The sequence below is a fragment of the Micropterus salmoides genome, unplaced genomic scaffold (genome assembly GCF_014851395.1).
Source record: "Micropterus salmoides isolate LMB-PRFRI ecotype aquatic unplaced genomic scaffold, ASM1485139v1 Ms_hic_scaffold_22, whole genome shotgun sequence".
NCBI classification, from domain to species: domain Eukaryota; kingdom Metazoa; phylum Chordata; class Actinopteri; order Centrarchiformes; family Centrarchidae; genus Micropterus; species Micropterus salmoides.
In genome coordinates this window covers 18,310,840-18,382,518 of record NW_024041373.1, presented here as the reverse complement: position 1 = coordinate 18,382,518, position 71,679 = coordinate 18,310,840, and the positions used below count along the sequence as shown (strand labels likewise).

Below are 71,679 nucleotides of genomic sequence, written 5' to 3'. Positions count from 1 at the left end.
GGATGCAGGCTGGAAACTACACGGCACAAGATGGGGCCCAGGACAAAGGGAATCTGCAGCCTTAATACCTACTTCTATCAGTGACAGCTACAAGTTATGTCCCCAAACGTTTTACAAACCTCATGTGCATTATTTGTAAATCCTATTTTATAGAGTTATGTCCTCATATACTGCTGCTATATGTGGCTGTCTTTGAAAATACAGAGGAGGAAAATTGCACACCATACGGTTTGTGAAAGAGTGCCTCCGAATCGTGTACTAATGTAGGAATATTCAGACCGGCCTCATACATGTGCCCTTATTCACTTAATAGGGATGTCACCCAAATTTGAACCGCGTATTGCAAATGTGGATCTTATCTCCGTAGTTGTGAATGCAGAAAACGAAGGTTGACTACACAAAACATATACTGATGACATTAAAACAAACATAACAATGCATTGTCTTTGTCCATTGATTCCTAACATGGTGGCAATGTATTCACTTGTTTATTATTTTGACCAAAGTTCAATAAAATTTTAATTGTGTTCATCTGCATGTGGTACTTTCATTTGAAAAAACAGTTTGCTTCATGTTTCCACATATTAACCGGTTTGTAAATACACCATGTGTGTATACCCAACTTTTATTTTGAGTAGGATGAATAAATTGGACCATTTCAGTTGATTTTCTTTCAATAACAATTACATTTCCACAAATTAAGCAATCTGCAATGGAGGCAATCAGTGAAACGCTAAGCTAATGATCCCTTGGACAAAAGGTCAAATAAAATTACAAGCCCAAACTATTTTCTTTATCCACAGCTGGTCTAAAAATAAAAATCACTTGACAGTATATCATTTAAAATCAATAGTGATTTCTCATTGCAAAAAGAAAAAGGCAATGACGTACAATATGTATCAGTTCTGTAACGTGCAGATTTAAGGAGCAGGAAACAGCCAAACAGTCATCTCCAGGCCACAACAAGGGGCAACAGCAAGGAGCAGAGGATTGGTCACTGTTGTGATGAGGAGAATACACCATGAAACAGCAATGACACATCCTCAACTCTCCATGCGGGGGGGGGTGGCGTGGTGCACTCAAACAAATTGGACAGTGTCACATGGCCACATCTTCCTTGATATTCAGAAGGTCCAATTTTAAGGCATGCCAAGATGGTCACATCAAGGTGACAAAGGTGTTGCAACACCGCCATCCTACTTAGTAGGTGTTGTGGGAGGTCAGTCGCTTCCCAATATATATCCTAAAAGGAGAGAGACAAACAATGTAATATAAGATGGTGCTGAGTGCAAGATATGCAAAAAGAATTCTCCAGAAATAGATGTTACAAAAAGTACAAAACACTGAAGCTTAGACTTGATCCTCTACTTTATCACCAGATTTCACTAGAAAAAAAACCCAAGTGGTATTGGTAATTAACCTAACCTACCACACACTCTCAAAAACTGACAACGACTGTGTCACCCGATGCTGGTTCTCCAAAGCAGGTTTTGTCAAAAAAACACACGTGAAATGGGAAATGACGCCAACCTACACATGAAACAGCTGTTGAATGTTAATATAAAGATAGCAATTATAAAGACAAAGAATATATTTCAAAGGGAACGCCCCCTTAAGTCGGAAGAACCGCACTAACCCAACTTTGTAATCTGCTGAGTATCAATAGTTAAAGCGGTGGTTTATACTGTTTGATAGCACTTCTGTGTACATTTTCGTACGTGTTGCTACAGTGTTTAGCGTGTCTACAGTGTTTTGTTTTTTGAATGTGTACATTGTCCCTTTTCAAATAAACAAATAAATAACTAAAATAAATAATAATAATAATAATAATAATAATCCTTATTTGTAGAACACTTTTCAAAAACAAGTTACAAAGTGCTTTAACAAGTGTAAAGAATAATACAAAAAGAAACAAGATAAGAGCATGAAAAATTTATATAAAATTAGTAAAATACAATAATTAAAAAAAATAAAATTAAAAAAAATAAAATAAACTCGGGTGTGACGTCATTCCCAGCTCCGACCTCCGACTTCCGAGGTAAATGGAACGCACCATAATACTAGACAACCACCAAATCATTAATGTAATGTTGGAGCAATTAAAATGAATGTTTGCATCAGTTTTTCTAAACAGTACGAAACCATATATTTGTACGTAGGATTATTTGAAAAATGCCAAATAAATGTTTAATCGGTATAGCAAATTATTCCATTATTTAAGTGAATATACATCAATTTTATGTGGTCAGGGGTTTAAATTGTTCTTTAAAGATTCCTCTGCAATCGTCTCTAAAAGGTACCTATGTATTTTTTTAGTTTTTAAGAGAATGTAATATTGCCAGAGTTAGAGATTAAATGATGTTGCTTACCCAAGGCCAACAGCAAGTATGTGAGAAATGATTAATGATGGAAGGAAAAGCTTCAGAAAGTCAGCAGAGAGAACGCCTCCCTTCTTCATGACGCTGGTGTTCCTAATGCTGAGAGAGGTCGAGCGCTTAGGGTACTTCAGCAGGAACTCCCTACAGAGGAGCACATTAATTTTTCACTGTTTTGAATACATTAAAATCAATGACTGCTGGTCTAATGTCATACTGACACCTCTGCTCACACAGACATCATTGTTCTTTCACTCTATGAATTACAATTACAAATCATGTCATAAAAAATAAAATAAATATACTTGGGCTAAAACAGATGAGGGACAAATTGAAGAAAAGACCTGAATAAAAGATTGGAGAAACATATAAAATGCAGATGCTTCCGTGCACCAGGGCTCTCTGAATGGTTTGGTAACTATGAAAACGATGTGAGTAAAATGCTAGGTCCTTTACAGTCACCAAATCTCAACCCAGTTTCACATGTATGCAAGATTTTAGACCAACGTGTGAGACAATGCTCTGTAAAATCAAATAATATAACATAAACTTTCGTCTTCAAATCTATTTAGTGATGTCTGTGACTGTCTCTGATGCTATTTGACCTTTTGTTATGTCTGGCTATGTTTGTTTTTTCCTTTCTATCTGTTGTACTAAGGTCACTCTTGCAAAACAGAGCTTAAGCTCAATGAGATTACCTGATTAAATAAAGGTGGTACATATAATTGAGGGAATATCTCGTAGAGTACTGGTGTTCATCCCTCTAATTAACAGAGTTCATGAGGCTTGTAGTGGCCTGACTCCATGCTAAAACATCTCATGTTGGTTTATTAGTCACCCGTGTGTACATGTATACTGAAATTACAAAGAAACTTCATACCAAAAATACTAAGTTACACCATTAGTGGTGGCAACATACTTTGGTGGATTGTTCTCAGGTCGACTAGACCAGTCCCAGATCCAGTCAGCATTTTTCTTCATCAGGTTCTCTACTTCCCGTCTTCTTTCTTGGAAATCTTCATCTGACTAAAAACACCAATTGTGGATAATCAAGTGCTGTCGGAACACATCCTGCAACAACTTGGCCATCAGTGATTTCTAAAAATAACGTTATACTGTACAACATCCTATGAATTATTTAATAAAACTACACTATTATTAGACTTTGATACATTTTATAACTTTACAGGTATGATTTTGTGGTTCCAAAAAATACCTGCGAGCTGTTTCCCTCTGAGCCTCTCCACATAAGAAGGGGGGTCTGTGCTCTTAGTGGGCTGTTGTGAAGAAGTGAAGAAACCAACAACACATAAGGGAAATGTTGGTCACTTAAGACACACGTTTGGAATAACACTTCTTGACAAGCTGTATTAAACAACACATATGAAAAACACAAACTGTGATTCCCTTTTTCCAACCCTCCCCCAAACCTGTTACACTGAGAGCTTCCTCTGGAGCTGCTTCTGCCTGACTCGTGCTGTGCATCTAGCAGCATTTTCTCCATGTCAACCTCCTGGATGGACGTGGGGATTTGCTCCTGACTTCCATGGTGACTGGTGCTTTGGGATCCAGTGCCACTGAAATGCAGCTCAACCCAGGAACCTTATATCAGATGATTTTAATACATGAAATATGTGAATGAAATCTGGGTAGCCTATTCAGTAGTGGTATCACTGGCCTATATAGGCTGGGACTGCCGCAGGCTATATGTACAGTAGAACAACAGATAAGGACTGTCCTCGGCTTGAAGGCATTTTGATTTGGCATCATTGCAAACAAGCCTATTAACTAACTAGACCGATGGGTGTCCTCTTATAATAGATCGACAAAATAATGTAACGTTAAGCTTTAATCTAGCTAATTAGATGTATACCTCGTCTGTTCAGCTCAGGCTATGTTAGCTGATTTAACGTTAGTTACCTCGTGTTTTACAAGGTTGTTGGTTGTTTATACTTTACCTTGCAAACTCTCGTCCGATGAAACGTCCTTTTGGCGTGACATTGTACCGATTTAGTCTTGCGGGTCCTCTCGTTTACGCAGTTTTAGGGGCCTAAATGTCAGCGAAATGGTGGCAAAATCTGTGCGAGCAGCTACAGTTGCAACTACCACAATAACAGTGACGCAATATTATGTTTGTCTGAAATGTGATTGGCTCTGAAACGGCCGGGCGCAACACGCAGACGGCCCACCCAAAATAGCGCGCATGCCCGGACACGCTTCCTAAACAACCTCAATAAACATGATTGCTAAGCTACGTAATCAGCTTTGTTAAAACACCGTATTTATAAGCGACATTGATTCCTTTTGCTCATGTCAGCTTATTTTACATTTTGAATTAAACCTGCTTTATGATAGTTCCACACGCCTGTCTGCAGATGGCAGTCATAGCTCATAACTGCCCCCTCTCTTGAGTTGCATCAGTATGTAAGGTACAGTAGCATACAGTATGTAATAAGGTCACACATCTCAGCCATGGCTAACTATGCAACTGCAATTATTTGGCGTAAAAATGTCAAAATAGGACATTCAACATGAAATGTGCTGTAGTAAACATGTATAGCCTCAATGCCCCAATGTAACCTTGTTGCAGTGTCTTATGACTCTGTTCTGTATTGTTAGAGTCCCAAACCGTCTATAACTAAATGAATGCTTTCTGAGCTGAGGAACATAGACAGGTATTGACCAAGAAAAACCTTGTTTCTACTGACTTATTTTAATCAGTTATTCTGACAATGTGCTGTATTTTGACAAAGCAAAACACTTTATTGTCCATGCTTTCTCGAAATGGCGACTCCGAATTTCAGGCTCGCAAATTAAATTATGTTTGCTACCATGGAGATTAGCATGTCTAATTATTCTTGCAAAATTAAATTACTTCAACAATTGAGGGGGGTTATTATTCTTGGGTGTGTTCAACTCATGGCAGACCATGGTTTACACGGAGTATATGGAGCTTACTAGATCATTTTAAAACAGAGATAAATTACTTGGGTAACCAAAAAATAGTGTTTTCCTCCTTATAAATTTTTCTACTTTAAATTCCCTTTCCTGCTGCATCAGGGTTTTATGTAGCAATTAATCACTTTTTTATTTTCTGTAAGTGGTTTGTTTTAAACACAAACTCACTGTTTTGAGTGTAGTTACTGTAATCCCAATATACATATGCAAAATGGGGATGCATATTGGTTAAGACAAAAGACAAATTTTAACTGTTCACTCAAGCAATGGAGAAAATATGCCTTTTGCCACACTGCACATTGGAATACCTGGGATTTAACTTATAAGTCAGACAGACCATTCAGAGTAGACATATTAACTGATAATAGTATTGTGAAGGCCAGTAATCATTTCCCAATATTCAATAAGTCAGAGCCATAACAAGGTGTATGGAACTGCAACTACTGGCTTTTCTCCAAAAAAGCAGCCGACTCTCAAAAGGTAGAGACAAATTATGTCAGAAATTACATGCTTTCCATATTCTAAAAACGAAGACTATATATTCTAATAACCAAGCCTCTTGAGGATATTATGTTCAGAACTGTTCAATGTAGCACAACATGTAATATGATGCTGATTCAATCAATAATGCATACATCTATGGTGCTGAAAAAAAACTAAATAAACATTTATAAAAACCGAAGCAATAAAGAATTTATCACAGGTAATGTCTCAAATAATATTATACTCAGCTGGTGTAAGTTGTTTATATTTTCATGTAGTGCTGTCAGAATTTATGATGGAGGCAATATTGACAGTAATTTTGTTAAGTGTTATGAATGTTGTGTCCCGCTCCACATCCCATCTCATTATAAAAATGCTCTCACCAGATGGCACATGTACCAAAACGGATGCATTGAACAGTGTTAGAGTACCCTTTCCATTGCTACATTGAGCTCTTTGATTTCACGTGTGTCACATGACTTTAACTATGAGCTTTATTTAACGATATGCAGTTATTAAATAACAACAAAAACCTTACTTTGCCCCATTTATGAGCTCACAAGAGCAATGAGCACTGGCTTAGCCAACACCACTGAATTTACACTTGACATAAGCTGTAACCATGACGCAGAACAGTATACTCAATGAACTGACACATGTAAAATCTAAAGCAGGATGGCCTGTAGAGATTTAGGAGAACTCCAAGCAGCTCAAACATACAGTACATAAAGGTATCTGTCCAAATCAAGAATAAAAAGTAGGATGCTTTAAGATTTACAGTTACAAAATGTAAAAAAACAAAGAAGGAAGTCATTGTTGCCTAATGTAACGTTATACCTTCTCAGCATGTCACGCAATTCTCTCTTAACCCCACCTTTACCAGGCCTGGTAATAGGTTGATTATAGACATACCCACATGGTGTATGGTTCATCTGTGCCATCATGGAGCCATGTATCCTTTGCCCCAAATCTTCCATCAGCATCTGCAGGAAGGCACCAAACTCTACACTGGATTGTGAGCTGTGGAAGATTTTTTTCCAAATTCGTTAACGGATCTTTTATCCAAGTGTAACATATATTCAACACAATAATGACGTTTTCTAAATTGTTTTTCTAACTGCCCGTTCAAGACACATTACCAATGGGTATATCTCCTCTTCCACCCAGTGTACACAGCCAAAGGAAATTTTATTTTTGCGTTTCTTTACCCATATTAATCTTATAAAGCTACCTGTGCTGGAGTGGTCAGATATGTCAGGCTGCTATTTTTCTAGCAATGTGGGAAAGCTAGCTAAGTTAACTAAGTTAACCTGCTAACTTGCCTAACAGTTAACATTAACTATCCTTCACTGCACTTATTTCTGTCAACGTCTTAAACAACAACCACATACAATACCAAAAATGAAATGCCCAATATTTTTTAAAATGTGGATTCACCTTTTTCAAGAGCTGAAAACATTGTCAGTGGATGTTTCTCACGCTTAAGAAAAGGGACATCTGTCCATTCAAATCATCTGGAAAATAGCCACATGGAGCAGCATCTGTTGACCAGTAAGTAAAGTTCATAGCAGCTTTCACAGATCATGGTTACAAAGTGCTTTACAAGAGTAAAGCCAACACCTGTTTGATTCCAACACCAACAATCTGGTCAATCACTTCAATCATATCTGCTTGTCGTCACTAAATATTACTGCTCCTCTAAAGGTTAGGCCTACGTCTAAAGCTAGTAAGCAACCCTGGATAAATGACAGCATTCGCAGCCTAAAAAGGGAATGCAGGAAAGCAGAGCTCAAATGGAAAAAATCCAGTCTCCAAGTCCATTACCTCAGTCTGAAGGATTTATTAATTAACTACAATAACATGGTTAAGGATGCGAGAACACACTATTTTTCTGAACTCATTACTACACATAAACACAATCCCAGGTTTCTGTTTAAGACTGTGGATCAGCTGGTAAACCCAACCCCTCCTTGTGCCTCAGCTGGAAGTAATGATGGCTGTGAATTGTTTTTATATTATTTTACCAATAAGGTGGTGCCAATCAGAGCCTCTATTACCCCTGCAGCCTCTTACTCAGAGGTTCCTCACCAGCAACAAGAGAGTTTTAACCAGTTTTATCCCATCGACTTGTCTGAGCTTATAAAAAGAGTATCACAAATGAGAGTGTGCTCCAGCCCACTTGATGTAATACCTACAAAGTTTTTACTGAAAGTAATAGATTCTGTTGGCCCCCATTTGATCTCTGTTTTTAACAGCTCCCGATCTACTGGTTGTGTCCCTGATTATTTTAAAACGGCTTGCGTGAACCCACTTTTAAAGAAACCTGGTTTAGATCCCTCCTTCCCACAAAATTTTAGACCAATTTCAAAACTGCCTTTTATTGCAAAGATTCTAGAAAGAATTGTGTCCAAACAGCTGCTCACTGTACTGGAAAATAACAAATTATTTGAAAAGTTTCAGTCTGGTTTCAGGAAGTACCACAGCACTGAGACTGCCCTGCTTAAAGTCACCAATGACCTTTTAATGTCTGCTGATCACAACATCATGTTAGACAGACTGAGGCACTGGGTGGGGATCTCTGGTACTGCCCTAGAATGGTTTTCATCCTACCTGTCAAATAGAAAGTTTTGCGTGTCTGTAAACAACTATGTCTCTTTGTTCTGTCCAGTTAAATATGGTGTGCCTCAGGGGTCGGTCTTAGGACCCATTTTGTTTTCCTTGTATCTGCTTCCCCTTGGACATATTATCCATAACCATGGCATTTCTTTTCATATTTATGCTGATGACACACAAATATACTTGCCCGTCAGATCCACAGACCCTGGAATGCTGAGTTCACTTAACAACTGCCTTTGTGAAGTTAAAAAATGGATGTCAAATAATTTCCTCCAACTGAACTCAGACAGAACAGAAATCCTGGTCATTGGGTCCCAGCAGATGGCAAATACTGCCATCTGCTGGTTCCCTAGTAAATCACATTAAGCCTGTGGCAAAGAACCTTCGTGTTTGGTTTGATAGTAATTTAAATTTCGAGCAGCACACCACAAAGCTTGTTCAATCATGCTTTTATCGACTTCGAAATATAGCAAAAATTCGATCTATGTTAACTTTTAAGGACACCGAGACCATTTTACACGCCTTCATCTCATCACGTCTGGATTATTGCTATAGCCTTTTCACTTGTTTAACCCAAAAATCTACTGATCGACTCCAGACTGTCCAGAACTCAGCTGCCAGGCTTTTAACCAGAACAAAGAAATATGACCACATTACTCCTATTTTAGCTTCATTACACTGGCTACCAGTATGTTTTAGAATTGACTTTAAAATTCTATTGATCACTTTTAAAGCTCTTCATGGCCTCTTGCCTTGTTATATTTCTGAACTTTTAGTCCCATACACACCAGCACGTACCTTGAGATCCTCGGGCAGAGGTCTGTTGTCTGTTCCAGAGTCTCGACTGAAAACTAAAGGGGACAGAGCGTTTGCTGTCAGGGCCCCGAGGCTCTGGAACAGCCTGCCCGAGAAAAATCAGGTCTACTTTTATAGGAGAGCCTTTCCCGATCTTATTTGACTTTATTTTATCCCTTTTATTTTATTGTATTTTACTAATTTTATATTTATCTTAAACGTGTATTTTAGTCTTTTCAATGTTTTCATGCTTTTATCTTGTATTGTTTTTGTATTATTGTCTCTTGGGTATTATTGTCTTTACACTTGTTAAAGCACTTTGTAACTTGTTTTTGAAAAGTGCTCTACAAATAAAGATTATTATTATTATTATTATTATTAAAAGAAATGGGACACACTTCAAAAAACAACATACAATAAAACACAAGTAACAACATTGTAAAACAGTAAAAAAACAAACAAAAAAAAAAAGTCTATGGCAATAACATTTACAAAACACAAGATTGTACAGGTTAGACAGCACAGGACCGCAGAACCTGAGTGATCTAGTGGTGATATAAGGGTGGAGCAGGTTGAGGATGTCCCCAGGTGACTGTCTATACAGGGCTCTCTATGTGAAAGCAAGAACCTTATAATGAATCCTCGACCTGACTTGGAGCCAATATAAAGATGACAATGGGTGTGATGTGAGTTGTACTACCAGACCTAGTTAGCTGCAGAGGTACAGTAACTGCCACAACACAATCTACAGATCAAATGGCATTGTCAGTGTGTTGAGAAGCAATGTTTTGCTATTTGAACAGCTTGCAACCACCACTCTTCATAATGGGAATTTGGTCACAGGCTAAGCAGGTTCACTACTGTCAAGTCCTACGCTTGAAAAACGTGGAAATATCTATTAAATTCCCGTCAAAACTGGAACACTAAATTGGCCCTTTGTAGGTGAAACTATACCCATAAAATCCGATTTAAAATATTATTTTTTAGTATATTATTGAATTTAGGGCAGAATCAATATAATGTCATGTAAAAAAAACAAAAACAATAAATGCAAATTCAGAGTGTTCTTTATTCTTGCTGAGATTACCCTTTATTATTATTTTTTGAGTTTTAGAAATGCAACAACACACAATGAATTCATTTTGGCTTGTATTGTATTTACAAATACACAGTATTTTATCTTGCCTGGAAAATTCTGAATTCACCTGCAGAAGATTATTTGCAACCATCGTTGCTACCCCTAGAGATAATTTTTACTGCAAGTAATAACCTGAGATATTGATTCCACTCGATCTGCATAATGTAATCTTGTCACTTGTTCACTTCAAATAAGCATTCATTTTCAGTTATGATTCTGGCAGCAGTTAGTAGGTTTGGCTTGTTGCATGCAACCCTGTCAAAAAGAGGTAAAACATACAATGGTGACACTCTTGCAACAGATGACAAGCCGATAGAGATGTCACAGTTGATAGTGCACAAGACCTTGCTTTTTCTGTTAACTGACAGCATATTGAGGGATGAATCGTTGTCCACAAGAGCGGGCTGGTGAGGACAGCTAGTACGATGATAGTACAGGAGTTGGTGTTACTTTGTGTGCGTGTGGGAGGGGTGCTGTGCAAAAGCTTGTGCATGAAGAAGACAGCAGGCCAGACTGGAATTGGGTACAATCGATAACATAGACAGGACAAAATGGCTAAGGAAGAATGATGGTGTCCGGAGCAGGACATTTGCCAGAGCTTAATTTGGTATGAATGAGAATTCACTGCCGAGCATGGAAAGCACTGCTGTGTATGGTGCTTGGAGTTTCACAGAGGGCAGAGTATCTCTTCTTCTGATGATAATGTTGAGCAAGAAGAATGGGTTTTTCAAACCCATTCATTTGGTCTTATTTGACTTTATTTTATCCCTTTTATTTTATTGTATTTTACTAATTTTATATTTATCTTAAACGTGTATTTTAGTCTTTTTAATGTTTTCATGCTTTTATCTTGTATTGTTTTTGTATTATTGTCTCTTGGGTATTATTGTCTTTACACTTGTTAAAGCTCTTTGTAACTTGTTTTTGAAAAGTGCTACAAATAAAGATTATTATTATTATTATTATAAAAGTCCAGTCTATTGCCTTTTCAGCCCAGGGCACTTGTTACTACAAGAAGGTCAGAGGAGTTCATCATGTAAAACAGATTCTGTTGTTTCTAAAATAAAACGGCAGAGATTCTTTTTAATATGCTCTAAATGAATAGACAAAACAGGCAGAGGTAGTCCGGCCCAAAAGCCCTTACACCTAATGTGTTTAAAGTGGACTAATTCAGTTACATTCACTAATTGCTGTAGGAACATTAGATGGAGAATTATAGACTAAAATTTTAAACCGTCTAGGCCATACCTCATATTTTGATGCCAAGACTAAATTGGCTGTCCAAAAGAATGAACTTCTATTAGTTGATAAATTTAATATATTTAGTAAATTCGACATCATCCATGTGTTTTGACTCTCTTGATTCCAGCAGGGTCCTCATCCCCCCAGGGTTTTCTTGAGCCTTTTTAAGACGAGTATGTTTTGCCTTAGCTAAGAAAATAAAAGAACCAACTAGCTGATTTATACTGATCACAATAATCCCTTTCTCAATGACTGGAGATAAAATAACAGGTCCAATCTCAGCATGCAGAAAAATATTGGCCTGGCAAGTCGTTCAGACAATATCCATATTTCCATCCATCCATCCATCCATCCATCCATCGTCAACCGCTTATCCTGCGTACAGGGTCGTGGGGGCTGGAGCCAATCCCAGCTGACATCGGTCGAAAGAGCACACCCCGGACAGGTCGCCAGTCCATCGCAGAGATATCCATATTTTATTTTGATTAAATTATTCTCATTTTATTTACAGTTTTTGTATTGATATCACTGGTCATTTGTTTTGCGTAACGGCAGTCATCTTCTACATACTTAGACAGCTTTGACTTCTGTGATTAAATATATTTAACTCATTAACTAACTGGGGGTCATAATAAGACTTTGCATTGAGTAAAATTTCCATTATAGATGCAATGGTGAACAGAGAGAAAGTAACTGGAATGATTCCATGAGGCAAATTCAACAAGATCTTCCTGCTGCTTACATCCCTCAGAATGTAATTTGATTATCTCGCATCCTTATCAATTCAAGAGGGAGGAAGTATTATATGCCCCAGTGTGTGTGATGCTTTGTCCTCAATTCATAACGAATGATCCAACATTCAATTAAAATCACTCTATTAATCACAAGCAATGCTTTAAACTTGTTAGTATGGTCTTGATGCCTCTGTCTGACTCTGACTGCAATCCTGGCCTGACTATCCCTGTCTGGGATCCAGTCTGTTCTCTTTGGTCTTTATTTGCTCTTAAGTTGACCAGCCTCTTTCAGAAACATGACTAGCAGCTTTAAAAGGCACTTATTGAGTTGTAGGTGAGATCAATTAGAAACAAATGGAGAAGGGGAGCTGTGTGAAAGTTGTGGGAACTCCTGCCAGAGGCAGCTTATAAAACATACTTTTATAAGCTGTGGTGTCACAAGCATAAATCGTGACGCTCCGAAGTGCCATTTAGAGGGGGAAATAAATCATTTTCTCGGCAGACAGGGAACGTGGACCTGTGTGTGCATACATGCAGAGAATAGCAATTGTTAACTGTTTACAGTTTGTAACAACCCCTAATTTACAGAGATATAGAGTGAGGAACAGGAGATTGAACACTAAATTTCACTGAAACATTTACAGATTTGAAAACATCCAGTAACATTTCACCAATGTTTTGGGGGGTTTACAATTAACAAACTAATCATGAGATGTTGCTAAGACAACTCTCTGTTTCATTATTTTGCGGGAGAAAGTAATGTAAAGGATATTTTGGCATTTATTCTCTATTGTTTGGTGATTATGTGCTTTAACAATGTTACATATGCATCCTGCTGCTTAAGCATAGCAACATATTCTATCTATTCATATTCTAGTCATTTTAATTAAAAGATGCATTCTGATTGCAATCAATGCATTCTTATCTTTCAAGACACATCAATGTGCCATGAGTCAGGGCCAAGTAGACATATATTAAGGATTGTTGAGCAAGTATTTTATGGTACTAAATGTTACATAATGTTGATTGCTTAATATTAATATAAACATCTACATCTGTTTTAATGTTCCAACAACTATAATAATCTACTCTTTGCAGGTGGTGTTATAGCAGGGGCAGCTGATTTTTCTTGTTTAAACATACTGATACCGACTGTCAGCATCAGTGTCCTAACAAAGGCTCGTAATGATTGAACAACCTTGTGGAAATAGTTTTATCTTGCATCCACTCTCATTGCCACAAAGCCTCAAATAGCAATGTTTTCTAATATCTCTCGTGTCAGATTCTTCGTGGGAACTCTACCAGCAAGATAGTAGGCCTATAGTTTACCATTTGTGGTCAGTAATTATATTATTTTAAGACTCAGAGGCATGGTTGAACCCAAACATGTGTACCACAGGAATCTCAACACACTGGAGTCCCAGAGAGCAAGTCATGGGAATCACTCTGTTATTTACTTACTTAATATATGGAATGCTTGCTTAATTAAACAATTTGGAGGCCACATTTATTTTATTTCAGGTTAAGAGTGACTGACACTTGTCTAAAAAGTTTGTTAAAGAAAAGTTGCTATAAAGACAGGCCATTGTGCTGGGAAAAGTGTGCTAACAAAGGAGAAGAGAGACACAATGTTGAATCAGACAGATCATAGGAACACAACTCATTGATAAGCCTGTGTGGATATTAACCCACTGTGTAATCTGCAGTAGCCACTCATATTTCTATCGCTGCATCATTTCTGTTTGACTCCAGGGGATGATTTAATGATATCCTGATATGAGGAGCTGTAATTCATGATAAAGTGCATTCAGTATTGTTGTGCCACCCGTACCTCCTGGCCATAATTTTCTCTTCATATTGTTTTCGGTGAAGCAAATAGTTGGTGCTGTGGGGATACCATCGCTTTGGGTACATGTTGCTTTCATATGCTCTTGCTGTTGTTTGTAGAGTGGTACAAAGAGATGTTTCCAGCATAGTTTCCAGATACTGTGGATCATTTTTGTAATCTCTTTCTCTTGCAGAATAATTGCTCCCTTGAGCAGCACATGATTCAGTTTTCAGTCATAATAAAATGTTTGTTTTCAAGCTATTGACTTATCAGTCGATTTATATTATTTGTAACATATTACACATAAGTAAAACATTTTCTTGCACTCTGATATGGTCTGTCAATTTGAAAAGTCTGCCTTTATATAACATTATTATTTTCATTCTCAGATGTAATGCGCAGCAATAATCTTTCTTTTTTTTCCATGTTTAAATCACACTCTCAGTCAGTCTTTGAAGCCTTTCAAGTTTAAAGCATGAGTATCCAAACTATGACAGATGATATCTGATAGTTGACTGATACATTTAAATACTGTTACAAAACAAACAAACACACATGCATGTACAAAATGTATCATGCATGTTGTCACAGTTGTACAGTGTCAGGGTCGGAACTCACAGGTAGTCACATTGTAATACTAGCTGTAAAGCAAACTGCACATTAGATATTGTTTGCATGATTTAATAGTACAAAACAAACATTTACTGATGTGGAAGTTCACAAAATGTAAAAACGACAAAGCAGAATATGCTGCATTTCACATTGTTTCAAATATTCAATAAATATCTTTTAAAGGTCCAGTGTGTAATATTTAGGAGGATCAACTGACGGAAATGCCATATAATATACATAACCGTGTTTTCAGTGGTGTATAAAGACCTTACATAATGAATCGTTATGTTTTTATTAACTTGGAATGAGCCATTTCTATCTACATACACTGCAAGTCCCCAAACAAGGACTTCACCATGTCACACCGCCGTGCTTCTACAGTAGCCCGAACAACAAACTGCTCTACAGAGCGCATTTCGTTACTACATTGTATATGAATGAAGAAGAAGTAGTAATAGTCGCTGTCATCTGGTTTATTAGAAGTTAGAAGAGACATGAATTAAATGAAATTATTTAGCACAATAGCCGACAGAGCTTGTCAGCCACCGTAGCTTCTCCTACGCGCTTGCAAAGGGAAGAGTAAGTGGCGACTGGCCCTTTGGTTGCAATTTGCAACCCTCACCACTAGATGCCACTAAGACTTACACACTGAACCTTTAATATCTGCTTAAAGAGGTGGTATTATGCTTTTGGGCTTTTTCCCTCTCCTTTATTGAGTTATATATCTTTTTTGTGCATGAAGTCCAGCCCAAAGGGAGTTCCCATCTCCCACAGAAAGCTCTGCTCTGAACCGCTTGAGAACAGCTAGTTTGTAGTCCAGCCCTTCACTTCCTTTACTTGTGACATCACAATGAAAACGCGTCATAAAGCTTGCCAAGCGGCTATCGGGGTCGGGCACGCCCTTGACTCGCCTTTGTTTGGTTTTCCATTGTAGAAATGTTGTACCTGTACCTGCTTCCAGGAGTAGAGTCAAGTCCATCAATTTGCGCTATGGTAGCATTTTTCGGCAAGGCAACATAGATTGTCAGAACACCGTCAACAGTTCAACGTTTAGTCCTGATGGTAAAATGTGGAACAATGATGTTGTGGACTTGAGAGTAACTTATACCATCTGCTAGGTTACGGTCGCAGTCTGAAGCGGCTATGATTTGGATCACACTACCTTGTTTCCCACCCTTCTCTGCTTCTGATTGGCTAGTAGTCCTTACCTGGGAACTGCGCATGTACAACTCCCAAACAAAGATTTTGTACAAGTAAGATGCATCACTCAAGAGCGGAGCGTACAACACATAGGGTGAAAAGAGGAGCTGCGGCAATGTGCAGTATGAGAAAAATGTGGTGTTTTTTGAAAATTAAACCATGTAAACCTGTTCTGGTACAACCCCTAAATAAGATTTTGAACCTGAAAATGAGCATAATACCACCTCTTTAATGTAATATTTACACTGATAGGTGCAATAATGTTGATGACCAAAATATACTGTTTTTGAAATACTTACAGCAAAATCTAATTTACAAACCTCTTCTGTCCCTTTTACAAACAATTTTTTTAAAAGACCTCCTGAAGTCATTATTGAATATAGTGTATATAACTGGATTTAGTGAGCTATTGCAGTAACCTAACCAGAAAAACATTTTGAACAATGTCTCTGGGACACAGCAGGTGTCACACACAGCGGTGAGCGTGTATGTGAAGAAAAAGGGGAACCAGCAGAGAACAAACACTCCCATGACCACAGCCAGAACAAATGTGAAGCGCCTCTCTCTGTACTGCCTTCCTTTCCACCTGCTCACTCTCACACAGGGCTGTGCCTCTGGCTTTGGAGAGCTTTCTCCAGGGTTCACCTGAGCTACTTTGGCTGCCCTCATACCCCTCTTCTTCTTCATCGAACAGAGGATGGTTTCATTCCCATCAGACGAGGAGGGTTCTTCCTCCATGTCCAGCCCGTTTACCTCTCTGCCGTTCAGCCCTTCCACTTCCTTCCCTTCTCCATCTTTTCTCTCCAGGTTGCCTGAGTTGCCATATTCTCTTTGCCTTTCTCCTGGTGGAGCTCTTGTTCTTTTCTTGGCAGTCTGGTAGATTCTTACATACACCATAATCATGATGATGCAGGGTGCAAAGAAAGAGGCAGTGCTGGAGAATATGATGTACCACTTCTCCTCATTAATTTTACATTCAGGGCTGTCCTCTTTGCCCTCTTCCTTTTTCATTGTGATAAGTGGAGGGAATGAAATGATGGCTGCCAGTACCCAAACTACGAAGATTGTGCATTTAATCCTGCGCGGTGTCCTTCTCAGGTTGTACTCAATCGCGTGAGTGATGGACCAGTATCTGTCCAGGCTGATGGCACATAGGTGAACAATGGATGAGGTGCAGAAGAGCACATCCAAAGCCAGGTAGATTTCACACCACACTTTACCAAAGTACCAGTAACCCATCAGTTCATTCGCTAAAGAGAATGGCATCACTAAGGTGGCAACCAGGATGTCTGCAGATGCCAGAGACACTAAAAACAAGTTCTGAGGTGCCCTCAGGGCTCGGCTTGTGATTACAGCAATTACTACCATGACATTGCCAAACACAGTTAGCAGGATGAGGATGCCCACCAGGATCATTAGAGGCACAGAGGTCTGCACAGTGTAAGGGTGCCTGCCAGGCAAGGTCTCATTTCCGCTGGTGAAGTTAAGACAACCCATCAGGATGAGCTGTGGTGTCGATGATATTGTCTGAACGGTGCTCTTTAAGGAGGTTTGGAAACTGTGCTTGCCAGAAGTCTATTAATATTATCCATTCAAAAACATGGCATCAGAAAATTGAGTCTTTTCATTTTGTTCACTGGAAGGAATTGTTGAAAGAAATCTGTGTTCTTCTTTGTCAGTCAGAAAATGAACAAAAGCAGACAAAAAATTACAAGTGTTTCTTTATATTAATATATCAAAAAATTATGAAAGGAATTAAGGATTTTTTCCCCCAGTTTCCCACATCAGAAGATTTTTTAAAAAATAGATATATTCTTTAAAAAATAATTCTTCATCCACCAACCTTTTTTGAATAAAGACTTCAGTTAAGTCCCTTGGAAGACATTTCATAAAGCAGACTTACATTGCAGACAGTGCTGGCTCAGGCAGATCTTTTCATCTGTTGTGGCTGAAGTGGAGAGTGTGTCTTTTATATGGGCTTGATCTGACGCTGAGGATCTGTGATGCTGGCTCTACATCAGTGAGAACGGGAATGGGCGGAGTTCATCTGCTGCTGGAGATTTAAAAGCAATTTGGTGTTGCTCCCAGACCCTAAAACCATTGGCTGATTATGACATTAACAATATTTTTGATTTATAGAAGTAATATCTGCAGTTTATGAAATTACAATGGATTAAGAGTACACTCTGTGTGGGTTTGCAGTTCTACCTCATGAACAAAATGTTCAGATCTATCCTGAAAGAAAAATAGCTTGAAATAATGTCTGCTTCTGTGGAGATGATCGGAGCCATTTACTGCAGAGATTAGTCACTAGTACAAGAGAACAGCAAGAGCAGATTATTTGCAGGAATAAAGATTTCAGCCAGACAAATGTTTGCTGTCCTGGTAAGAGAGTAGAATAAATCGAAGTGAGTGCGGGGAGCCACTTTGTCTATCATATTACTATTGTTTTATTAGTTATTAGTTGTTGTTTTTTTGTTTTTGTTTTTTTACAAAACTATTGTAAAAAAAGTTTTACTTATTGTTTGACAGTAGGCTATCGGTAGTGAGGAGTTTGATTGTGATGCTTTTTGCAACATGCCTAAAAAGAATAAAAGAATTTCTTTTTACTCTCCACCACTCTAATGAGAGATTTCCATTGCATTATATTGTTTTACCATCTAGCTTTATTTAATTAATTTAAAGCATGCTAACCATGCATTTTTAGTTATCTAATTTAGGATTGTTATGTGATTTTGTTCATCACTCAGCACACATATTTTACTGTACTTCGTACTAATAACTTGATGATTATTCATTAGGAGTACTGAAGGGTTTTGTAACTATAAAGAGACATATTCACGTCCTAGTGTCTGATGAATCTCTGTGCCTCACTGTAGTCATCTTACATTCATACTAAAGTGCAAGGTCTAGTGCGTTTTGTTGTAGGTTTGCTATAAGAGTTATTGTTTAAAGATAGAAGCACACCCAGACCCACAAGCCGCTTAATACAAAGCCATGTGTATTTGAGACCATGTCAATTTTTGTGTCTTTGAGCAGTTCAACATAAGTTCCCCATCTGACTGTTCGAATTAAATACTTTTTACCTTAAGAGGTAAAACTACACGGTATATTTTATTTTTTTTTGCTCTGGTTCCTTAGTACGGCAATTCAATCTTTCGTATTGCAATCCCTTTTGAACAATCCTGTAAATGGCTCGGGGAACAGCAGAGTGAAGATACTATTGCGAGCAGTGCCATTGGGGACGCTAACGAGCCGCTCTCCTTTGTATTTGACGTGATCAGCTTTGGTATCGCGAGAAAGCCTTTCACTGGCTTCCGGTTGACTATTTTCGGTGGAGAAGGAGAGCGTACTGTTGTCCTTTTAGCAGCCGTTTTGACAGAGTATTGAGTTGAGATTTGAATGCTTACGGTATTTATTGGTTAAGGGCAGTTATAGCGAGGTAAGTTTACACACCAACACTGTAATTTCTGTGATTGCCCCTCGGCCGCTCGTAATTAGCATTAGCTGTTATACGTTAAATTTACGTCGACGAAAGAGGGCCGAGGGATTGTGCTAACTCTTCTAGCGTTAAGCTAACGTGGATGTTGTGACAAAACGTTAGGTTGGCTAACGTTATATCGTGTTTTTCATTAACATTTTGAGTAGCCAATGTTTCACTCATTTTGCATTTAATACATGAGCAAAATATGTGATTGTTATTGCTAATCCGAGTAAACATCACAGCTAGCTAACTTTTCTGCAAACTGTCTTTTTGTCAACACACAGATGTCGGACGACCTGGTGAAACAGTTAAACAGCTACAAAGCCCAGCTTCAGCAAGTAGAAGTTGCGTTATCTACTGACCCAGAAAATGAAGACCTCCTTAAATTACAGAAAGACTTACAGGTTTGTGTTTTTGTGTGAATGAGATACATGTTGGATACTCTCACCACTTAAGATGCGTATTTCTCAGTGCTGGATTCGTTTGAAGGCTAACAAAGTCTGCAATAATTTAAAACAATAAGCGACTGAATACACAATCGTTGAATTTAACGTACTACAGAATACTTAGTATTGAAATTAAATGGCACCAAAATATTTTACTTCTGAAAACTACCGATCTGCGTTTGTGTCGTTCAAGTTCCACTTGAGTTTTACAGCTTAAAACTTTCACATTTAGGTTTTCACTTGCCTACGCGAATGTAAACCATAAGACCTTTCTTCATTTCTGTAGGCTTCCTGATAATGTTCAATTATGTTGAACTATATTCTTAAATTTTAAAGGCTGAATGAGTAGGATTTGTTGGCTGTGGTTTGTAAACATAACATTCAAATTTGGTTGGGCTCAGCAACACCAGAAGCACATGTACCCTGACCATGGTTGCCAGAACACAGTAGTGTACCACCTACATAAGGCAGCGACTCAAGATCGGTGTACCTGACTACCTCCGGGGAAAGGGAAAATGAAGCAGAGGATTGAGATCTGAAGTCAGAGACCGTGAGAGACGTTGATGGCTAGAAACTGAACACAGCAGAATAAGTAAATACAGGCACGGGGCAGGGTCTCTGCAGACACAGACACCACAGCACATTGAGAGGAATTATTTTTATGAGTCTCGTAGGAAGTCCTACTCTTCAATAGCATACTTTCCTCCTAAATACGGTCAGGAGAGGGACCTGATGACAGGCTGGTTCCAAATCCAGGCTCTGGTCCACCTGCTCTCACAGTCCAACCTCAGGTGCCCTTCTCTCCTGCTCCCCCTTGGGAGTAGAGGTGACACAGTATGGTATGAACTCCTTTTAACAAGTTATCAAGTTTTGTCAGTATGAGATGTGTAAGCAGTGCGAAATTACTCACTCAGCTCAGGAGGGGGAAAAATAATAGTCCTTGAAGTCCTACTCTTTCGTACCTTGAGCTGTTCACTTAAAATAAAGTACACTTCAGCGAAAGAAAAAGAATAGCTTCGTCCTTCTCTATAATTCCAAAAACTGCAATTTTATATAGATAAGACAGACAGGATGTGACTGCTTTGGATCATCCACGATTGGTTGATCTCTACTATTAATGCAGACATGTCCTTTTGTGATTGGATGTCTTAAGGTGTCTATGCAGGCAAAGCATGTCAAATACTTTGTGACTGGCATGTTATTCATATCACACCAAATATGCTACTCATGACAGTTGCCTGCCTGCATCTGCAAATGCACTCCTGATATGAACATTAAACCATATATTACTCATTATAATCAAGGAGTTGGGTAACATATGAAATAGATGAAAATGATGTGTAAAGTGAAAGTTAAACAAGTGCATTGAACAAATGTCAGAGTCAATTAGTGGTTGAAATACTTAGCTAAATGAGATGATTAAATCATGTATTAAAGCAAATCAGATACAACAGTAACAGTAGTATTAAGTCAATTGTTTCTGTTCATCTGATCCACATTTTCACATTAAAACAAATGCTTATCAAATCAAACTAAATTAACCATATTGTAAACCAATTAATACCAGCAATACACTTTATATATACTGCTATTCTTTGTCATGCAACGCTCAGAAATTTCCTTGTTTTCTAGTGAAAAACACATCAACCATAAGCCCTGTGTTCCAATGTAAACATCAATCATCGCAACAGGAACTTGTGTGGTGCAAGCAGAAAAACAATTTCAAAACCAGTACAGCATTATATTACATTAAAATTTATATTAAATTTAACAGATAATTTCAACTGACTGAAATTTAACTGATAGTCAGATTTGAATTGAAGTTTGACCGTGTTAATAATAATAGACATATAATAAATAGGGCTGTGAAGCGAAATTTATCTAACTTCGAATGAATCGAATTGAATAACATATATCGATATTTGCCGTGATAAGCATTTAAAATAATAAATATATATATATATATATATATATATATAATTGAAATAGATTTTGGTAGATGAGTGCATCAATGATAATAAACTTATTTAGCTAAACATCTTTATTTCCCATACATTCACAACCTTTTTTTCTCTGTTCACATCCAAAAACAATGCAGCAACAATTATTATTTAAATTCTAATAGTGTTTTTGTGGTATTGAAGACCTTCAAGAAACTTAAAAGTGACACCTGTCTCCTTGGTTTGAATAAGCAAGTCACCACTGCTCTGAACAAGACCAGGTCAAGCCTGGTTAAAACTTAAGTCACAGTATACTGTTAACTACCAACATGTCATGTGTACAGTCAGTCAGAAGGCTAAAATAGTTACAAGTGCCTCTTATGCCAAAATTTTTCACCATATTTACCGTCTCTGTTACACACAAACCGGATGGAAAGTAAACTCCTTTGATCGGCGCCGTTGAGCCAATCAGATTACAGCAAAAACGAGGATCAGTCCAAGTTGGGAGGGGCCGCTCGTATTCCCCCTCAGATTTGAATGTTTTAGTTTGGCCTACTCTCACAGACACACAGACAGCAGCTGACCAGCAGGTCGGCAGGCCCGGTCACGGATCATAAAGTACCCCACTTTGACTAATCCTGCGTTAAAATATTAGGTGTTATTTTTCTATATTTCTATCATTTTGAAAACCCTAATAATAACGTCACTAACTTAATGTAATATTAAACAACGCAGTGGCATATGTCAATATTGTAGGATTGAGTTTTCTTTCTCATGTGCTATTTAAAATGTGTGTGTGTGCCCACGCTGGCACACGTGCCATAGGTTTCCAACCCCTGATCTTTATGAATTAGACTTTGGGGCTCATTTCTCTTAAATGAACTGAATGATTTATTTGTGAAGAATCTAACATGTGTAGCATGTCCTAACATAATGATCAGATGTTTAAACATTAATATTTGTATTAACAATCTAAGCAGCTAAAGTGGGAGACCCGGCGAGGTTTAAGGGGTTTTATACATCTAAAGAACTTATATAAAGACCAGGCATCTAAGCGAGACCTGCGTTTATTTGTCAAAATGTGTTCCCACACCATGCCAGTAAATGGGGTAGGTGGCTATTTGGGATTCTGCTAATAATTGAAGATGAAAATTGATTTTACAGTAAGAACCTCATGATTTTTGCCTCACTCTCCTCATGCCGCTTTTGCTCTTTAGCACTTTCCTCTATTAGAAAATATACAGTAGGGTTAGTCTTCTTCCCCTTCTGTTTTTGGTAAAGGGTTTGAGGCTAGAAAGGTACCGGCTGAGTCTGGACTTGTGGGCTCAACAATCTCCTAAGAGAACAAAGCAATGAGAAGAACTTATGGGTAACACTTTAAAAGTGTTTTTAAAATTAATTCATGCAATGACTTCTGATAATTAGCATATGAATTTTATTCTTAATATATAGTGTTACCAAGGAAATAAGACACTGGCGTATCATCAATAACAATGTCATATGTACACTACCTTTCCCATATCAAATGATAAATAATCAATAACACTTCAGGCTACATAGCATTGTTCAAATACATATAAATGAATAACGTAATTGTAGCTAGCCTTTAAACTTTACCATACGAATTGTTATGGAATTAGCATCAGGAACAAAAGATGCAACCACAACAGGAGGGTCCATTGACAGCCTGGTGCCCAACACCTCTTGTATGTCAATAAATCAGTTTTATGCACCATATCATCGATCAAATCAGGTAAGCTGTAAACGCACCACAGCACTAGCTGCACACCAGCTGCTAGCTAGGTTATTTCCGACATGGTTTTGTTGTCTATTCTCTCTGACCAGTCAGTTGTCTGCACTGTTTTTATGTCACCTTTTGGTATCGCCTCAGCTTGTTTGGAACCTTGACGGAGGTAATATCAAAAAACATACCAGGTACCATATACTCCAATGGAAAACCAAAAGAGGCGAGTCAAAAGTGGCTAAATTAATTTTGTTGATCATGACTGGACAGGAAAAGTACAGAAAATAGCCAGCGATATAGATAAGGATGTGTTTTCCTGCTTTTTCTCCATACTGTGGAAATAATCATGGTATGGTTATATCACAATGATGATCTAACAAGTCACAGATTAAAACAAAAACACTGCTTCATTAACAGGCTACTACTAGCGATGCAAGCAACTTTGAGATGTATACTCATCTTTGCAGTATATTTAAACATTAGGATACTGAATTAAAGTTCATTTGTTTATTATTTGTGGATATACAACAGGTCTATACATAGTTTTTTTTGTATGTGTGTTATTTAGGAAAATCCTACTTATTGTGCATTTTAAGAATAAACATCCTCATTCACAAACAAATACTTTTTGGAAAAATTGCCTGTGTGAGACCGCTGACCTCCTTTTGAATGTGTTTCTTCTACAGGAAGTCATCGATTTGACAAAAGACCTCCTGACCTCACAGCCCGCCGAGAGTGCTTCCAGTACCAATGGCTCAGAGAGAGTTCCCCTGAAGCATGGCTGGAAAGTGGGGGACAGGTGTATGGCTACGTGGAGTCAGGATGGACAGTGAGTATTACCGGCCTCTTCTCATAAAAACATTACATGCAACCTAATGCCTTATTTCAGTTCAATTTGAATTCTTTATCTGAATTAGAGTAGTGATTTTATAGATTAGGTTGGTGTATCCATGCTAATTGTTTGAGGCATGCCCTAAAGAAAAGCCAGTCATTGGCTCTCTATCGTATAGTTCAGTCCCGTATTGTAAATGTTATATTGTTGCCTAAACCAACCGCACCACAAAGACCATATGTTTATTTTCCCTAACAATTGTAGAGACAACCAACTTTAATTTTAGTTTGATGTGTGTTTGTGTACCTTTATGGCCATTTTATACTTCTGCTTCAAATCTACGCTCTCTGCATGGCTAGGTAGCCTTGCATTTCCTCTTATGCATTTCCGGCTGCCTCAAACAATTCAACGGTGCGCTGTTCAACATCGAACAGTGCCAACTCCAGCAGGATCCACTCAGTTTCCATCGCCATTGTTTGTAGTAGCCCACACCAACAAAGAAGAAAAAACTCAACACTGTGGAACGTAGAAACCCTTCTGCCAAGTAGGGTGGTGGTGTAATCGTAGAGTGACACAGACATCAACACATAAGTATAAATGCTCACGATGGAATGTAGCCTACGTTGCCGGCTACGACATAGACTCGACGCAGAAGTAAAAATTGGCCTTAAGTGGAACAAAAGTCATTCTGTGGGAAATTAATGTTCTTGAAGTAACTTGTAAAAATAGAAAATGTTCAATGAATATCCTATAGTCACATATCACTTCACTTATCTTTAAGTATTATGTTTTAGTGTTAAGCTCTGTTTATTAAGTAGAGCTTGAGTCTTTTGGCTCATACTCACCTGCTTACAGACGTGATTCTTTGGCAGGGTGTATGAGGCTGAGATTGAGGAGATAGACCGAGAGAACGGCACTGCAGCCGTGACCTTCTCTGGATATGGGAATGCTGAAGTGATTCCTCTGCAGAACCTCAAAGCAGTAGAGGAGGGGAAACGCTCTGATGACGATAAGCCAAAGTCAAGGTATGAACAAAAATCTTTCAGCAATGCATATATTTTTTTCCAAGTCACGGTATATCTTGCAGGTAAACAAGACATCGCAATGTAATTTTTCCAATATCATGCAGGCCCGTGTTGGACTCATTCATGTTATTTCATATTGGTTATAACCTGTATGTGATTGTATTTGCACCTTGTGGGCAGGGTTTAAATGTTTGTCTTCTTTGTCTGTCTGTTTTTTTAGGAAAGAGCAGATAGCAGAGCAGAGAGAGTATAAGAAGAAGAAAGCCCAGAAGAAGGTAGCGAGGATGAAGGAATTGGAGCAAGAGAGGGAGGAGCAAAAGTCAAAGTGGCAACAGTTCAACAACAAAGCCTACTCAAAGAACAAGAAAGGACAGGTACGATTTCTTTTTATACAGACCTGAACTCATTTGATAGTAGTCCTGGGGAAACCTGCGGTGCATTAAGCAAACACATTGGATAGTGGTTATATACTGTACGTGTCGACTTTTTTGCTTGATGTTATTTTTCACAGATGCTGTTCTGTAGTGAATCCCCGCAATAGGATTTATGTTTAAATTAGCCAGGCAGTAGCTCTGCGACAGTAGAAAAATTGGCAAAACATGCTATCCTTTAAGGCACAAGGTCAGGTGATCTGGGGCCTCATTTATAAAACAGTGCGAAGGATCTTTACTAAAAGTGTACGTTCACACAAAATCCAGTTTATAAAACCATTATTACACACATCTGCATGCAACATTCCCTTTATAAATCACAGTCCACCTGGAAATGTGCACATGTAGACACATCCAACCATAAATGGTTGATGCAATGCCACCTCATAAATATTGATGCACATAAATGAGCCTGCTTACTGTGAATCATGGCAACAGCAACCAAGAGGAAGACAGAAATTGCAGCACTTGTGAGGTGGAGGTTAGAAACGACATATTGTTTGATGTCCACAGCAGTGTGATCACAAGCAAAAGAAAATGCAGTGTTTAACAGTTATTCGGCACAGTGGAGCAAGAAGGTTGCGGGTTCAAACTCCGGTGGCCCAGGTCTTTCTGTGTGGAGTTTGCATGTTCTCCCTGTGTCTGCGTGGGTTTTCTCCGGGTGCTCCGGTTTCCCCCACCATCAAAAACATGTTGGGTAGGTTCTCCAGTCAGTGCCGTTTGACCTGGCATGGCTGTTGGTCCCCGGGCGCTGTACAGCCTCCCACTTCTCCCTTCAGGGATGGGTTAAATGCAGAGGATGAATTTCACTACATGTATGTGTATGTGACAATAAAGTACGTTTACATTTACAAAAGGGACTTTAGGCAGAAAGGGTAAACATTATATCTTGTTGTTAATATCAAACACACACCTATAGGCTAATCCCCCCTGATAACAGACTGTTGCCAGAAACCTCAGATTGGTTAGTAGCCTACTTATATTTGTACCGGGATGGCGCGGCTTTGTTGGGTTGGTCTGTCAAATACTGGACCAGTTCAGCACAGATTCAAGATCACGGCTCTAGAGAATCTAAATCAACATATTAACCTGCCATCATCATTGGTTCACACTACATGATTTGTAGCCCGATTTGCCGCTCAGCAACGTGTGTGAATATGTGTGAACTACTCAACGCCGTGTCACAACTGCTTCCTGACACATTTCTGACACATCGCCGACGTCTGCTAGATATCTAGCATGCCAGATATCTGGCGCAGTCGGCCGACTCGACATCCACATCCAGCCAATGAGAGCAGTACTTTTTCACTGCAAAACACTTTTTACTCCCCTCCAGCTCTCTTTATAGCTCAGACGATTCCTGATGCGTGTGCTAATCCATTCTTTCACCCAGATTCTTTATAATTGCTGTCTTTATAATAACAAACAACAGCGGTTTTGTCTGTAGGCTTGCGCCATTTCCCGTTTCACATGTTTCCTTGACCAAACGTGGTCTGGAGACGAGCGCCGTGTGACTCAGCCGTTGTCAGCTCATGTAGTGTGTGACCCCCTGTCACTGATCAGTCACGTAGTGTGAACGCCACAACGACTTCAAGATTCCCATCACACGACGGCAAGTTGTATAGTTTGAACGGCATGGCCATCGACCGATGCTGAAAGTTGTGTAGTCTGCACGGGCCCTTTAATCAAGGTGAGAAGTCGGTGTGTGGGCTCTACCGTGGTGTCTCGATGCTCTCTGTCCACCTGGCAGCACAGCCATGTTCACTGCAGCGATTTTACACACACAAACTATATAATAACTAAAAATGTACTTGGTGATACAAACAGTGTGTTTAGTTTTAAATAATATCTTCTAGCTCTCTGTTCGACAATTCTTTAATGTTGTTTGACGTAATCTTGCCTTTCTACTGCCAATGAGGATTTTGGCAGTTGCAATCTGGCCCTCTCCTCTGCGCTCCGGGGCTGGAGAATGTGATAATGAGAGAGCACTAATGAAATATTGATCGGACTTAGGTTTAAAATTTGATTTGGCTATTATCTTTTCAAATTGCGAGAGACTTGTGGAATAGTTATAGCTCACTATGAGTGGAAGTACAAATAACACAGCTGGTTTGAATGTTTACAATGATGTAGATCTATAATTAACCTTTGATTAGGGCTGGGCAATAAAACAATAGTTTGATTTAATTCATTTAAGAACGCGAACAGACTAGCACTTTTTCTATAAAGATATGTAGTGTGTAGAGGAAAAGGGCCCGAAAACAGATTTAACTTAATTTTACTCATGCGTTTGTTGAAAAAAAGATTTTAGCAGGTTTTACCTCTGATTTGTTAAATGTTCCACTGTTTGGCATCAAGTGTAACAGTTAAACATCTGGTTTCTTCAACTTTCACTCAGGAGCAAAAATCAGCATTTAAATTTGAAAGAAATAATGATTTGACAGTTCTCGTTATAATTATTGATATCAAATGATATGGACGTCTTTTATCGTGAAAACATTTTTGGCCGAATGGCCCAGCCCTACATTTGATGTTTAGTGAAATTAAGTTCACAAAGGGAGACATGTGGAGAGATGCTAGCTACTACAGAGACACACAGCAATCTGCATTTTGGGTTATTTAATCAGCATTTGTGGTATATAATGGCCATGCCGCAACAGAAAAAGTAACCAGCTATGTAATTAGGAGCATTAAGCTGTACAATAACCAGTCTCCTAACGGGTGTCATAAAACCTTTATTTAAACCAGTATGTTATAGGAAGACCCCTACTGGACTAGGCTTGGGCGATCTTCTCTGTTTTCATATTGCTTCATTATGGCTATATGAGATCACAGATCGGCAATGTGATCACCAGGGGGCGGTGTTACGTTGCAGCATGCCAGTGAAATGCCAACATGGAAGAAATCGGCTTATTTAGAGAAACCAACAGAAACATCTTTAAATGTATTACTGTATTGTGGCGCTGAGCACGGAGGAGAGTCGTGCAATCGATGTTGACTAGCTGCTATGGACAGCGTGCAAACCTCGACAACCCAGCTGTATTCTAACGTTAATGTTGCTAGGCTCCTTTCTTTTAACTTATTTGGAGGTGGGTCTCTGACATTGACAGAGTTGTGTTAAGAAAATAGACTAACTTCTCAGAGTTAACTTGAATGCTTTAGTTTTTCTATATATGCACAGCTCAGTTTCAATGTATTTGTTAGAGAGAGGGAGTGAACGGAGGTGCTGAGCGAATCTATGCGCTGCGCACAGCTCCACAATAAATTATGATTTTACTGATATTAAATAGTATATAGTATGTGGCGGTCAGCGTTGATATTGTGGGGTGTCGTGTCACAACAAATAAATCAGTGAATGGGAAACACTGCAGTGTGGTGTAGAATCTAAAGACTGTTTTTATGTCATCTTAGCTCTGATAGTGAGTTAATTAAAATTGCCTTAATATTGACGCATGAAAAAATAGTCGTAATCCTTCATCCCTTCGATCGTCGATCCAACCGCTATACAGCTATATAGCTTGTACAGCCAGGATGTAAGCACAGTTGCATGAATTTTGAAGTGGCAAACTCGAAATTTATATGATGTGGAATTTGATTTAAAATTCAGAAAGTTGCCAGACATCAGAGTAGAAATTGAGCCACTTCACCCACTAGCTCATCCACACCCTTAATTTCACACTGCACTGGTATTGCATACTGCAGCGTGGTATGTGACTGGAGGGCCAGGTAACTTGAAACTAGCAGCACACTGCCCATGCATTACTGCTGTGTGTGTGTGTGTGTGTGTGTGTGTGTTCCTAGAAAAAGTTGTCCAATAAGTTATATATTTCAGATAATTCATAATAGCTTTTCTCTTTTTGCAGGTGAAGAGGAGCATATTTGCATCTCCAGAAAGCGTAAACGGGAAGGTGGGAGTGGGAACATGTGGTATTGCAGACAAGCCTATGACCCAGTACCATGACACATCAAAATACAATGTCAGACATCTAATGCCACAGTGACCTGATATATTCTGTATATAGAAATCCACTGTATACTGCCTGTATCAGTGCTTTCTGTTGTGTTTATACATGATTTAACTTTCTCAAGTAAAGAAAGCTTTGAAAGGAATTGCTTACACACCGTTGTTTAAAATATTGATGTAGTTTTCTTATATATTATGTAGGTACAACAACAAAATTTCAAACAGAGGGGATTTTCCCTGCACTGGAACAAGGTCACCTGTTATGTAAGAACAGGAAGTGGTGTTGTAGAAAAGCTGTAGAGTTTGTGTCCAGGTTCCACCGAGGCCAAATACCTGCTAAGATGTGTGTATAAAATATACACCTGTAGATGTGGTGTGGAAATTCAAAGCTGGATTCTAAACACTGATCCATTGTTGGGGGGAGTCTTGGCATTTAATAATGGTGTTGATTTGACATGGCTGAATTTACATTTTAATTTCTGTATATGTAACAGTGAAATAAACATTGTTTTGTTTTTCAGGGTTTTTTTTAAACAATTGTTTCCACCTCATTTTGACTATTTCTTCATTGTATTTTCATTGTGTGTCTGTCAGGTCCTGTAGGTGGCAGTAAAGACTCTTATAAAGACCATTATTAATAAATCATTTACGTGAGCAGCATGCTGCAACTGTTAATACTGTTTTGCCATTAAAGTTACATGAGTTTTTGTTTGACATGTTCGCCTTTGTTAGTTCAAAATGCTTATTGGACAGTGTTAGCTACAGACCTGATTGATTTATGTGTGATACTTGTTTTCTTTGAACAAACAAACTGGGCAACAGCTACAGTATGTCAGTGTAATACAAGAGACTCAAGGTTATTATCTGAACAGAAAGACAACATTGCTTTATATCTGGGTGGTAGAGGTTTATTAAGATTCCAGGGACAGTTATCAGGAACTGTAACAAAGTACTAGCAGGGGACCAGCAGCACATGTTTTGCAAAAAAGTCACCTTGGATGGCTGATTAAGCACGAGAAAACATTCTGGGGTGTGCTTTAATATGCTTCCTCAACAAAAGTCTTTCATAGTGCATTTTATAGTTTCCCAAACAGGTTGGGGGAGGGGGGGAAGACCTGTAACAAGGAACTTTGTGCAAGAGTCATATACCCATGTTAAGACACAATTTGGTGGAGATCTACTCAAGACTTGGAACAGAAAAATGCAGATAAATGGTCTTATTGAATTGTCTAATTTGGCGGATTCAGACAGGTCAGCAGTGCAATTATATGTGTCAAATATAAATTGAATTATTAATGGGAAGCCTCCAAATATCAAGGATTTGAACTTCGTACTTTCTGTGCTACAATACAAAAAAGATACAGCATTAAACATTGAAGTACAAACCAAAGTTTGTATTCTGTAGTGTTTATGTTGTTCATGCTACAGACATCTAAGACTTGTCAATCCAAAGCACATTACAACGTGATTAGCTACATTCAACACACATGCACCCTATTTATTTTTTTAAGAAAAAATCAATTACAATCATTTTTACTGCTGATTATTAATAACTGATAGCACTAGAGGAGCAAGTGGAAAACTAGCAAACTCCAATTTGGTGTCGGACGGACAGAGTAGTGTGCTGAACAGCCAACATCAAAGATGAGCTAAAAACCGGATGCATTATTGCTTGAGGATAGCTTATTACTGTCTAAATAAAACTGAATTTGCGCACAGTGTGAAAGATGTGTCATTCTTTCAACAAAACAACATTGAGTAATGCGTTAAACCTGTAGCACTGCGTATGTTTCAGTGGGAATTAATTTCATATCAAGAAATTGGGTAAACATGAAAACAAAATGAAAATTATTTTAAGAGCAAGAGTTTTTTTTTTTCCATTCAAACTGACCAATAGCTAGCTACAGTAAAATTAAATATACCAAAAATAAATACTTTAATTATATGCAAAATAAATTAGAATAACAAGGGTGGACTGCACCACCTGTTTGGATATGACTGGATTTCAGTCAAGAGGAGGGACGCCACATGTATCAGTGATGGTTTGTGGGTCCTAAAGCAGAGGTTATAGAAGTGTAATAAACATTTTGGAATGCAGACATTGTAGCCCTTGCCACTGGCTTGTACACTGATAAGAAGTGTCGTCTGGATATATTATCCAAGGCCAATGTTTTTACAAGGCAAATGGAGCAAACGTTCCCAATGGTGAGCTTCTAGCTGGTATTGGGTTTGTTTGTGTTTTTGCTGGTTTCAGAGGATCAACTTGACTAAAGGTAGTTTCCCCTTCAGTGTTGGACACCGGTGCGATCATGGGTCCTCTACAGGATCAGTATTGAGTTCAAGCTGGTACTGGGTAACGGGACATTCAGGTGATTGGTTAAGTCAACTTTGAAAATGAGGAAACCATATATTGCCACAGAAGTTCAATTTGAGGCTGTTGTGTAAAATGTGTCAGACTGATGTAGAGGAGCCCCTTGGCTTTTGGAGGGAGACATATTAAACTTTTAGACTGAGTTGAACTTAAGGCTGGTTCTCGGGGTGAAGTAAACGTTTTCATTTGTCAGGTACAGGTGGGATTGAGGCTGGTTCTTCTGAGGACAGTTAACCTAAACTGCGAGGGAGAATGGAGCTGTAGGCTGGTACTTTGAAAGGTGAAAGCCATTAAAGACTGCAGCTGAAGTGAAAGTATAGGCTGGTGTTTTAAGCAGAGAAGGCCAGTTTTAGACTGCAAGTGGAGTAACCCTCATCACTGGCTGAGCTCTGCCGGCTGCTGTGGTCATCCAGGTCACTTGCACCACTGGTGATTACACTGTCCATTTCTCCATGGGAGAACTCAGTGCTTTCCACATCGACTTCAATCTCCTCTGCTCGAAAACAAAAACAAAATGCAAATAAATACAGATTAAATGAAACATGTAAGTGTAAATATTTGCAGTTGTGCTTGCCCAAATGTATATGGCGACAAATACTTTTAACAAATACATTAGCATTAGAAGCATAAAACGCTAATGACACTAAAACATTTTTCCACCTGGCTGTGATTCGGACACTAACCTCTCTCAGAATCTGAGCGCTCAGAGTCCACGCGGGAGCCCAGGCTGTCCATACGGACCCTCTCCCACTCTCCGTGAGTCTGCAGCTGTGCTAGCTGCCTCTGCAGGTGCCTCTGCTCCCTCTCTAAGGTCTCCAGCTGGTGCTGACTCCTCCGGTCATTCTCTTCAAGTTTCTGAAGAGAGGGAACCGCAGATGAGTTAACTGTGTTGTTGTTACGTCGAAACCTAAAGACAATCAAGACAATCAGTGTGTGTGGATCCAGTGTGCCATAATTGGTTGATTGCATGAATTATTTTGTATTAAATCACACCATTATGTTTACACCTCGCAACCCTGTATGCAGGATAAGCGGCTGACGATGGATGGATTGATGAATGCATGAGAGGATGGTGAACTTATTACAACTAAATACATAGCATGTTGGTTTATTTGTAATTTTCAATAGTAATTTTAATTAAAGCCTGTTTGTGTCAAACAACACTCACAAACAGCTCACTCAAAGTGTTCCTGTCTTAGCTAACAAATAACCAAAGTCCTGAAAATGCACTATGAACCTCAATAATCATAAGGGAATCCAGTCACTTCACACAATCATCAAATCTGATCGAGCCCTAAATAATTAACTAATTAATTCTATTGAAGTAGCATAGTAATAGGTCTTAACATTTTGCATGGGAGCCAGTTGTTGAACTTCACTCCTGATGGAAAAAAAACAAACTGTACTGTGTCTGTACAGCTGGATATACCAACACAAATAAAGACTCATTTCAAGTCGCAGAAGTGGCTGACAAATAAAGATAGAGATATTTGTAAAATGGATATTGATTTTGGTTATTTCACAACTTTATGAGATTCAGTTAAAAAAAGACATTGTAGTTTTTCACAGTGACACATGCTGTATTGTATCAGCTGCAGGGCATGGTTCATTTCCTCTAATGTCTCCCATGTTGATTCTCTAAATGACTGCGCCATGAGGGAGATATTTGCATGAAGGCCCATATTTCTTAAAATATGTCTGTTTAAAGATGCTTTTATGGTTATGAGCCATATTTGAATTTACATAAATATGAACTACCATTTGCTTGTATATCACTAAAATGTTAGTAATTATTTCAACTGTTATCCTCTCATACAAATAAATTCACCATACCATGTGTCTGTGAAAATAAATTATATAAGATCGGACTTGTAGGAACAAAGTGCTGAAATGATCAAAAATGCAGTAAAATGCCAGGTTTTTGAATGGAGTTTAGCCTCAATACAAGGGAGAGTAATCCTTATCCATGCCTTTCCTGTAGCACAATACGTGGTGTTTTTGTTTGTTTTTTTACCTCCTGCGGCCGTAAGCTTAATTCTGGCTGCACCTGCACAACCCTTTTCCTCTCATACACAACCTCTGGTTACAAAAATATAACACAGCAGCAATCAGAAGCCACATTTCCTGGACAGACAAGTCCAAAGTCAACAGTTGACATCATAGGTACTTTATCCATTACCCCCCACTATGATAAATTCCCACAGACTGTTGCCAGGATTGTTTCTATTGCAGTCCTCAATCATCCCTGACCGCTCCCCACTGCTGGAGCTGGGCTTAAGAAAATCCAATAGAAATATATGGTTGGAAACAACAACAACAAAAAAAATTCTTATCTAGCTTTGACTGAAGCCATCAGGGGAGGCAAAGCGTTAAGTCTTGGACGCTTTAAAGCTACAAAATAATTTGTGTCTATTGTCAGTCCCATGTAGTTCTGATCCACTCAGTGGTCCATTCAGGCAGGCAGTTCTTACAACCAGGACAGATCTGGTGCTCTTAAGATCAATGGTCAGTCCACTATTCACAATATCCTGTAGTGTGACAAACGCAAGGCCTAATCAAAGACTGACCATGCTCAAAATCCAGCAAAGGGCAGTCCTGGCAACCGCCAAAGGGAGATTTGTTCAAAGGGGAAGAAAAACTGAACTAACCAAGCAGCAACCATAATATCCTAATATTGAGGCCAAAGTGCCTTAAGGTGCACTTTCTCCATCTGCTGGTTCTGAGAAGAGTAACTGTTTAGAAGTGCATGAGGAAAACCCTTAACTTCTCTGTTGCTGTACATAATGATTGAGTGACAATTAAGCACTAAACTGGCATCAGTTTGCCATAAATAAATCTTTATTTTAGACATGGGGGGGGGGGGGGGGGGGGGGGTAGAAAATCCAGACCTCCTCTTTTCTCTTGATGTTTATAATGTGTCAGCTATGATTACAAAACGAGCAGGAGCACTGTCTTTATTAACCAGCACCTTTCATCCGGGAACAAGTGTTGAATATACAAACAATCTCTAGAATTTCAAAGTTCACATGGATTTCAGGCTAAATATTGAACTATCTCTGTAGTGGAGCTGCACCGTGATCCTGCCTGATGGACAGTAAAGTATCAGCACAGCAGACTGTACCTCAAGGAGAAACCACAGACCACCAAGAGTGAGAGCTAGGACACTTAAATACAATTTTGTTATAAAAAATAAAACACAGGATCAGTCTATTGACTGGTAAGGCTTTCGTTTTGTGAGCCATCACTATGGATTCACATTGGGTGTCACAAAGGAATCAAATTGACACTAGGACTCTCCCCAGTACACCAAAGTCATCCTCTGTAGTACTGCAGATCTATATTTGCTGTCAATATGACATGAACCCTTTTTCACTCAAGGGAGCAGCCAGATATTTCTTAATTCTAGGAATACGTGACACAACTTTTGCCTTGTGAGTGTAAAACTCAATTATGTACAAATACATAGATTTACATTTATTCATTTGGCACATGTGTTTGTTCAAAACAATGTGCAAAGCGATAAATGTTCATAATGAAACACTGCAAGCAACAGGCCTTTTTCACTGATGACATTTTGACACAGAAGGAAAATCAGGAAAGCAAATAATCAACATGAACTATGGCTGAATTCCATTTGGCTGCTTTGGTTTCAGGGTCCAGGTATCACTGTCATACTGTTACGGCTTACTGGGACACTTGAGTACAACCAAAGTCCTTGGTACAACAGAGCCATTGTTAATGTTAATAGTAACACCTGTGCTTTTTCCTACTGCAAGTCAAAATGTCTGCTGTAAAAAAGACCCATTTCATCATGACTGAATGATTATGCTACTACTGCGACTTTCCCAAACTGGTGTTACTAACCATTAACACGTGGCCAGTCAGGAAAAAGTAGTAGTATGTAAATGTGTTTTTTTCATTACTTTTGAGCTCATAATCTGACAGAATCAATCCTGTGGCGCTGCCATACTACAGGGGCTGCCTTAGACTACCACACCTTGATATGTGCTTTGGCCTTGTTGAGCAGTCCCAGTGTGGTGTGCCGACTGCAGTCTGGTCCCAGAGGGATGAGGGACTTCAACCTCTCCAAACACAGGCGGAGATGTGCTCGTCTATGGGATGAGACACAATAAAGATTGATCAGCATATGGAATAATGTATGTTATGCAACAATAAAACATGACAGAAAATTGTAGGATGAATTTCCAGACTAAGTATTGTATTCTTGTCCTCTGCACTAATCCTGATCAAGTCTGATCAAGATTATATTGCTGCATTATGCAATTTGATTAGTATTGTAAAAGTTGACAACAACTTTTTGGTCGTGATGAATTCTAATCATGATACCATTAATCCATCTTTGATGAGCAATGCAACAGTCAAGATATTCAAGCATATAATTTATCTGCTCATCCATTTTTATAGTTAGCCACACATCTGACTCCTTTGCAAATGCGTATCGATCTGTCTGGCCTCAGATTTAAAAGCTGCTGAGGTCAGCCTGATACTCTGTTTCTGACCCACTAAGGGCTCTGGGCCTGTGGTCTCAACGAATGCAGCAACTGGCAAAGGATACCCACTATCCTTTCAAATAATGGAGTAAAATGTAGGTCAAGTTGTGATGTCATCTCTCCCCTCTGCATTGGCCACCATTTTGTGGTAAAAAAAAATGAAATAAGCTTTTAAGATGCCATTTTTCTCCTCACTCCTCTCAGACCGAGATTACACACATATGGTTAGCTTTTGAAGATTAACTGGGTGTTTAATTTTAGGATAAATGTGTCCTGACATTTGTTTCCTGCTCGAAGCAGAGGCTGCCTCATCCTGAAGCAGTAGAAGCAAGCTGCTGTTAAATGTGCGGCTGAGAATCTCTCAGGAAGGAGCCCTGTTGTCTGGAAACAGACGGTTCCCGTTTGCTGACTGGGGAAATATCTGCACGTCCTCCAGGAACAGTGTTGCCACTGAGGGTGCTTTACACCTCCTTTTTATTTGCCTTGCAAAATGTTCACTGCTGTCCAATATAAAATGCTTTTGTTGAAGTTCTGTGATGATAATAAGCTGATTCATAGGGCTGCAGTACATCTCGTTATAAAATGGTATGGTCAACATATTTAGCATAGCACCAAGATATGCAAACATGGCAGAATGGAGAAAGCTTTTGGTTTATCAGCTTGAAGCTCCATTTTGAGACAGCTGGCTCCCTGTGTTCCTCGTTTGCTATAGCAGTTTAAATACTGTGGAGATTCTTTCTTCCTGTTCTGTATGAGTTTTGCAAGTCCACATTTTTAACTTAACTTGAAATAAGATGAAAAAAGAAATGAAAGATGACTGACAACATTTTACCATTTTCATCGTGTTCCTTTTTCATGTCACTCACAGTTTTTCGATTGCTTAAACACATTTCTTAAAATTATGCCTCTTTTTCTCGAAACTCTAAACACAAATCCACAACTTCTCCCCCAATTCCCCAAACCTATTCTCAGGTCAAAATGAAGCTCTCCACTCAAAACCATTCAGTATTGCTGAAAAAACAAACTTTGCCTCCAGATATAAAACACAAGTCCTCAAAACTACACACACACACACACACACACACACACACACACACTACAACACAATTTTACACACTGGTGAGATAAATTCAAAACAATACTACAAAAACTGGTTATTAGTAATGTTGCTTGTGGTTCACATGATGAACACAACAAAAGAAATAACAAATGTAAACATTTGCACATTTATTCCTTAGTGTATTGTACAATACAACAAATTATCCTGCCCCAGCATCCCGTCTTTGGTCTGGGACAGATCAGAGATTCTTGTTTTCCACCTCCTCCTCTCCCTCCTCCTCCTCGCTCTGCCTCCTCCACCTTCCTCTCCACCTCCTCCCTCTGCCTTCACCCTCCTCATGCTCCGCCTCCTCCTACTCCTCATCTTCCTCCTATCCCATCTCCTCCTCCAATTCCCACTGTTCCTATTCCTTCACCTCTTCCTCCTCTCCATACTGCTCTTTCTCCTCCTCCTCATCTTCCTCCTTCTCCTCTCTGGTGTCCTCTAGGTCTTCCTTCAGATTGAGAAGGAAGCTGAATGAACTGACTCTGGCCCTTATATCTATCTACTGAAGCTTCTGATTGGTGTGTTATCAATTTTGACTGTTTGTGTTTCCACCTGGGTAGCTGTGTGCTAATTGAGTTTAACCTGTGCTGATTGAGTGAACAATATTAAATGTCAGTGTTTTCTCAATGACCACATGGTGTAGGCAATGAGAAATGAAGGGATTTGTGTGTAGGGTTTAGAGAAACGAGTGTGCTTTTTGAAAAATGGAGTTATGGTTTTGAAATTTTAGTTCAATAGCCTGGATATAATGTTAAAGCAATTGAGAAAAAAAATATCCCTCATTGTGGTCTTTACAATTCAGTACTGACAGTTTGTCATAAACATGGATACAAATGACCTTTTCAGTGGTTGTTTTACTTACCTATTTTTTTCCAGTTCATTGTGTGCTGACCTGCCAAAATTATAAATATAAACACAAAACTGTTATACAAGTCTTAATAATGCATAATACAAAATATACAATCGATTTTACTAATGCTGCAACAGTGGAACAATCATGCTATACAACAATACTGATTTTATGATGATTGTGTTTCGGGGAGAATTTAAAATCCATACACAAATTAATGTGTATGGATTACTACTACATATAATATGAGGACCTTTTTCAAGACGTCAACCTACCTATTGTGAATATTGTCCAATTTCCTGTTCTTGAATTTACGTTGTTTCTGTTGATGTGCAGCCTGGGTTGCAGGGTATGTCGAAGCATACCCATGCTCACATTCTGATGATGAAAAAGATTAAGAGGATTAAACAGACTGTACAGTTTTTACAAATGTGCTACAAGTGAAAGACTTCTTGAGATTTGCATGGTGGATGTGGTCTGATTTGGCTTGACTTGTAGATTACATTTAAGAATGTGAATGGTGGCAACACGTCCATTAAACTTAAAGTGTATGATTAACATTTAGGGGTGTAATTATGTATCCTGTGTGACTTGAGTAAGAATATTTTCTCAAAACACATTTCTATTCTACACCATTCTCACTGTTTCTTCAAAAAAAGCCTACAGCTCCCATGAACCCTCCGTCCCAGTAACATACGATGTCAGACATGAACCTGCGCGTGATTGGCTATGTGCTGTGACTCTCCTGCTGGGAACATGTGTCCCGACCAATGGAAACTTTACAATTAGTTCCATGTGGAAACCATGTGAACAACACATACAAGGAAGCAGCAGCTGCCTCTGAAAATGATAGGTGGGCTTGGAATTGGACTCTTTTTAGGGGAAATAAGACCTAAATCACGGTTTTATATGCAACAGGGTCCGTGAATGCAGTGTTTTTAGGAGTGGATGCGATATTTTTGTGGAATAGGCTAATTGTGAAAGGAGCTGCGGGAACAGGAACATCTCGTAAACTAAGATAAAAGATAAGGAGTCTTAAACACCACAAATGTCTACATGTAGACTATTAACCTAAATGTGCACATATGCAAGCCTATTTAAAATAAGGTATAGCACTGAATCCTGATCAATCAGTTGAGTCTTCCATGGTCTGCAAACGACCAGTTTTAATGGGAGCAGATAATTTAGCTGCAGGCTATTGTTGCAATAAAACACGTCCCCGGCGATGCAATTGCTTCCTGAATTCAAAATAAGGCAATTTCCCGTCTCCTTTAACAGATCACATTCTGTAAGTGTTGAGTCGATTAGACTACAGTTTTGCAGTAGCAGGTGAAATATCATTGGCTGCTGTCGAGCCAGTTCATCTGTCCGTTGCGCGTCTTTTGTCGCCTCTATTGTTGTCTGCTCGGCGCATTACGTGTTAATATCCCCTACAGCCAGTGTTTACTTACTTCCGCTGTTCTTCTCGACATTTTCTATGTAATTTGCTGCATCGAGCAGCACTTGCACGTTCTTCATAAAAGTGCCGATTTGGTCCATTGCGGAACATTTGGAGTATAAAACGTCGCTGAAAGAATAGTCGGACATCTCTCCGAAATCCTGCTGGTGCATGGACGCGTCAGACTCCGAAAGGACCTCTTCGGGTTTCAGCTCGCCGTGCTGTCGCATGTACTTTACCATTTTCACTTTAGGCTGTTTTGGGGCTTTGGCAAATAAGCAGCGCTGAAATTGGTCTCCTTGTCTCGTCTGTGCACTCAGCAGATGACTGAAATGAACTAGGCTCGATGGAATTGCAGTCCTTAGCCTCAGCCACTTGCCCTACTTGGTGGATAATCCCTCCCACTAACGCATGCACACATTGCATTCATTGTCAACTGTGCCATAATAGATCCTCATTATCAATACTGCAGGAGAGTAACAAATATAACACACATAACGCGTGCTTTCATTTGTAACAATGCTGCTTTATTTCAGTGGGCTTAAACTGAATACTTTAATGGCGTATGAGAGCTGCCTGTCATGTGCACGCAGATATTGTATGTCTGAATGTCTGTGAACAGACTTTAAAAATGAGTAGCATTAAGGCTACATGGCATTAGACAGTATCAGGTCTAATCAATAGGGCAACCTGATTATCAGGGACATAGGGAAGGGGCTGGTCTCTGCACTCACTGTCTGATGTTTACCTTAAGGTGATTTGCGCCCCAAAGTTAAGACTTTTCAGGAGTTTTCTCCTGGGTGTGAATGCAATACATTCATATGATTTTAGAGGCACTCTGAGATTATATTCCTTTAATAATCCCATTGTTTACCCCTATCTTTGTCTTACTTGAAGTTTATGGTTCTCACCTCAGCTCCTCTGAGTGTGCAGTGTCGTTCTTCTGTTCTAAAACAATATAAACTCACATCAAGACAGCAAGAAAGTAAAAACCAGTGAAAATATGGTTAATGTCTGGGGCTGATTCACTTCAGTGGACAAAAGAATGTACATGATAGTGAAAGAGACTATACATTTGTAACCTTTAAAGTTCCCTGTCTCTATGGAAAACTAACCTTGAAATTGAGTTTACTAGCTTGATGGTCCACTTCTGTCGTCCCTTTTGACTGATTAAGAAGTCTTTTTTTGCCACACTGTGAGGGATGGAGGAGGACAGAGGGGAAAGGGCCTGCCTTTACGAGGCCAGCCATGCGTGCAGGGCTGTGTTGTGCCTCTGAGACAACAATGGGTGCAGATGGCTGGCCTGCTGCAGATGTGGCCAGGCTTGTAACGGACGCCTGTGAGAGAGCACACCCTCCCATGGAGTGCATTTCAGCTGCCTGGCAAGGCCTGACACACACACAGACGGTCGTGATCTGGACACTGAAACAGAGGCGCACACTTTAGTGGCAAAAACAAGGCTAAATTTATGTAAAGATGCAAAGGCGCCTTATAAGATCCTAACAAATACAGGTCTATTTTTGGAATAGGGGTGTTTCTCTGCTAATATGCATTTTTTTCCATTTGATTAAGGCTTTTGTCACTACAGTCTTTTCCACACATCATCATCATCATCTACAGCTACCCGTGTGCACAAAACGACCAGACGCGGACAGAGAGTTCAGTGGGGGATTGGAAACTGACAGCATTTCACCAGGAAAAGGCTCATCTGTGCTGTGAGGCTCGTGTGCAGGCTGACTGACTGTGCGTGCTGCACACTGATAGCGACAGCGTGGAAAGCTGACCCGCTGTAGGTTGGTGTAGAATGTGACCCCAACTGGAGTAATCTGAAAAGCCTGAGGATTACACCAGTGGCTCGGCTGTCACAGAGGAGGCAATAAAGTGACACGGTGCTGGTGTGTGTTTATGAAAGAATGTGCCAAACATCCCACAGTGGTCTCACTCATCAGAGAGTTTAGGGCATTTAGGGTGTTGTTGAAAGGGCAAATATATCTATAATGCTATCTGTCTATCTATCTATCTATCTATCGGATGCTATCCTCTCACATGTTGGTGGTCTCTAAGATGACAGGCTCAGATAAAGCATTGTGCTGCAGCAGTCCCCTGTTGTTTCAAAACAATGGCTGCACTTTGCCCCGAGGTCACAGCAGAAGGACACACCAGCAGGCCAGACGTGTGTCACCTGCTCCGTCCTCTCCTTAGCACCGTCAGGGCACGGAAGAGCTCAACACTAAGCTTTGTCATCACCACATTGTAAAGGATTGATGAGATAACCGGGTGGTGGTGCTTAGCAGCTGAAAAAAGTGTTGATTATTCCCATTACCAGAGAAAATTTTATTTATTTATTTTATCTGTTTTTGTTACCAGAAGACTCGTGTATGTCTTTTTTCAAAATAAAATGTTTAAAATTTTTCTTAATTTGGTCATTTTTTAGTTTTGATGTCATCTTCTTGTCCTTATAGTAAGGTGTGTATGGGGTTTGGGGGTGGTGTAGGTATAGATCCTGTCACTCCCCCCAACTTCAACACCTGTTAGAGACACCAAATCCCCTCTTTGTCTCCGCAGCCCCCTCTCAGTGGATTACCATGACAACGCCCATTCATATCATGGCTGAAGACTGACTAGCTTCACACAGGTCAATTATCACTGAACAGTGCATTGTTTTTAGGGAGACACTGCTTTTCTGAAAAAAAAAACAAAGATAGAGGGGGCTGTGTAAACAGTTTTCTAGAAAGCTTTATTTCATACTTGAGGTGTTGTGTAGTCTCTTAGAACTGGAGCTGGAGTTGAACCAGAATGAAATGTCACAGCTGGAACAAATGCATAAATATCCAACAACATAAAAAAGAAAAAACCCTGTTCATGTTTGAAAATGCATTAAAGAGATAAGATAAAGATAAGAAATGATAACACCAAATACCTTTCAGCCAATAAGCAAGAGGGCAATAAAACAGTTATTGAAACCTATGCCAGCTTTTATTACATCTGGTGGAAGGCAATTTTAAAAGGACTGACTTTGAGGCAAGGTGACTAAAAATGTAAAGCACCATGGGGAAAAACCTCAGGTGACAGATAGTAATGTAAACCACAGAGAAAATACAAGCACTCGGCATACAAATTACATTATATGATTTGTAAACACAATGTGCTGTGCATTAAGGTGAATGATAACAGGAGTGTTAAAATATTGTTATTAGATTGTACTGTCACATTTCATCATTTAACATTTGGTTTACCGTAACAAAATAACTTCACAAAAACTATTTACAAAGGCAAAGAGTTCACTTCCTTTGGGTTCACATTATTGACTGGGATGTAAATATATGGTCCTTTAATACTCTTTATATCAAACTCAAAATATAACAGTGGCTATGAAGATGAGCTTTCAACCACATATTGCCATCAACTGACTATTTGGACATAATCTGTCAAAACATCCATCATACTGAACCTTCTGTGATTCACGCCTGGCACTTTCATTGTCAACATCCAAACAAGTGACTCCCTGTCGATTCTGTAAAAGTCAAACTCATAAACATCAGTATGCAAAAGTCATCACTTCGCTGAGCTCCTTCTGTTAGTCACAGTCAATTCCTTGTCAAAATTACAATAAAGCAGCAACCATGGGAAAAATACCACTAACATAAATGTAAAAACATGAATTATTAATGAATTATCAATCACAATCACAGCATGTTTAGTATTAAGAGTTAGTATGTAAAGTAAATATGTAGACTATCAAATCATTTATCAAACACTATATTGTAATACCTATAATATAAACCAACATATATTATTACAAGATATTATAACTATGAATACAAATCGTACTTCTTATAAGGCTAATTGTTGTGTATGTCGTGTATGTTCAGCCACTGTTACACTACTATTAAAAAAAATCATTGAAACATTTTTTTAGCTTTCCGTATACATTCAACAATGAACTTGTGCAAAAAGAAAAAAAACAACATAACTGTAATCTGATGTTTTCATAACCTTCACAACATTGTAGTCCTATGATACCCCATTAAAAATATGGGTAACAATCTCTTTATTTATTTATCTTCCCTCTGTTTCTCTCTCTCTTGCTGGCTGGGCATGGGATATGTCCCTTTCTTTTGTATTTTGGTCAACCGGGTTTTTAGTTATTGTTCTAAAAACCTTGTTAAATTGTGTATGCAGAAAATAAAAAGTAAAAATAAAACAAAATATGGGTTTTAACGACAAATATGCAGTTTAGCATTCACCTTTCATTTGATAAAATACAGAAATTCTGACAGGGAGAAAAAAACGCATCCATTTTACCATCTTGGAAAAACTTTCACATTAAATAGCTGTGAATGAGGGACGTTGTGTAAAAACTTTTATCAGACTAAATGATAGTCATTTGTATTATTTCACTTTACTTCAACAAGCTGAAAATTCAGAACACAATTCAGATGTTTTCCAAGTAAAAACACTGTTTTTACAGTAAATGCCCTCAGGCTTCAGTTTTTTCTTTCTCGTCCTTCTTTTTCTTGCTCTTTTTCAAGAATGAAGGTGTGCGGAACTTCTTTTTCTTTTTCTTTGGGGACTTGGTTTGACTCTCCAGGGTCTGAGCCTCCCCGATGCTCTCCTTCGATGTAATGCTGATATCCACCGTTTCCGAAGTGCTCATGCTCAGCTTGGATACCTCAATGCTCAGGGCCTCCTCCATTTCTGCCAAGTGGTCTTTCCCATTGGGAATTGTGTCTGTCAACAGATGAAACCAATTCAGTGAAGTGGGATGTGGATAAGTGCAATCACACAGGCAAAGCTGTAATGATACTTTTAAGCATCCATTTCATTTGAGGCATTTTTCGTCTCTTTACAGAATACACCAGAGGGACATAAAACACAGAAACAAACAAGCAGCTAGTTGCACTCTAACACCTAATAATTTCAATGCCTATTGCCTAACTAATTACCATGTTTAGCTGGCGTCATTAGGGGAGAGAGGGAGAGGGAAATAGTAGAGCCATCAAATGTCGTCATCTCATCTGCATCAGTGGCATCATCATATTCTGAAAAAGGAATCAAGTCATCAGAGGTCAGTCACTCATCAAAGCCGGTTTGTTCATGTGAGTGAGGCGGATTTGATAACAGCATTATGTCCTTCAGAGAAGCTTCCTCTACTTCGGCACAGCTGTGCTTTGAGCTAAATGTTATTGTCAACATGCTAACGGGTTCATAATGACAATGCTAACATGCTGATGTTTAGCAGGTAAAATGTTTACTATCTTCACTATCTTTGTTTAGTGTTAGCATGCTAACAGTTGCTAATTAGCGCTAACCACAAAGCACAAGAGAGGCTGATGTGAACGTCATTTCTTTTGAATGTTACATGGTAATAAACCAGACAAATTAAGATTTTGACCTGATGATGGTCTGAACCAAATTTCATGGCAATCAATTCAATAGTTGTAAAGACATTTCATTCAATTCCTCGTGATGGTGCCAGAGAAAAGGTCAGGGGTTAACTGTTGTGTATGCACAAAACAGGGCCTGTTGCATACACAATATCCCATGCAAAACAAGTGTTAATTGGTTTGAATATTATCTTCTTTCTGTGCATCACCTTGTACAAGTTTAGTTCTTATATAGCTTTAGTGTGTAAAATTGCTGCAGCGCACCCAACTGTGCTGTCAGATGCACACACACACACACACACACACACACACACACTGCCTTCTCACCTCGACTAACCCGGTACATCTTCACTACCTGCACATATGGATTGTGTGAATTAGTCTGCAAATAAAGCCAGTGACAGCTCTCGCACAATCGCTACACTTCATTTCCTCATAATCAGTCCTAATCATAATCATAAAGGCCGAGCATTACAAAACCCACAAAGAAACGTGTTCATCTGTCAAACCTCCATCTTCAAATGACGTCCCAGGGTGGTTGAAAACGCTGATTGACGGCATCATTTTGGCAAGGTGTGAAGTAATCGGTATGATAGCTGTAAACATATGAATACTGTGGTGACACTAGTGTGTAATGGGCCCGTGGCACTCTGCATTGACCATTTATGGTAGGGTGACGGCTGCATATGAGGCTGATCCACGTATGTACATTTCCAGGCGGACTGTGATTTATAAGCTTTTGTGCACACGTAAACTTTTAGTAAAGATCTTGCTCTGTTTTATAAATGAGGGCCCAGGAGATCACCAATATCATCAGGATTCATCCTCTGGGCGCCACGAATGTCTGTACTAAATTGGCAATCAATACATTGAACACTAGGCTGGTTTAACAACTTTGCTACATTCCATTAATCTCTATTATGTGCTTGCCAAGCTTGACACATTACTGTGACAGTGACACATAAAGGTGCTACTCTAATACACAGCTGTAGGAATGTTTCCCGCCTGCACGCACATTCTTTTCCTTGTCTACAGTCGTAACCAAGACATGAGGAGTTTGACAAGATCGATGTCTTTGCAGCTCATCTCCCACCGTCCCTGTGAACTGACTTCACAACTCAGAGGAGGAGTGAAACCATGGACTGACATTTTTCTCCTGCTGGCATTTTTGCAGAAATATCCTCATTTAAGTCAAAGTATTTCAAACATTTCCTCTAGGCAGGCGCCAAGCACTCTGACTGGACTAATTAACTGCCTAGACTAATGGCTAATGACACTGTTTTTATGTGGATGCAATGAGTACAGCAAACTTTTTGGAATATATAAAACTGCAATATTAGCATCAGGACCAAGCAATCAATTATTAATTATATAAGTAATTGCAATCCAGCCAATACTGTTCAGTGTGTATTTCACATTAGTCAATTAAAAAAGATAATTCTTCAGAGATCTGTATTTAATGGGTCCTAAACTCTGACAGTTTCTTTTTGGCCTTGCTTAGTGAAGTCAGATATTGCAGTTAGTCCCCTTGAGATTAGTTAGTTGATTAGTCTCTGCATCTCAATGTCTTTTGTGACCTCTGATAAACGATTAACTTCAAAACATCATACACTTATAATCTACATAGGATGATGTCATATATAATTGATGGAACCCCAAGTAGGATTCAATTAACTAGAGGTTTTCTGTGCCTCTGAAGAGCAGTGGCGCACTGTAAGGCTTCATAATGGTAAAGAAACAGTTGAAGGATTGACGTACCTTCTTGGCCTTGCTGCTTTCTCTCTACCGTGTTCTTGTATTCCTCCAGCTCCTTCTCAGAGAGCTCATTGAAAGGGTTTGGGGGAAGAGAGCGAGTGTGCTCCTCGTCCTCAATGATGAAAGCCTGTTTGAAAGGAGAGAATAAAAAGACACCAGATGTAATGCATTTCTGCAGTAAATACTGTAGATATCCTTAATATTGAACAATGAAGACTGGTTATACATTTATGTTTAAATGTTAAGTTTTTCCCGGTACATTTGGCACAAGTGTGGAATGAAAATCATGATTTCTCAAAACCCTGTGTGCAGTTCAGATATATAGACCTGATCCAGTGATGCACTGTGTAAGCCTATCCAATGAAAATTAATTCAATTAATTCTCCTTCCAGTAGTTGTTTTTTCGGGTTACTGTATGTACATCTCAATAATAAATTAGCATATACAATTTTCGTGTCTTCTGTCCATATTGGTCAGAAATTCTTTTAGAATTGCACATATGATCACATTAATATATGTTAATGTCTGTTTGCTCATATAATCTGTATATAGTTTTGTGAATGCACCTGTTGGCAATACTGTAAGTTGATCAACATCCACTGTTGGTGACAAGTTAAAAGGACTCAACTATGAAATTGAAGGTCTATTACACAATGAAGAAGGCATTGATGAAATCTGACACTGAAAACTTTATTACGCTGATAAACTTTACATACTTTTTGGAATCTATCTTTGGTTATACGCACTCCAGCTCTTTTTTGTCATTTACATTTATTCATTTAGCTGACGCTTTAATCCAAAGCGACTTACAATTGCTATACATATCAGATGTTGCACGCCTCTGGAGCAACTAGGGGTTAAGTGTCTTGCTCAGGGACACATTGGTGTCTCACAGTGGATTTAAACCTGGGTCTCTCACACCAAAGGTATGTGTCTTATCTACTGCGTCATCACCACCCCCGTTGAGCACTACGTTTTTTTTCCTTCTAAAGTCAGCAACAATAAAGGGACATTGGTGGTGGTGATGAACTCGTTGGTGAAGTGATTTACTTTTGAGTTAAACATTTTGAATGAGTGACTGCCTTTTGGAGGACAAATGAAGTGTTGTAATGCTCAGTATAAAATGCAGTGTTGATTGTTCTTAGTCTTTTGAAAACTTTGACAGCGTTTTAGAAAATGTGCTTCCGAAATTTTGAATAATAACCACAGCAACACATTCTGTATGAAGCAGTGTAGTTGCACCTGTTACTTTGTAACTTCTTAACAAATGGTAAAATGGTATACTTACTGGCCCTGGTATGGTGTCCACAACAATGCCTGCTAGTAACTGAGATTTTGGTCCTGCAGTCATCAGGTCACCTCTGTGCTGTTCTTTTATCTGAACAAATGTATCCAACAAAAGCATATTAGACTTGGTTCAGGAACCTTTGATATTTCACACATATAAATACCACACTACACCTTCCAACGTGAGGCGTAGAAACACTCGGCAAATGACAGCAGTGGATCAATCAATCAGCTTCATCCTTTATTCTATATGAAATGCAGCTTCCATGCTATAGGGTAGAGCTGCAACGATTGGTCAATTAATGGTTTAGTTAATCTACAAAAGATTAATTGACAACAACTTTTTTTTCATTTAAGTCATTTTCAAGCTAAAATGCTTAAAAACCAGCATCTCAAATGTGAGTATTTGATGTGTTTCTTTGTCTTGTATGACAAAACTGGTATTACACAAAACAACCAATCAATTAATCGGGAAAATTAACATCAGATTAATCAATAATGAAAATAATCATTAGCCGCAGCCCTACTTATCAGAATATACTGGTTGCTTTTATTAGCATCAATTTATTGAAAAACTCGTCTATTGCCAATTTCATACATCACAGAGAATGCAATGTTACATAGCATATTTGAGAACTGGGTGTCATTTTTCAAATACCAGCCCTAATCATGATGTAATACGGGCAATAATAATTCATTAATTAAACAAATTAAGTCTGTGCAAGTCTTTGGTTCAGAAAATTATAACTTGCAGGAGCAATGTTGTGTGAAAAATGTGATTATGTTTCAACTGACCCGGTTCCTCTTATACAAAACCTCTGTGGGATCAGTGTTGAGTGGCACAAACTGGTTGGGGTCCTCGATCTTTATTGGTGTGCCAACGCTGTTGCCTGGCTGTGAAGACTTCATCCACTGAGGAAAAGAAAACAGATTAATAGGTGGTAAAATAACACTAAAGATATATAACATGTATTTTTCAAACTGGCCACAAGAGGGCAGGCTAATGCAAAGGAATGGCAGCTCCCAAGATCACCATTTCCTTCAGACGCCACAACAATAAGGGTTAGATGATTCAATTTCTCGTTACAGTTTGACATGAAAATCAACGCACCATGGTTTTGGTCCTGGGGCTGACATCCCCACTGGGTGACTGTTCAGGAACATTGACCCTCAAGTAGCTGTTGGGCGAGTTGAGCCACCGGGTCCTTTCTTTCTGCTGTTTCTGCACCATAAACTTGAAGGGGCTCCGCAATCCCAGCTCACTGTCCTCTGGTGGCATGGCCGACACAGTGGCAGGGATCTCCACGTCGTTCTTAGAGCGGGGTTTTTCACGAACAATGGGGTTCTTGTATGAGTAGCCTGTTCTGTATCCCTGAAAGATCACATAGATTGGAAACATTATTCTACTATACTTAAAGAACTGTCAGAGGTGAAATAGTTTGCAGTATTTTGCACTGATCTACAGTATTTCCTCACAATCCATTAAAAAAGAAATATCAACGATAAAAGATACAAATTTCAAAGGATGCTTGGGCCACCCAAGATCCACTTAGACAATGCTTCTAAATATTTAAACAATGCTGTATATACAAACAGCATTTTTGCAGATGTGCCCAGTTTCAGAGGGAAAAGATAACACTTTGGTTTAAAGGAGTGTGTTGTTAACAATACATCAAAGACGGCAGAGACAACTGGAAAACTGACGGGAACTCGGAGTATGTGCAGAGTGCAGACTGAAGCCGGCAGTAAAACACTAAAATCAAAATCCAAATCGGGTTTTTCTTGCAGGCAATATGACAAGTTTGCCACCGAAAAAAAGCTCTGCATCAGGCTTTGATCACCACAGTGAGAGCAAGCCATCGTTTTTTTCCCACAGTACTGTTCACTGTGCCACCCAAAAGCACTTTCTAAACATTTAAAAATTACAGTTAAACATGCAACCTGTTTAGGCTTGAAATATGGACCATATATAAAACACAGAGTACACCAGTTGTAATATTTAAATACAGTTCTGCACAGACAAAGGGCATGCAGGAAATACAATAGGTTTATTACTTTGTGACTGTTGGTTGTTTTTACAGTGTGACAAATTGCTATTTGAATTTAATGAATTGGTAAATGGGAGAACATTTGTCCGCACAACTCATCTGTTTCACCATTCCATCTCCTTTGTTTGGTTTAGGGAAGTAATACATGTCCTAAACATATCCATATATATGTCCTTTTATCACTTTTATCACTTTAAAAACGGCACAGGACCAATTCTAAATCTTCACCTCCCCAAGGTATTATTAGCTATGACCTTTAGTGTATTGGGATAATTTCCAACTTCACCACTGACCACCACAGAACGTGATTTCCAAATTGAGTACACCTTGAGTCCTTACACCAAGTGTTTGTGTGGTCTGTGTGGCTGTTACTGCCCACATCATGCCTCACCATCTGTAAGCTATGACTGAGAGGAAAGGCGGGCTATGATCACACAGAGCTAACACAGCTGCAGGCCACTCCAGCCGCAGTTGATAGCGAGTAGCACACTCAAACAGACAGTCTGACATCTTCAGTGGCCACAGAACATGTCAGGGCCTGGTCATTAGCAGTGTGGTTAGAATAGCAGGGTTTAAATTGACAGAGATGCAGGCACAGCGCAGGACTTTTCTAGGTGTAACAAGACCAACAGACAGCATGTTAGCCACAGACAAGAAAAAAAAGCAGATCACTATTTAACATGGTCTGACAATAATTACATGAAAAAACGTTCTCACAGTGACAGCTATCATAAAAAAATGATTCAATTACACATCCTTTTCACATTAGATTAACAAAAAAGCACCTAGTTTGATTGTGTTTTCTAATCAGACACTTCCAGTGGAAGCGCCTGAGACAGGAAACTCAAAGCATCATGGGTAAAAGGCACAGGTCAAGGTTCACTCACCAGGTTGTCCAGCATCCTCATAAGGGACTCCAGCTCGGCCTCGCCCACCTTCCACTTCACCTCATTGTCCATAACCACCCCGGCGGCGGCCACTCCCTGGGTCAGGGGTCTAAACCTCTCCCTGTCCAGGAGCACGAGGTTGTCCACGCTGCCTGAACACCTCAAGGCATTCACCTAAACAAAAGGCATGCGATAACAAAGTCATTCTGCTATACGCAATTTTAACTTTTGGAGTTACAGGCCATGTTATTATTCTGTGTATCAATTAGTAACCATTTCCCCTCATGCATTAATTATAATTAATATAATTATAACCCCCCCCCCCAACTTCCCCCACAGTGCTCTCTTGCTTATATTTGATTTAGCTTTTTTCAAACATACTGTATGTTAGACATCAGCTTTGCTTCCATTTCAGGCACCGCAGTAATACTTTGCTATTTGCAACCAAGTCTGGCTTATTTGTCAAAGAAAATGAAAAACTTTTCAAAAGGTGAAATGTCACATATTAGTTATGAGTGATTTATACACATGTAGTTAGCTTGTGTGGAAGTGAGCCAAGTTTACAAACTGCTCTCACCTGAATGGTGCACGTTTGCATTTCATTACCAGGAAGAGGACGTGTCAAGAAAAGAAATGAAGGTTTTTTATACCTGGATTTCACAAGCTTGCTGTGAGTGGTACACGTAGTGAAAAGCTTCTTCTACTGTTTCTCCCAAAGCAAGTAGCCCATGGTTCCTCAGGATCATCACCTGAAAAACACAGGAAACACCTGAGCTGCCAATGGCCCACCATAATCACCATGATACATGATAAAGAAATCCAGCTGAGCTAATCAGCATATCCAGATATGCTAATGTGCATCAAGTAATTCATGCATTAATTTGCAAATATTCCCATATCAACATGCATGACAGCATAGTACAAATACAGTCTCTGTATCTTAAAGCAGAAATTCACCGTAAAATAAAATGTGCTGTCTATTGTGTATCTAGTAGTTTAGGAACACAAACTGAAAGTATGAACATCAAGAGCTGAATTGATGAGTGTCGACAGGTGACAGCTTTTGCGGCCTTTGCATGATGCCTTTCTATGTGAAGGTCACAGAGAAGTTTCTAATATGCTTATTCACTTTTTGGTGGAGAGTTAGATACGAGAGTGCTATCGGTCTTTTCATCTAACTTTCAGCAAACGTATTTCCCAAAATGTCAAACTATTCCATGAAAAGGTGTTTCTAATATTCTGCTCCCTTTTTTTATTTAGCAAAAGACAGCAATTAATTTATGTGGCACAGGTCATGTCTATATTTTATACTGTAAGCACATATATTCATTTATAATTACCAACTAACTAACTAACTAACTAACTGGTACAAATAACCTTATATCCAAACATTGGTACATACAGTATAATATAATAACAAGTTGCTCTATCGTATAAGAAAGTGAGCCTGTCACTAATGGAGTCAGTTCGCTGACAGTACCTTGGCAGTAGGGCCCAGAGCTTTCTGAAATTCCACCTTCTCCTCTTTATTATCCAGGCTGCCATGGAAACCAAAGCAGCTCACGTCTCCCAGAAGCAAAGCCTCCTGGGAAATGGGCAGGATTCCACATTTCATCGAGGACACCTGTTAACATGGGATAACAGCAAGTAAGACTGTGACGCGCCAACATCTAAATGGAGGCACATTTTTTGCTATCAGGCACAAATAAAAAACTTTACACAGCGACGTTCATCGTCTGCTGTGCATTTTACAGCCAAGCTTCAAAGGAAATGGTAAAAGTGCGTTACAGGGTATCTGCATCTAAAATAACTAGGCATGCAGGGGGCTGCTTTTAATTCAGCCTATTTCCTCTGGTGCAAAATAAGCATTTAGCAGCAGCTTTTTATGCTTTGATTAAGATGAAGCTCATTTAATATTGGCCTGGAGCATACTTACAGCAGCTGTAGCAGGGGTATGTATGTGGATGATACATCTCACATCAGGGCGCATTGAGTAAATGGCAGAATGAGGAGAAAACCCAAAGTGGTCGATACCCAGATCAGTAGAACCCTGGTCCACCACACCACCAATTATGTTCACCTTTACCTACACATGAAAGAAACAAAACCAACTTATTATTATTATAATAATAACTGTAAATATTACTAATAATTTTGATTACATACAATATAGTCAAATCATTAAAGTCACACTGTGGAGGGTTTTTTTGTAAACAAATATATGTTTACATTTACAAAGCTGTTTTTATATATATTCTCATTTACTTGATTTACTTTGTTAGCTAGCTAGCAGACTCCTTCCCTGCTTTTAGCTGGCGCATTACAATGTGTATGTGCATCACGTCTCCCATGTGTTGGTGTGTGTGTGCATGCATGTCATTCAAACTAAACAGGGACATACACGTAAAAACATTGCTCCATAGCACTTAATTCCACAGAGTACCTTTAGGGGACAATTACTTCATGTAAATTCTATACACGTCACTACGCTAGCATCTAACAAACACTGACACTCACACATAACAAATCAAATATTTACTCATCCTATATTGTAATACATAAATATCCTAAAGTAAAAAAATGTCACTTTCTATTTCATTGTAAATTACCTTGATTCAACACAAAAATGCTCATATCACTCTAATTAGACTAAATGTGTTGTTGTTTATTTTATTTTCTTTTACAGGTGATGCTAACACTGTTTATGTATTATTAGTATATTCTGTATAGGCTTAGCTTTTTACCTTTCAGGGGTACTTTCATTTAATAAAGCAAATTAAAGTTAGTAAGAGCACTTGCCGGTTAATATGTCCTACATACAAAGATTTTCATCTTTGGAAGGACCCACTAAACGCTCAGTAGTTATCTTTGGAGACAAATGACAACTCACAACAGAAAAAAGAAAAGTTATTATTAGCTGTCAGATACATCTAGAAACCTATAGGAAACTGATGTGGTAGGCATAATGTATGTTGAAAATGCACATCTGTTGGTAATGTTACAATCCAATGTTGCTGACAACAATACATTATCACTTACAGGTACTTGGCCATTCTCATATAAAAAGTCATAAAAATGTCTTTGTACTTACACAACCTGTTCCTCACCTGAATGTTTAACTTTTAGGGTATTCATTAAATATGTTTACAAAGACATTGCTTGTGTTTCCACCAAAAATACAAATTCCATGACAATGCAGTCCATACTCATGATTGGAAAACGACAACAATCACGCAGCCATTGTGCTTACCAAATTAGCTGCCGTCACCTCAGCAAAAGACAGACCTCGTGGACTAATAAGAATATGGTCCTGCTCTTTATTGACACGTACCTGAGACAAAATGAACATAATATTAAAATCCAAAACTTATCTAGGTTACAACACAATAAATAACATGAACAAAAAAAATCCATTCTGAAACGTCTGATGTGTTACTACAGTGTTTAATCAGCATTTGTTAAGCACGTACAGGAGAATCGGAGACTGAGGTGTATGTATTTCTGAACCATATGATGTCTCTGCAGTGTTTCCCCAATAAATACATACTTGTCAGGGTCAAAAAGCCAGTTAAAAAGCCTTGATACCAATGGAGGCCAAATCTCTATACTTAAAAAAAGTTCTTTAAGCTGGGTTAGCAGCTACTTAGAGCAGGGAGACCCATTTCACAGATTCATCGGCACAAGAAACTCTGAACCACAGAGGAAAGCACTATGAAAAAATCAAAAATCAGTGTGTGGGTTGCTAAAACAGATTTTCCAGACTTTGTCTTAGGGGGAAATCTGAGCTTTACATCTTAACATCGCAGGTATTCATCACATATTTCAGTGTGAGTCCCTGCTGTTGGGGAGCGGCACAAATTCACAAATCTGAATTTTCCAAACCATAAATAATATATGGTTTCTGAAAATAAAGAGGTATTCCCCTTTAAGCCTTCAAGGAGCCAGAGAACACAAGGCTCTCATAAAGATGCACAAACATTGTTCGGCATACACAAGCAGATGAAGCAGGATTGTGATGTTGTACTCACAGTAATGTAGGAGCTTGTAAAACGAGCCCAGTTGAAGAGATCAACAAGCCTGTAGAGGCTGGCCAGCCTGCAGCGACTCTGTTTCTCCCCCTTAGTAAAGGAGGGAGACTCGATGCCATACAAGTCGTTGACTGGAGTCACCATCCCAAAGCCTGCCGCAAGACATAACATCATCAGTAACCTGTGATGCATCAACAACATTAAATTTGTATTTTTTTTTTTTAACATCTACAGGGATGTTTACATGGTTTGCTTTCACAGCGTATAAAGTTAAAACATGCCAAGGAATTTGAGTATCTCCAGCTGAAGCTCAAAAAGGGCCTTTCTCAGAATTTCCATCAAGAAACTGAAGGTTATTTTTGGGCTTTAATCCCATATAAGGGCATTAAATATTACAGGACCCTATCTTTTACAGCCACTTTAGTTTTTCAAAGGAGAAGGTCTGCCTCTGTGACTTAAGACATTTCTTACAGTAACATTTTCCAAACAGTTTTGATAGTCAAACTTTTTTTAAATTGATCTTTTCAGCTACGGGCAGCTCTGTGACCTGCCCAGAAGCATATGGCAAAGAGGTTACGCTAACATAATTAGCATTGCAAACTGCTGTAATTCATTCCCAAGACTGATCATGAGGGCTGCTTAACAGAAAAACTGACAATGAAGAATGCTGTCAACAACGTTCTGCCTTTTCTGCTGTTCAGTGTCACAAGAGTCTGAGAATTCCGCCTCTGACAATGAAGATATTCAGCCTGCATAATGCACATAGACAGAGTATACATGCTGAATGACAATCAGGCCCGAAGGGAGATAGATGGAGACATTCACACACATCGACACTGAAACACCACTCACTTATGGGTGAAGTCAAGGGACCAGCCCCTCCCAAGGTGCTGGCCATGACCAGGTCAGCAATCTGTCTCAGAGCCAGGAGACCTGTAGGGTTGTTCCCCTTTGTCATCTGGTCCTGAATAAGGCCTTCCAACTCATCTTTAAACACCTGTGGGAAAAAAAAGAAAGGGGTACAGTGAGGAGAGAAAAGAAGAAACACAAACATCACTGTAAAGCTCCATCAGCCTAGCAACTCATTTATACACAACCTTAACCTCATTAGAACACCACCTCGTGATGTGCCAGGCAGCACAGCTTGCTTTCAGACGCTCCTTATTACAACTGTACACAAATCACAAAAACTACTAAGAACCTCTTTGTATGTCTGTGAAAAAGGGGGTTCACCAGAAGCAGGGGGGATCGCATTAAACCTGACTATCAATTTTTTGCCTTCAAGAGTAGCCTGTGAATCTTGAAGCCGCACTATTTTCTTTCTCCTGCGTGCCGCAGCCAAGCTCCAGCATTCTGCTTCATCCGACCAAGGTTCCCATGGTGACGAGATGAGTTCCACTTGTTGGGCCTGTTATGCAATTGCAGATGAGTGTGGGCTTGTCTTATTTCAGTGCACTTCATTGGCATGTGTTTAATGCACCTCCCTGTACTTAATCTAACCAGACTGCACAGTTCTGTTTATCATCCATCTGGTTTACATTATACTAAGATAATGTATGCTATTATGTATAGGGGAGGATGAAAGAAAAATGCTTATATTAGGGTTGCAGCCAAATACATTTTTCAGTAACGGTTAATTATTTAAGCTATAAAATATCAGAAAATAGGGAAAAATGTCAGTCAGACCCTCCCAGAGGGGCAAGATGTCTTTAAATAGTTTGTTTTGTCCAACCATCAGTCCAAAACCCAAAGATACTCTTTTTAATATTGTGCAAGACAAAGACTACCAGCAAATATTCATATCTGAGAAACCTAAACCAGAGAATGTTGGGACACTTTTACTTAATCTATAATAACAGAAACCAAAGAGATCAAAACTGATGTGTCAATTTTTAAACACACACACAGATAGACTTGTCTGACAGTAGCGCCTTTCATTGAAGCTGCAGTTTGACACTGAACTCCTGTATGAGGTTAGACAGTGGCAAGTGCCAGTTATATGAAATGACCTACATGTAAACAAGAAAAAAACAATGCATTTCAGCCCGTCTTGAGTGAAGGTATGCCTCTCTGGCTTTAAAAGCGCTGTTTATTACTCATACACACTGAAAGCTTGTGTGTAGGAGGGCACTTATATGGAGCTGCAGGCTACATACTGGACTCTGCAGGATCTGGGTGACCCTCTTCTTCTGCTCCATCATGTTGAAGTCCTGCCTCAGGTCCGGCGACATGTTTTTGCTGCGGAGGTAGTCTGGGTCACTCTCGTCCACGCGGTCGAAGTAGCGCTCCTTAGAGTCGTTGCTGGACAGGGACAGGGTGAGAGACCCTGCTGTCTGCCTCACCTCCACCAGACTCATGTTATCACTGCACGTCCTCCCTACTCGTCCTCTGTTATCTGTAAGAGAGGGTGAAACATCACAGCTTACTTACACATTCAGGCTGCCATGGCAACGGATGTTGTTTTAGCAGAAAAAGACACTGTATGGATGCTGTGGTGACTCATGTAATTACAGGGATGGAGACAAAAAGCGAGGAAAACATTGTAATATGATTGATGCTACTTTCAAGTACAAAGCTGTTGATGGGCAAAAAAAGAGTTAGTCACAGCTGCTGTGAACATAATGCAAGTTTTTTTTATTAAACAGAAGAAGTAAGTACAGTTTAATAAGGCAACAATGAATGTGAGCATCTTGCCTCACAGACCTAACACAACTAGCATTTTCACAAGTATTTATTTTCTATCACTTAGCGGGTTTTAGCAGAAAGGATCAGGCCAACTCATAAAGTGTGAGATGAAAGTTGGAGCAGCCTCCCCCCTTCAGCCAGAAGCTGTGAAGAATCGAACAGTAAACAAAGGTAGGCCTCATTCAAATCAACCAGTTTGAACAGCTTTTTAGTGCTGCAGTGTTACCTGGCTTGTATTGGGGGTAGAGGAGATTCTGCCAGGACTATTACATCAGGCCTGGAAATGAAAGTTTCACTAAAACAAACCGAAATACTTTTATCGCCTGTTCTGCAGAGCACTGCATGCATGGCATCAAATTACAACTTGAAACCAAACATAACTTGGAAAAGTAACGCCGGAGGGGAATATATTAACCGAAGCTGCACTTTAGAGACTTGCACGAGCTCCATAAAAAACAAAGCGAACACATGAACCCACGAGGGGGTGAAAAAACGGTTACTGTATGTTGAAAATTACCTGCAACAAAGTGCTCAGCTCGTGAATTAACTGCCCCCCCGGACGATGTGATGTCGAATTTCTCCGACCCAGGCTCCGCAAATGTGGATAAAGGTAAACCAGGCGGGTATTAGTCCCGATTCGGATACATTGTGGGAAAAGAAAACGCTCGCAGGTCGCAACTGGGTGCTGCTATAGTATCCACACTGTGCAGACTGCCCGCTGCGGTTAAGTAGTGAGTTGAAGAAGAGTGAAGAGTGGCTGCATGGAGGAGGATGTGGGTGTGTTTGTGTGGGAAAAAGGAAAAGTGACCATGTGACTTAACTCATCCACCCACTAGGCCTTATGTATGCAGCGGGACAAAGGAATGGCCACTCAGGATCAGTTCAGCTTTTTTAGGCTCTTCCCCTACAACCACTTCCTGTACTATTCCTACGCTAGGTTTTTAGTTTAACGACCTTATTTCTGTGGTATTGTTTTATCTCCTGTGGTATCCCTTATATCCCACAAGGATCTTGTTATAACGTTGCTACAGTTCTAGGTGAGGATTTGAAGTAGAGTTTGTGATTTATTGTGTGATTAATCTTCTTCTCTCCCTCTCTCTGTCTCTGTATGTGTGATTCATTAACTCCTGCAACTTCATGTCATAAATAACTAAGCCTCCTGTGTTCCCACAGGCCCTCAGTAGAGGTTTCCATCAAAGCTATATGGCCCAGCCATACCAAAACAAGGCACTTCAAAGCCGGAGCAAGTGCTTCCCTCAAAAAAATTGAGTGCCTCCACCAGAAGAAAAGTTTTTCCAAAATATAGGATGTTTGCTCAAAGAAAGCAATGAAACACAGATGTTCTCCCAAAGAGGAAAGACGATACTATTTCTTAAACCCACAGCCAAAGACATATATTGTGACATGTATTGTGATCCCTTTCATGTGCCACACATTAAACATTAATACACAATTTGAATTAATTTATTATGATTGTCACACTGAACTACATTAAACATATATTTATCCACCACTTGTTCTCTGAATGTGCTGGCTTCGCTTTCTTTGAAATCCTATTGCACAATTCTTTTTCTTACTGATTAAATTTTTCTATTTAACTGATGCCTTTATCCAAAGCCACTTACAATAAGTGCTTTCAACCATGTGGATACAATCAGTCAGTCTACCAGAATCAAGCAAGCACATCAACTTAATCACATATGATGAACTGTTTCAAGTGCTACATCGAGAAAGAGGTTTTTTTTTTTTATCGGCCAAGGTGCAGCCTAAACAGATGAGTTTTCAATCTGTGGCGGAAGATACAGAAGTTCATCTAATGGTAATATAGTGACGGCAACGGCTTATGGAGCCTCATGCTAGGTTGTTTCAGAAAACACTTTCACACTGCTTTTCTTCAAGTGAATTAAATTGGTTCTTTTACTGTGAACGGGAAATAAGATCAAGACTAAAGCAAATACAAAGCCGTGCAGATTTATCCTGCTTAAAGAACAGGGATCCCTCCTCTCTTCCCGCCACCTCTCAACTCTTTTCTGCCTTGCTGATCAGTCTCTCCGGAGAGTATTGTAGCAATATTCAAATTCACAATATTAAGTGAATGCAACTCTGGAATCTCTAATTTTCTTTGTGCAATTTTCTCTGAGTTATTACCTCTTTAATCACACACAATCAGACACGCTCACACAAATATCTAGATTTGGGGTGTAAGATAGAGAAGGATTGGATCACTGACTGACATAACAATTCCAGGAAATAGAGCGGAGTCTGGGAGGTGGAGCAGGTATGTGGACATATGGGTTGATGTAATGAAAAGCAGAACTTTCTCACTCCGGAGCCGTGTGACCCCCTCAAACCCTGAAACCCTGCCTCTCTATTTCTGGCTGAGTTCCCACCGAAACCACGTACAAGCTTAAATGTCTGAGTACACACACACACAACATCCTCCCACCCGCCAGACCCTGCATTCTCGCTGACTATTTGAACTTTTCAGTGAGGGCAGTCTGTCTTGGAAGCATTGACCAAATGTCAGGTGTTATTAGTTAACATCTCATTCATACAAATTACTGCAGAGGATAATGATGTCCACAGATAAAAGCACACCTTTGTTTTGTCACAAAACAGCTTCTCCAGTAGAAATAACCTTTAAATGCAGGCACGCAAAAGCTTCATAGATAAATTACTAAAAAAGTAAACATTTACAATAGTAATAAAGAATTGGGGGTAATGACCTCCATATAATTCTTTGTGGGATACATCCAAGAGATAGCACCATAAAAAAAACAACTAAATATTGATGCAGTGACTGACATGGTGCTCTTGTGCCAGCTGGCTTGAAGTATAATAAAAGAAGATATAATGAGATGATAATTAGATTTGTTCATAGTCATAGCATGTCAAGGAAGAAGACCTGACCTTGATCTGGAACATGGTGACTCTAGTTTATACTAGTTGATAACTATAAATGGTGTGGTTGAAGCAGAAGACACAAAAGATAGCTCAACATTAAAACGAACACATTTGTTTGAGAAGTGCCGACCCAAGGAAATATGTTTAAAGAGAACTCCACTGATTTAGCATCGCATGAGTGCATGGAGCCACCTTTTGACCTGCAGATTCTGTCTCTCATAGTTTGGTCTCATCTCTGCTGCTCATGGGTTTTATCTATCTTTGAGCTTTATCTGGTTTCTCTGAAGAGGTAGGCTGAGAGATCTTTAACAGGGGTAACATAATAATAATGTATGGGTATACATGAAATATAAATGGTAAACATGCAGAACATTCATCAAAGGAAGACAGTACCATTAGATGCAATTGCTGATTTACTGATTTGCTGATTTTATTTAATACTACATTAACTGTTTTGTAAAACATCACCAACTATTGTGCTTCTTTGAAGTTGGGGGACTTCTGGGAAACAGATAAAAAGAAAAAAATATCCAGTATCCAAAAGTAGACATCTAGACCTTTAGTCTAGTTTAGTCTTTTCAACTAGTCTTAGTCTAGTATGGGTCAAGTTCCAAAAATGCCAGATCCTACACTTCCCATAATGCAACTTGACAGGATTTTTCAATAGGCCCTTCCTGCCTGGTAAATATTCACGTCTTTCAAACTCTGCACCCCCAGACTTTGTAAACTTTTTTTTTGCTGTAATTTGCTGTCCCCGAGCCCAAGCTGTGTTAACCCTCATGGTACCGCAATGACATCATCATAGTTATTTTCTGAAATTGGACAACAGCTCCTTCAAAGCCACAGAAGACATTATACAACTGTTTTCACTGGTTGATTTGTACTCCCCGTGACAAACAAACCAATCTTTGTGCGTCAACATTGTATTTTATTTAGTTTTCTATAATTTTCTACCAGTTAATCCATGATAATTGTTAGGTTGCACAGAAAATATTGCATGTGTACAAAATCACACAGTACTACTGTTTATTGAGCCTATGACAGAACTCAGCAAGTGTTTTTGAAAAGCTCTATGCAAGACCTGAACAACATTTCATTATTTTTCATGACTCCATTTCTCCATGATTTTTTGATAATTCTGGACTGTTTTGTTCTCTTGTCATTAATAGTAATTTCAAGATGTGATAACTAATGTTGTGAATTAATACTGGACAACATCAAACTAGGTGATGGTGTTTGGCATTGGTTATTATTATGATGACTTAGTTAAATAAAATAACCTCTCTTGCAGCTGTAAAATTCTGTGGAAGGAAAAGAAACATTTTCTCTGGAATCTGCAGTCTCCTCCTAAAACTGACAGACGATGGTCTAAATTCAGCCTGTACTCTTGGGTACCACAGATGTCACTAAAGTACTGCAGGACAAGAATTATACATACCAGAGGCTGCTTCAGTGGATTTTTGTTATTGCGCACGATGCAAAATAGGCAAAAATACCTTTCTGCAGACATAATCATCATCAAGGTTTATTGGGACCACTCAGAAAGTACCGCTAACATTCATAACAAAAGATGTACATTTTTTTTTATCATGATTCATTATGGATGCACAAAAATAACTTTTTGTCTCTGGTCTGTACCAACATGGTTGCCATGGTAACCAATGCTTATGCTGTGTCTCGTCTGAGGCTGAATTAGGAGAAGAGTGAATGGTTGCCAGATAACGTCCACTTATACAGACAAGAGGGTGTTATCTGCACACTGTGTGCAAACAGAAACAGAACTCCGCCAGCACTCCACCAGTTCATGGAAATACACTGAGGATATCTCATAAGCAAATATAACACTGGTTATTCTGCCTCCTTGGCTGATGTTCTTCCCTGTAATTAGAGCACGAGGTAAAGGGTCATTGTATTTCCTCATTAACCAAAGCCATTCTGTATTGATTTCCTAGAAGATTGAGATCACAACCGTTTTCCCTCCGACTACAGACATCCCTGAAATATTGACCATAAACCTTTCAGAGTTTTGCCAGCCTCCTCCCAGATAACTGTTTCTGGTAATTATACTTTGGCCACTGCTGGGCACCTTTTTTAACAACTCAACCTGACCCTTGACCATGTGTGCAAGCTTAATGATACCAATTGTTTAGAGCCAAATGGCAGCTGAGTAGCTGAGACGATTCATTTTTGTTTCCAGACCCAAATATTTTTGAATAATTTCAAAAGTACGCTTCCCAACACAGCACCATATTGTCTGGCCTCAAAAACTAAAATGTGATCATGGACCACAAAGAGCTTTAGACCACATTTTACATGCCTTCAGTATTCACAGACAGTAAATGTTTTCGACCCAGATACCTTTGGGACAATTATCTGTGCTATTCTCCAGTCATTCTTTGATGCAGACAAAATAATTAAGTTGATATAATTCAGTTTAGATTGCTCTCTTGGTGTGTATTAAAGGTATTGTCTAACTTACTGGACATTTGGACAATTTGAATGACCGATCAGAGCATTATGTTAGCCCATACATTCAAACTTCTGGGAATAGTCTATTCCAGAACACAATCAAAGGTCACTGAGCACAGAGGGATGTAGCTGCGTCTTTCTGATGGGAAACAAGAACTTCCCTACTGTAGTTTTCCAGGAATGCTGTACTTTAAAATACATGTTTGCATTAAGCCAAACTTGCACACAAAATGTTTTGCATCAAGGATGTATGGGGAAGAGAGAGAGAGGAGAACTTGTACTACAGAGTTTTTATTTTTGCTCGAAAACAATGCCATTGTAACTTCACACAGAATGTGTCACTCCGCAACTTGCTAAAAATGGTCCTGCTACACTCCCACAGCAGGGTGGGTGGCAAAAACAGAGCACACTTTGAACCTGAAACAATTTACATTGTTACAGTTGGAACAGTGCCTTCACAACTTTTGGGTGTAGAACCGCATCGGCACACACGCACGTAATCTCACACATAAACATTCACACACATACAGACACTGCAGTGATGTGGAGAGAGATACGTACTTTGTTTACCTAAGTGGAGGAGCTAGCTGTAGTTCCTACTGTGGTTGTCTTTGGATGGCCTCCATGTTAGACATCTAGTGGTTAGTGTGTGGTTCACTTTAACTCAGGACTGAGGTAGCGGTCTGGCTAACAGAACCCTTGTATGTCACGTTGTAATCAACACTATGGGAAAATGAAGTGGTGATATGCAATTAAGCAATGCTGTAAAATTCCTGTTTACCTTTAACATTTAAAGTACAAACTGAAAAATGTCCAAATTCAGCACAGTAAATGAATGCCATTTGTTATGAAATTCATTTAGTGTGGAGCTGACATCATAAAACTTAATCTAACGGAAAACTCATAAAATGAAAATTTTGTAAAAATGCAAACTTGGAACAATCCATTGCACGGGTGAAAGCATTTAGGTCACAACCTGCCTTTTCAGTTTTATGGCTGTCTATAACTCACATCACCAGGCACACATATTATGACATCCTGTGCTGCCCCAACCCCACATCTAAAGTCAACAAATGCTTGTTCAGAGTAATGTTTCTAGAGGCTGACATTAATTGAAAGCATCTGTTTAAAGCCTCTGCAGCTGTAGTTGACAGTGTAGCTGCAGACAGGCCAGTTTAGCAATGATCTTCTACTACAGTGTTGCACACATGCAATCAAGTCTTACAGCAAAGAAAACATTAAAGCATTCAGAAACCATACACACCATGTTTTGATTGTTTTAGATTTACAAAAAAAAAAAAAAACTCTAACATTTTCTAAGAAATGTCTTTTTTAATGGACCATAAGATGTTCTTTCTCTGCCATCAGTGTATTGAAAATAACATCTTACACTCCCAAAGCTTCATTGCCCACAGATCACAAAATTGCACCATGCCACATAACTTATTTGCTTTGATCACAGCTCAGTAAATGGATAAATAAGTTAAAAAGAAACAAAATACAACTTACAGTGCTGGTCGTTTTTTTACACTTATCGTGCAGAAGAATTCTTAACGTTTTACTTGAAACTCCCACGGTTCCACCAGTTGCTGGCTGTTTACATTATCACTTTGAAGAGGGTCATCTGGTTTCCCAGAAGAGAGGCAACTGCTGCTTTGCCTCTGATCTCCTAACTCCCTCGGCTCCTCTGTGACAGCGGCTGCCTATTCTCACAGGAAAGCAAGGGAACTTGTCAGTGAAGGTTCTGGAGACCAAGCTCGCAGATGGGTCTGGAATGGACTGAAAAAAATGGGAGGGACAAGCTGCCACCCCCAATATATATATACATAAACATATCTTATCCTTCCTTGCTGTAATGCTGTAATTTCCTAAAGTCACAGGATTTAAAGCACTTCAAAAGTAGACGTTTTGAGGGTAAAACTACATGTTTTCTTAAGCAGGAATTACTTGCAAATCTGTATCTAACTATAAATGGAGAAAAACTGAAGCAATCTCCTGCCAAACATATTTTCCCTCTGCATACTGAGCATGTCTCATGTTCTAAATTTTGCAGTCAAGGAGGACATTGCACACAGTGAATGCTTGCCCGCTATCACCTCCACCCACATACTCTCTTACAGTGAGTGAGTAGGATGTGCTGCTCTCCCTCTTTACTGCACCACCTGAATACACCAGGCATCTGAAGAGTGCATGCTATTGCTGTAGAGAAGGTAGAAATACAAGATAATTACATCTTATAGGCAGCAAATTATTATTTTGTGTATAGCAACAAATGCACAATGACGACAAATAATCAAACAGCAAATGTGTGCCCATGAGACGAGGGTCTAGGTGCAAAATAATAAGAGCACTGGAAACCCATCAAGTGTCAAATATGGTAACTTTATGTGCAGATTCCAGCTCATACTATGTCACCAAGGCTCTTGTGATATCTGTGATATCTATAATATGATATATCGGCCTATACAGTGTTTGTGTTCTCAGTAAACATAGATATTATCCATCTAAGGAAAATCCAGATGTTTTGGAGGACAGGAAACTGTCCACTGATGATTTTGTTTGAGTTGGCAGCAGCTGAGGAGTTAAATTTAGATGCTTCTCTTTCCTTCCCTACTACTCTCTTGTTGTTGTCTTTGCACAGACTGATAAAACATTAATTTCCTGAGCTTTCTGCAATCACTGAACCACACCCACAGGACGGCCCCAGTCAGGGAGCACACCCAGCGAGGTCAAAGGTCATGGTCAGATGAAGACAAGTTATTACAATAAACATCCAAATGGCGAGGGTCAGACACTTCCTCCATGACGCCATAACTTTGAGCAGTTATTGCATTTTTGTTATATTTACACACACACATGCACACACACACACTCATGTGAGAAGAAGTTTCTAAAATGATGCCATGTCTGGTAAAAAGGGTAAAACTTGTCAAACAATATTCCTACACTACACTGCCATCTAGTGAGGACTCTGCAAACATAACGACAGTAAAAGATGTCACCTCTCCGCCTATGTCTCCTCCTGTCACAAACGCTCTCGCGTTCTCTTCCTCATTTCGCTTTTGGACAGGCTGAACCAGCTATCTGGAAAATCAAGAAAATAAGAAGCCCGGGGCAGTGGAGGCAGGGAACGTCACTCCGTGGCTGGTAGCTTTGAGGCTTTGAGGTTTCATGCTTCAGACTTGGGCCAAAACATACTTCAGTTTGTTTCAGTGAGGAGTGTCAGTCTGATACTTTACTGGATTTTTGTTGACATGCTGGGGAGAGTGGAACTACGATTGCAAGTTATTTCAATAACTAGAGTTTATGTGATTAAAATTAAAAAGACAACAAGATTGGAAATGACCAAAAAAAGGCAACAATAGAGTAAATTTAAATGTGTTTTTATATATTTTTATATATATATATATATATATATATATTCCAAAATGTCTTGAATCCAGTTTTAATCATTAAATCATAAAAAACATGGCTTCAGTATATGAGGGATCTTCTTAAGGTCACAGAGAAAAGTGGAGACATGATCACAAAAATTGGCTACAACCGGACATCAGGAAGCATGTGAGGGAACATGTCAGGTATGTTGACGTAAAAGACAAAAACGACAAAAGTAACTTGATTTCATCTGACACAGACTGGCATACAAGCTCCATGAATCACCCTGAAATGCACGAATGAGACTAATAAGTGGTTGTAAGCTAAACTTTTCAAAGAGTGATTAAGATTGGATCAAATACATTTTCAATTAAGAAGTGGGTCTAATTCTTAAATTTTAATATTAGTTTTTCAATGAGGTGTTCATCACTGACTGCAAAATAAGATGTAATGTAATAGGCTGGAAGAGGTTATGAAACTAAAGAGGAGTAGAATAGCGGCACAAGTCGAGAGATTTTTCAGCAGACATTTTACAGAGGGAAGCATTTGTACTAGTGATAGTGACTTGTCAGAAGCACTGGCATCAAACCGATGCATCACTTCAAAACATGTAACCAATCACACACACCTTTGAAAGACTGATATGTGTGGTGCATCACCTTAATCTAGCAGTGGGAGCATGATCATCTGATGGCAGCAACAGAGATAGTTTGGGACGAATGAGCTGCCTGTTGTCGGGAAGAGAAATGAGAGTTCTGGTTCTTTCTTGAGCTGCTTTTATGTTGGCAACAACACGAGCATGCACCACCAGTGTTTGACTCTGTTGCTGTTACTTATCACAGAGCCCAACAGTTTGTAAATAAATCAAAGCTTCTCCCTTGGGGCTACAGGACTACTGCCTTTGTATTCAAGAGTCTTTGCAGCGTGCCATTCTTGTGCTCTTGTCATTCAAGCACTTGCCAAGACATTTGCATTGGTCATTTGCACCACCAGCTCCTTCGATGGAAACCCACAGAAAGGATGAAAATGTTAATCAGACTCCCCTCATTGACTGGCTGGACTGCTCTTGGCTCCCTGCATCTCCTAACCAGGGCTCAGTGCCCCCGCTCGCCATAGAGCAAAAGAATAAGAATGGCTCTGATCTAAAAGGCAAAGCCCCAGCTGGGGTTTCACTTTATGTTGGAGGAAGTACAGGGTGCTGTCAGACCAAATTCCCAAGTACTGGAACACGCTGTCTCGGGCACAAAGCAATTAACTGTTGTTGTGGTTGTGATTGAGCCAACTGGGATAAGCAGCTTCCTTAATTATAGATAGATTTTCTTCTTTATTGATATTATTATAATTCTCAGCCTTCATTTTCTATCATGTTTGCTGTGTATATTATGTTTAGCCTCACAATATCTGGAAAAAAGCTATTCACTTCTGTAATGGGATTCATTACCTGTGTGCTCCAGGTAATTTGCTTGACAACAGACAGCACTATAGCATTAATATTTGAATGGTAGAGGATTCACTCCTAAAATGACCCACGGTAGCCTAATGGCTGTTGCAGATATAGTGTAATTTCTTTCTATAGCACCATAATAAAGACAAAAATAGGCCCTTTCTTTAAACAATTATGCCTCCGTCATCCTGAACAATACCAATGGACTCAGACAGGTTCACTCAGGAGGACATGATGCACTACTCTGGCACTCTGGCTTAGCCTGTCATTGAATTACCCCCCACACTGTGCCACAAATTGCCAAAGCCAGCTAGTTTGAGCAGCCACAATATCTCCTGAGGTGACTCCAAACCTTAATTACCCCAGGACCAGAGGCATAGATGGATATCTAAGACAGCATCTCACTGAGCACTGCATTGCCTCAGAATCCCTGTAAGGAAATTACTACTTCTGCGAAGAATCAGGAGGCAGGGGTAAAGAAAGGAAAGCAAACTTCATTAAAATGAAAAGCATTAAAAGCACATCCCCTCCTGTGATTATCATTTTCTTGTCCTGCAGTTCTCTAAACCTGGCTGAAGCCCAGACTCACAGAGGCATCAGACTTAGTAGTATCAAACTGAGAGGGACTTTAGGACTGTAAAGCTCCGCCAAAACCTGTCAGCCAACAATTACACCCAAAGACATAATTCCTCGTTTCATTTATAAGTTGAATTGATTCCTCGACCCTGCAAACATACCCTCAGCATTTGGAATCAAGCCTCTATCCGACTTAAATTCATAGTTATGGATTAAAAACAATAACTGCCTAATGGTGGAATCCCAGATCTGGAGCACTACCAAAATGTAATCAATTGCTATTTGGCTCAAGGCCTAACTGTCCAGCTAATATCATGTAAATCCATTCATACATTTTGAGCTATCTGGTTGTACATAATAACTAAGGCAAGGACATAACCTTGTTAGTGTAGGTAATAAGAGAGCTGATTTGAGATAAATATTTTACACATTCTGAGAAACTTTCTATATTTTCTAGGTCAGTGGATGGTTTCTACCATTGGGTTTTATAACATAATTATTTTCTAGTTATTTCTAGTAGAATAACAAGGGAACATGTCATTAAAAGTTACTTTCACTGACTTTTAATGACTGAGATGATGATGTGGATGATCACTCCCCTGAGAGCTGTAATACTTTGATATGCAATATAAGTAAGCTGTAAGAGTGACACAAGCGCTTTCTAATGTAAAACAATGTTGAGAGGGAATTAAATGTGTAAAGCAGGTTTCTCACAGGCATCGTGATTTGTTACCTTTTTATTGTCCCCAGAGTGCTCAATTATTTGTTTGATCTTCCTGGGCTTTTTCAAAGGAACAAAAGTATTTGTGATCTGAAACACCACGCTGTGTTATTCATATAACAAGTCTGGTCATTTGGATTCATACCAGCAAGATCAAAAACAGTTTTTGATGCGGTTGCAGTTGATAGAAAAATAATATTTTAGACTTATTTGCATCACCATGTCCTCTCAACACCAGAGATTTGAATAAACACGTTTCCTTTTTAGATTAGGTGTTGTGGCAATTGCTGAAAACTTTAGTGCATTTGTCTTCTGGTTATTTTCTCTCCAAGATCCTTGAGGATAGTGTTCAGACTATTCAGTAAAATGCTAACATCACTGCTAACATGTTAATGCTTAGCAGGTATAATGTTTACCAGCTCCACCATCTTAGTTTTATTGTGTTAATATGCTAACATCTGCTAATTAGCACTAAAATGTCAAGAAATGTCAATCTCATGCTGGTGCCAGAGGAAAGGTCAGGGGATCATAAAAGTCAGTAGGATTCGTCCTCTGAAGACCATGAATGTCTGTACAAATTCTGTGCCAATCCCTCTTTTTGATGTTGAGATATTTTACTGTAAAAGTGAAACCTTTAACCTGCTGGTGGTGCTACATAAAAAGTCAGGGGATCAGTGAAGTCATTAGGATTCATCCTCTGGGGACCACAAGTATCTGAGAAATTTCATGACAATCCATCAAATAGTTGTCAAGACATTTCATAAAAAAAATGTTGTGCTGCTGGTCAGCGCACCGCTAGAGCGTGCCCCGCTTTACATAGATTCCTTACCGCAGCGGCTCGGTTCAATTCTGACCCGTAGCCTTTTGCTGCATGTCATCACCTCCCTTCCTCTCTTGCTCTCCCACATTTCCTGTCTCTTAACATCTGGTGACCTAGCCTGGGAACCAGATGTCTGAGTCCCCTTCCAATCAGACAGATTTCCACCCGTCCTGGATCTGGTCGGGCCAACCACAACCGTTTGTCTAACATGTGGCAGGTATGATACTATGCCTGACAGAGGAATGTCGCAGGTTCAGTCACATGTCACAATAATACGCATTTGCAAATTAGTCTGGCTATGCTACGCGAGACCTTGAATGTCTGTACAAACTTTCATGGCAATCCATCCAATACTTGAGATATTTCACTCTGGACCAAAGTGCTAGACTGACTAGAAATATGCTGTTATCTTAGTTAAATCCATGATTATTTTCTTTGTGGACCCTCAAACTGGAGTCTGATCTGATATCTGATCGCAAACATTAGAAGTAAAGGTGAGTCATTTTGATACAAGGTGCTGTTTTCTCCTATTTTCTCCAGCTGGGTGCTTACGTTCTGAACAACAAAAGCTCCACCGGTGGAGAGGAGCTGCTAGCAGGCCTCTGTAATCGAATTCAATCTGACTTGTGTACTGCTGTTGCCTATGCAACTTTAAAGATGAAAGCAGAGAGGGAGTCACGTAGTTTTAAGGATAGAAAATAGGACCATCAATGCAGAATGCAGCAAACACAGTCTCCTGAGTTCAGACTTCACTTAACTTTGACCACAGCTGACAGTTCAGATTCCCAGATACAATTCCTCTTTGGCAACACAATGTTGCACACACTAAAGAAGAAATGAGACAACAGGCTTACTGAATTTTCTTATGTTAAAAGGATTGTTAATGCAGTATGAAACCATTCAATATCAATATTCTGGTAGTTGTCATTAATCACGAAACTATTGTTGATGCAGCTGAATTTCCCACAATGCAAAAGAACTGGACATGAGGCTATTATTACCATGATAACAATGTATTTAAATGTATTTTGACGTATTTTGTGCCAACACACAAAGGGAGAGGTAATACACATTGTGAATACATTCGTGGGATGCTTTATCAGACGACGCTCCGTCATCTTTCAAAAAACTATCTGCCCTCTGGGACATTAGCATCGTATTTGTGTGTGTT

At 39.2% G+C, this 71,679-nt stretch overlaps 5 protein-coding genes across 6 annotated transcripts; 1 reads left to right on the top strand and 4 right to left on the bottom strand.

The window, feature by feature from the left end:
• Positions 1–607: 607 nt before the first annotated feature.
• On the bottom strand, positions 608–4,495 carry bnip4 (BCL2 interacting protein 4). Its single transcript, XM_038737257.1, has 6 exons — positions 4,334–4,495; positions 3,806–3,977; positions 3,592–3,652; positions 3,295–3,401; positions 2,370–2,519; positions 608–1,243 (listed from the first exon to the last, which is right to left on the bottom strand). Exons 1-6 carry the CDS (start codon positions 4,374–4,376, stop codon positions 1,201–1,203), a joined length of 576 nt encoding a protein of 191 aa, XP_038593185.1. The 5' UTR covers positions 4,377–4,495; the 3' UTR covers positions 608–1,200.
• Positions 4,496–16,208: 11,713 nt separating this feature from the next.
• Positions 16,209–17,729, bottom strand: LOC119917485 (alpha-2A adrenergic receptor-like). The gene has a single exon (XM_038737832.1). It carries the CDS (start codon positions 17,476–17,478, stop codon positions 16,294–16,296), a length of 1,185 nt encoding a protein of 394 aa, XP_038593760.1. The 5' UTR covers positions 17,479–17,729; the 3' UTR covers positions 16,209–16,293.
• Positions 17,730–19,265: 1,536 nt separating this feature from the next.
• On the top strand, positions 19,266–30,561 carry smndc1 (survival motor neuron domain containing 1). Its single transcript, XM_038737310.1, has 6 exons — positions 19,266–19,423; positions 19,750–19,869; positions 24,282–24,424; positions 25,300–25,452; positions 25,673–25,826; positions 29,747–30,561. Exons 2-6 carry the CDS (start codon positions 19,750–19,752, stop codon positions 29,882–29,884), a joined length of 708 nt encoding a protein of 235 aa, XP_038593238.1. The 5' UTR covers positions 19,266–19,423; the 3' UTR covers positions 29,885–30,561.
• Positions 30,562–30,739: 178 nt separating this feature from the next.
• On the bottom strand, positions 30,740–40,513 carry LOC119917165 (max-interacting protein 1-like). The gene is made up of 6 exons (XM_038737309.1): positions 40,136–40,513; positions 38,960–39,062; positions 38,697–38,726; positions 36,216–36,330; positions 32,902–33,073; positions 30,740–32,711 (listed from the first exon to the last, which is right to left on the bottom strand). Exons 1-6 carry the CDS (start codon positions 40,362–40,364, stop codon positions 32,548–32,550), a joined length of 813 nt encoding a protein of 270 aa, XP_038593237.1. The 5' UTR covers positions 40,365–40,513; the 3' UTR covers positions 30,740–32,547.
• A 2,321-nt stretch (positions 40,514–42,834) lies between these two features.
• Positions 42,835–65,364, bottom strand: add3b (adducin 3 (gamma) b). 2 transcript variants are annotated; one of them, XM_038737472.1, is made up of 15 exons: positions 65,082–65,364; positions 57,671–57,909; positions 56,367–56,511; positions 55,515–55,666; positions 54,737–54,817; positions 53,423–53,572; positions 52,967–53,110; positions 52,137–52,235; positions 51,487–51,660; positions 49,663–49,923; positions 49,347–49,463; positions 48,553–48,642; positions 47,268–47,391; positions 45,069–45,164; positions 42,835–44,853 (listed from the first exon to the last, which is right to left on the bottom strand). In XM_038737472.1, the coding sequence occupies exons 2-15, from the start codon at positions 57,869–57,871 to the stop codon at positions 44,603–44,605; spliced, it is 2,085 nt and encodes a 694-aa protein (XP_038593400.1). In that variant the 5' UTR covers positions 57,872–57,909; positions 65,082–65,364; the 3' UTR covers positions 42,835–44,602. The 2 variants fall into 2 exon arrangements, with proteins under 2 accessions (XP_038593400.1, XP_038593398.1); XM_038737470.1 differs by lacking the exon at positions 65,082–65,364 and adding an exon at positions 58,717–58,956.
• Positions 65,365–71,679: the final 6,315 nt, after the last annotated feature.

What these genes read in the sequence shown, in the direction of transcription:
- bnip4 (XM_038737257.1), bottom strand. Translation starts at nt 4,376, where the DNA reads ATGTCACGCCAAAAGGACGTTTCATCGGACGAGAGTTTGCAAG. An exon ending in ATCGGACGAGAGTTTGCAAG is followed by an intron (nt 3,978 to 4,333) that starts GTAAAGTATAAA and finishes ATCTGATATAAG; the next exon opens with GTTCCTGGGTTGAGCTGCAT. An exon ending in GGAAGCTCTCAGTGTAACAG is followed by an intron (nt 3,653 to 3,805) that starts GTTTGGGGGAGG and finishes TCTTCACAACAG; the next exon opens with CCCACTAAGAGCACAGACCC.
- LOC119917485 (XM_038737832.1), bottom strand. Translation starts at nt 17,478, where the DNA reads ATGGGTTGTCTTAACTTCACCAGCGGAAATGAGACCTTGCCTGGCAGG.
- smndc1 (XM_038737310.1), top strand. Translation starts at nt 19,750, where the DNA reads ATGTCGGACGACCTGGTGAAACAGTTAAACAGCTACAAAGCCCAGCTT. An exon ending in AATTACAGAAAGACTTACAG is followed by an intron (nt 19,870 to 24,281) that starts GTTTGTGTTTTT and finishes TTTCTTCTACAG; the next exon opens with GAAGTCATCGATTTGACAAA. An exon ending in GACGATAAGCCAAAGTCAAG is followed by an intron (nt 25,453 to 25,672) that starts GTATGAACAAAA and finishes CTGTTTTTTTAG; the next exon opens with GAAAGAGCAGATAGCAGAGC.
- LOC119917165 (XM_038737309.1), bottom strand. Translation starts at nt 40,364, where the DNA reads ATGGTAAAGTACATGCGACAGCACGGCGAGCTGAAACCCGAAGAGGTC. An exon ending in TGTCGAGAAGAACAGCGGAA is followed by an intron (nt 39,063 to 40,135) that starts GTAAGTAAACAC and finishes TTTCATCATCAG; the next exon opens with AATGTGAGCATGGGTATGCT. An exon ending in GCGCTCAGATTCTGAGAGAG is followed by an intron (nt 32,712 to 32,901) that starts GTTAGTGTCCGA and finishes GTTTTCGAGCAG; the next exon opens with AGGAGATTGAAGTCGATGTG.
- add3b (XM_038737472.1), bottom strand. Translation starts at nt 57,871, where the DNA reads ATGAGTCTGGTGGAGGTGAGGCAGACAGCAGGGTCTCTCACCCTGTCC. An exon ending in CCCAGATCCTGCAGAGTCCA is followed by an intron (nt 56,512 to 57,670) that starts GTATGTAGCCTG and finishes TTTTTCCCACAG; the next exon opens with GTGTTTAAAGATGAGTTGGA. An exon ending in TTACAAGCTCCTACATTACT is followed by an intron (nt 54,818 to 55,514) that starts GTGAGTACAACA and finishes ATTTTGTCTCAG; the next exon opens with GTACGTGTCAATAAAGAGCA.